The 72089-nt window shown below is 41.2% G+C and overlaps 2 protein-coding genes across 2 annotated transcripts; both read right to left on the bottom strand.

Annotated features, from left to right (window-relative positions):
• Positions 1 to 23764: 23764 nt before the first annotated feature.
• Positions 23765 to 36696, bottom strand: C4H1orf52 (chromosome 4 C1orf52 homolog). The gene is made up of 3 exons (XM_044004586.1): positions 36309 to 36696; positions 35486 to 35690; positions 23765 to 24224 (listed from the first exon to the last, which is right to left on the bottom strand). The coding sequence occupies exons 1-3, from the start codon at positions 36588 to 36590 to the stop codon at positions 24154 to 24156; spliced, it is 558 nt and encodes a 185-aa protein (XP_043860521.1). The 5' UTR covers positions 36591 to 36696; the 3' UTR covers positions 23765 to 24153.
• A 6909-nt stretch (positions 36697 to 43605) lies between these two features.
• On the bottom strand, positions 43606 to 63497 carry BCL10 (BCL10 immune signaling adaptor). Its single transcript, XM_043962823.1, has 3 exons — positions 63179 to 63497; positions 49855 to 50143; positions 43606 to 48140 (listed from the first exon to the last, which is right to left on the bottom strand). Exons 1-3 carry the CDS (start codon positions 63233 to 63235, stop codon positions 47788 to 47790), a joined length of 699 nt encoding a protein of 232 aa, XP_043818758.1. The 5' UTR covers positions 63236 to 63497; the 3' UTR covers positions 43606 to 47787.
• Positions 63498 to 72089: the final 8592 nt, after the last annotated feature.

Below are 72089 nucleotides of genomic sequence, written 5' to 3'. Positions count from 1 at the left end.
CTAGTAAGTGTTAAGTGTCTGACCCTGGATTTGAACTCAGGTTCTCCTGACTCCAGGGCTGGTGATCTATCCACTGCGCCATCTAGCTGTCCCTCTGAGGCCAAATTTGAACGCAGAAAGATAGGTTTTCTTGACTCCAGGTTCAGCACTCTATCCACTGTGCTACCTACCTGCCCTTTTAGAATGTCTACCTAGTTCATATTACCAAGCAATCAAGCAAAGATATTCACTGTGAACTTACTATGTTCTTAGGACTGTGCTGGGAGATTTAAATTGTGTATATGTCTTATTTCTCCTATTAGATTACAAACTCTCTCCAAGCATGTATAGTATCTGGTGTGAATTTTTGCTTCTGTATCTAGCTTGGTGCCCTGAACATAGTAGGTCCTAAATCAATGTGTTGATAAATAATTGAATGAATGATGAGAAGACGTGGTCCTTAACTTCATGGAAGTTACAATTTAGCCGGGGAGACAAGACTAATATGCATACATAATTGGAGAGTAATAACTGACAAAGTATAATCTAGTGCTAAGTGATGTGGCACAGACCATTAATTCAACAAGAATTCAGCAAAGGAAAATGTTACTGGGGCTGAGTCAGTGAATAATGGCTTAATGAAAGAGATAGGACATTAACTGGACTTTGAAGCATGGGTAGGATTTGGCTAGGAGGAGATAAAGGGGGAGGAAGAGTAGTTCAGGCTAGCAGAGCAACATGAGCAATGAGAGAGATTGGAATCAGCAAGGTATTTGTATTGGCAGGGGATAGTGGAGGGTAGGGAAGGGAAGTACAGTGAATACCCAAGTCTGTCTGGAGTATTCACAATGGAAAACAGAGAGGCAATGAAAGACAGGCAGAGTTGAGATGGGTTTATAGAAGACCTTGAAAACTAAGCTGGTGACTATAGCCTTGATGTGGGAGGTAAAGGGGGGGCCAGTGTAAGTTACTAAACATAGGATAAAATGATGTAGACAATGTTTTAGGAAGAGTTGTCCAGTGGAAATGTGTAGAAGAGATAGAAATATACTTTCTCAAGCCACTCCTTGGAATGTGAATCAATGAATGAAAAAGTATTGATTTAATGCTTACTATATGTCAGTTACTATGTTAAGCAGGGGATCCAAATACAAAATTGAGACAGTCCTTCCCCTCAAGGAGCTTTTATTCTGATAGAAAGGAAGAAAGAACACATAGAGGGGATTGGTGGCCTGGGAAAGAAGGGAGTTGGGGGCTGGGGAGTCACAGGAATGGTAGCATGTACCATTAAATATATATATATATATATATATATATATATGTGTGTGTGTGTGTGTGTGTGTGTGTGTGTGTGTGTGTGTATTTGTATGTATATATACAGAGTATGAGACTAAGCAATGAGTAACAATATCCATTGAGCAGTTGATTGACCTACCTTGTCAATGTAAGCATGGGCTTGATGATTGTGCTCAGAATAAGAGGTGGAAACCAGGGGTATGGGGGATGCAGAGCAGACGACAAGCCGGCCCTCGGTCTATGGACTTTGCCTCTAGACTATATTAATTGATAGTAGACACTCAATAAATGCCAAGTGGTCAATTAATATAGTTGACATTTATTGAGTGTTTGCTATATTCTCAGCACTGTGCTGGGAGTTATAATTTATATATGAGTCCTATCTAACCTATTAGATTATGAACTCTCCAAGGGCAGGGACTATGCCTGGTATATCTTTTTATTTGTTGGTGTTGTTGTTCAGTTGTGTCTGACACTTGGTGACTCCATGAGGGGTTTTCTTGGCAGAGACACTGGAGTCTTTGCCGCTTCCTTCTCCAGCTCATTTTATAGATAAGGAAACCGAAACAAACAGGGTTAAGTGACTTGCCCAGGATCACATACTAAGTGTCTGAGGCCAGATTTGAACTCAGGAAGAGGAGTCTTCCTGAATCCAGGCCCTGCACTCTGCGCACTCTGGTGCCACCTAGTTGTACTCAGCTCAGTACAGTTCCAGTTGCTCTCTACTATCTCTAGGATCAATTATAAAGTTGCCTCTTTGGTATTTAAACTCTCACAACCAGACCTATTCTTATCTTTCTAGTCATACCTTATTTCCCTCATGTACTCTAGAATTCTGTTACATTGGCCTATTTGCTGTTCCTCACACATGATAACCCAGTCCCTGTGCCTTCCAATGGGCTATTCTCCATGCCAGGAATGTTCTCCTTCGTCATCTTCACATCCTTCAAGAATGAGCTCAAACTCCACCCTCTGCAGGAGGCCTTTCCCACTGTCCTCAGCTGCTCCATGAGCACTGGGCCAGCCCTCTTTATTGACTTGCTCCATGACTGGCTCACATCCATTTTCAATCAAATAGCTCCTGGATGATGGATTTTACTCAGCTCCTTCCGTACTAGTTATCATTGCTATTACGCTACAGCCTCTTTGTATCTACCATATCCGCACCCAGTCTTTGTGTTAACTGCATTTCTGATTCAAGAGAGATTCTGATGTTTGATGATTTGCCATCTTGTAGCATGAGTAGAAGAATATTGGTGCTAAAATGAGGAAGGCTTTGTTTCAGGGAACAGCTTGTGATCAGGGAATAGCTAGGCAGCTTCCCAACTGCAATCTAGCCAACTCTCTTGCTCCTATGCAGTTCTGGGCCTAGCTCATTATCCATCTGTAGCATTTCCCAAAGATATATCTACTGATGGACCAATTCACTGGGCCATCCATCCAATTAGATATCATAGTATAGATTGGGGTCACTAAACTACAGTGTAGTATGGCTAATGAGCTTAGAATGCTTTACAATTAATTCTAAATATAACACTTTATTTAAAAATGTAAAATTCATTCTTAGCTCACTGGCAGTGGGCTGGATTTGGCCTTTGGGCCATGGCGTTTACCGACCCCACTGGTCTCCTAAATTTTTATTTATTTCATACCCCTAAAAAAATTCCCACTATATATATATATATATACTTATTTATAAATAACATAATGTACTACTATACTAAGAAACATATACATTATAAAAACTTATACAAAATAGAAATTTTTAAAGGATAAACTGAAGATCAAATTATATTTAATCCTAAAGTCGCAGGATTTGAGTAAGGGAGTGACGTGGTCAGATGCGTGATTTAGGAAAATCAGCTGTGCAGGGCAGAGATGTCAAACAGGAGGCCCAAAAGGCACATGCATGTGGCCTGAACCTTGTTGAAATGTAATTGGGAGGGGCAGCTAGGTGGTGCAGTGGATAAAGCACTGGCCCTGGATTCAGGAGGACCTGAATTCAAATCTGATCTCAGACACTTGACACTTACTAGCTGTGTGACCCAAGGCAAGTCACTTAACCCTCATGGCCCCGAAAAAACAAAACAAAACAAACAAAAAAGAAATGTAATCAGGAAATAGTTAACAAAATAAATAAAATACAATAAAAGATATATGACATTACATTTAAAAATTAACTTGATATGCAGCCCACAGGCCTATATGAATTAATGCCACCCTACTTTTCTATTTGAGTTTGATAACACTGGTTTAGAAGATATAAGGAAGGAAATAAGCATTTATTGCATACTATTACTAGGCGTGATGCTGAGTGTTTTACAAATATCATCCCATTTGATCCTCACAATAACCCTGGGAAGTTGGGATTTTATATTTTATTTTATAGTTGAGGTAGCTGAGTCAAATAGAGGTTAAGTGACATTTAAAATCATACAGTTAGTAAGTATCTGAGCCTGGATTTGAACTCAGGTCTTCCTGAATCCAAGGCCAGGATTCTATCTACTACATCACCTAGCTTCCTTCTAACGGATCAGATTAGAAAGGGGAGAGACTTGGGGGCAGCTAGGTGGTGCAGTGGATAGAGCACCAGCCCTGGAGTCAGGAGGACCTGAGTTCAAATCCAGACTCAGACACTTAACACTTACTAGTTGTGTGACTCTGGGCAAGTCACTTAACCTCAGTTGCCTCAACAACAAAAAGGAAGGAAGAAAGAAAGAAAGAAAGAAAGAAAGAAAGAAAGAAAGAAAGAAAGAAAGAAAGAAAGAAAGAAAGAAAGAGGAGAGACTTGAGACCCTTTAGGGAGCCATTGCAATAGTGTAGGTAAAAGAGGTGATGAGAGCAAGAGGGTGGTGGTTGTGTGAGTGGAGAAATTAAAACAGACAGATAGAATGATAAGATCAGGCAAGTGATTAGTCAATGGCATGAGTGAGAGTGGGGAGGCCCAAAGGTGGCCAAGAGCTGAGCAGGAGTAGGGTCTTCTGGGGTGGAAGAAAATCAAATCATGCTGCACCTCTTTCACAATTTGACTTAGAGCTGCCTCTACCCATCCTAATGAAAGACATGGTAGCAGGATGAAACAGTGTATAGAACTCTCCATGAGAAGAGTAGAAATTTGGAGAAATGGTCCCATAAAGATAGGAATAAGAAGTCCATGAGATCTCAACTGGTGTGGTAGTTGCATGGCTGGTGAAGAGAAGACAGATGCAAAAAATGTTATGGAGGTAGAAATGACAAGATTGGCCATTGATTGGATATGTGTGGGGAGGGAGAGGGTAGGATTTGGTCCATCAACCCCTTGGAGCCAGGCATGGGCCTCTGAGGAGGCTAGCCCCTACTTCAAAGGCTCCTGGTCTAGACCACAGTCATTGGTATCCTCTGATTTTACCCGGTGTGGCTAATTGGGCCAGACTCTTTTGAGTGGTTGTTGATGTCATGAATGAGGCTGTTGGGTATTCTGGGACTTGATGTGATCAATGCAATGTCATCTGAAAGCGAGAGCATCTGATCCACCTCCAGAGAAAGAACTGATGGAGTCTGGAGGCAGATCAAAGCATACTATTTTTCACTTTCTGTATTTTCCCCCTTTGGATCTGTGTCTTCTTTCACAATATGACTAATATGATAATATGTTTTGCATGATTGAACATGTGTAACCTATGTCAAATTGCTTACTGTCTCAGGGAGGGGAAAGGGAAGGGAAGGAGAGAGAAAATTTGGAACTCAAAAACATTTTAAAATGAATTTTAAACATTGTCTTTACATGTAACTGGTGGAAAATAAAATGTTATTTGACTGGGGGGGAAAAGTAAGAGCATCTGGAGGACTTCATCATCTTTAGAGAATCCATCTTCTGTTTGAACTCTCTGCTGAACATTCTCCATCACCATTGCAAATACCTTTGGCAAGCATATCTGGCTCCTGTTTTATGCTTCTCTTGATATTGATCATCAGAGGGTCACTCATAAAATTATCTCTGTTGTAACTAATTTTAAGTAATCTTGTATGGGAGAAAACTTGGTAGAGAACAACCTTTAAAATTGTATTTTGCTCTATGAAGTTCAATTAAAAAAACATCAACAAACACAATTCAGTAATGAATTCTCCATGCCCTTTAGCTAACTTCATCATGGCGGAGATGTCTTCTGCCATACAATATTGTTTGTGGAAAGACCGCGTGTTTTCTTCTCATGTTTTCATCAAGGATACCCTTGATAAGTACGAAGATCATTCTCGTGAAGATTTCATAGGAGATAGAATAGGGACTGGATCCAAGGTGTCAATGGTACGGGTAACTCCCAGGTGAGAAAACGCCCTCTGTACAACACATTCTCTGCCATTTAGAGTCTTGGAGAGTTTCCTAGAGAAGAGAGAAGTTAAACTGCTTGCCCAGGGTCGCAAAGTCAGTATGGTTAGATGTAGGACTTTATACCAAGTCTTCCTGGTTGCAAGGACAACTTTCGAGCTACTATGTCATTCTGCTGCTCTTAAAAAAATTAATAGATGTGGAAAAAACCCCATTTGATTCAGTTATTACTGGGGAGTTCATTGGGCATTTTGGGAAAATGTACATTAGCCAGGGAATATGTAATCATAAGTTTGAATCTGGATTTGAATCCCACATCTTTTCTTTTTTATCTCTATAATGGAGCAAGCACCTTCATCTTTTTCTTCCTTCCTTCCTTCCTTCCTTCCTTCCTTCCTTCCTTCCTTCCTTCCTTCCTTCCTTCCTTCCTTCCTTCCTTCCTTCCTTCCTTCCTTTCCTTCCTTCCTTCCTTCCTTCCTTCCTTCCTTCCTTCCTTCCTTCCTTCCTTCCTTCCTTCCTTCCTTCCTTCCTTCCTTCCTTCCTTCCTTCCTTCCTTCCTTCCTTCCTTCCTTCCTTCCTTCCTTCCTTCCTTCCTTCCTTCCTTCCTTCCTTCCTTCCTTCCTTCCTTCCTTCCTTCCTTCCTTCCTTCCTTCCTTCCTTCCTTCCTTCCTTTCTTCCTTCCTTCCTTTTTTCCTTCCTTCCTTCCTTCCTTCCTCCCCTTCTCTCTCTCTCTCTCTCTCTCTCTCTCTCTCTCTCTCTCATTATTTTTTTTTTTTTGCCTTTTGGTGGGGTGGCAGTGGTGGCAGCTCAGGTTCTTCATCTATAAATGAGACAATTGCACCGGTCAAGTTAAGTCAAAGCAATAAAACATTTATTGAGGGCTTACTATGTGCCAAGCACTGTGCTATACACCAAGGATACAAAGAAACAAAAACATACACACACACACACAAAGAAAACAAACCAGATAGTCCCTTCTAATTCTAAAACCTAATGATTATGTAAATGTGTACTATTTTTATAGCACCATCCCAAGAATAAGATGATTAGAAAGGCAATATAACATATGTTTCAGTGTATATTTGCATCCTAACAGGAAACACTAAGGAAATATAACTCTACTTGTGTAATTACTGCTAGAAAAAATGGGAAAAGGGAGTGTTTTCACATTCCATTAATTCTCATGGCTAAGGACACACTTTTACAGTAATGTTGCTGAATTATTTGTGGAAATAAAACCATAGACATACCTGAATTATTTATCATTACTTCACTCGCCTTTGCATCTACTTTTTTCTTATCATGATTTACTGTAATAAATGTCAATAATGCAGAGCTAAGAATACTAGGTTTCATCTCAAAACTCTTCTAAGTCAACAGTAAATACATTTTTTATCAATGGCAGACAACCTCTGGTGATCAATTTTAGCCCTGGACTTCTGAACATTCTTTTCTAGTGTAACCCAAGTCCTAAAGCCCATTGGTACGGGACTATATCCCATCCTCTCTCCAACCCTATCCAAGAGAAGATGGAGGATACTAACCCCATTTAGAGTTGCTTAAGGAAGATAAAACTTGAGCAAAGTTAAAGACTGAAGAGTGGAGTTCCAGCTCTCTCCAAGTCCATCCTGCCCCTTACACAGGTGAGGAGCACTGGATCTGGAGTCAGGAAGACCTGAGTTCAAATCAGAGCTCATACACTTACACTAGTTGTGTGAAACTGAGGAAGTTTGTCTCAGTTTCCTCATCTGAAAAATGGGGATAATAATCGCACCTACCTCCCAAGATTGTTGTGAGGATCAAATGAAATAACAATTGTCAAGACATTAGAACAGTACGTGGCCCATAGCAGGTGCTATATAGATGTTGTTGTTGTTGGTGGTGGTGATGATGAGAGTCCCATAACAATGGGCTTTGGAGCTAGGGTTTCATGAGGATAGAAGCATGACTTTCAAGAGCAGTATTGAGGAATACACATTAAAAATGCCTGATTGTTAGATTAGTGCTAGAAAAAACTTGTGGGGCAGTTAGGTGGCCCAGTGGATAAAGCACTGGCCCTGGATTCAGGAAGACCTGAGTTCAAATCTGAGCTCAGACACTTGACACTTACAAGCTGTGTGTCCTTTGGGCAAATCACTTAACCCTCATTGCCCCACAAAAAATAAAATAAAATATTTTTTAAAGAAGAAAGAAAAAAAGAAAAAGCTTGCTTCTGACAAAGAAATTAAGGACCTCCAGAATCAAACTCTAGAGTGACCTCTTTGTGGCAAACTGAAACCACAAATTTCATAAGTCATAAAGAACAAAATCAAGTAAAATAGGGGGACATATCAAAATGTTCTTTCTATGTCTTGCATTTCTATTCAATAAAACATTCCTTCTTAACAGGGAGGTGTGGAAGTTGTCTCATTCTTCTCCCCTTTTTTATACTTCTGCCTTTTTATACTTTAGCTATCACCATTTGGCAGTGAATACAGTGCTTAGCCTAGAGTCAGGAAGACTCAACTTTGTGAGTTCACATCTGGCCTCAGAAACTTACTAGCTGTGCGACCCTGGGCAAGTCACCTAACCCTGTTTGCCTCAGTTTCCTCATCTGTCAAATAAGCTGAAGAAGGAAATGGCAAACCACTCCTGTATCTTTGCCAAGAAAACCCCAAATGGGGTCATGAAGAATTGGACACGGCTGAAAAATGACAGAGCAACTGTAGTCAGAACTGTGCTTTAGAAAGACTGTTTTAGTAATCTAGAGTGGAGAATGGACTGGAGCCTTGGGGAGAGACTTGAGGCAGGGAGACCCAGCACTTGAATATTGCAACAGTCCAAATGTGAGCTGATAGGAGCCTGCACCAGAGTGGTGGCAGTGTCCAAGAAGAGAATAATGTTTTAAAATACATAGGGTTACAGGCAGCTAGGTGGCACAGTGGATAAAGCACCAGCCCTGGATGCAGGAGGACCTGAGTTCAAATCTGGCCTCAGACACTTGACACTTACTAGCTGTGTGACCCTGGGCAAGTCACTTAAGCCCTCATTGCCCCAGAAGAAGAAGAAGAAGAAGAAGAAGAAGAAGAAGGGGGCAGCTAGGTGGCACAGTAGATAGAGCACTGGCCCTGAATTCAGGAGGACCTGAGTTCAAATCCAGCCTCAGACACTTGATACTTGCTAGCTGTGTGACCCTGGGTAAGTCACTTAACCTTCATTGCCTCATAAAAAAAATACATAGGGTTACAAATTTAAATAAACATGTCATTTCCCCCCCCTCCAAATTATCATCGAGGGCCCCTGATCTAAAAGAAGGAGCTTTCCAGTAGACCTCTCTTTCTTCTGAGGAGTCAGAGAAACTGGGTTGAAATCCAGTTCTGCCACTTACCATGTTGGTGACCTTAGAGAAGTCACTGAAGCCACTGGGCCTTCAGAGGTGCTCTCCCTTTCGAGATCTATAGGACTGTAGCATTTTCACAAGCAAACGAGAGGTCTGCTCCCTATCATCACTTCTGGAGTTCTCATGAATCTCTAGGGGGAAGATAAGTTGGGAATATGGCAAAGACAAAGCAAATTCTCAGCTCCTCCCTCCAACACTGTCTGCAGCTTAAATAAAGACTCCAATGGCAGGTAGGCCTTGTGACCTCAGGGAAACCTGGGAGAGCCAAGCACTAATGAAGGACCCTGGCTAAAAAGCCACAGGCTGACACATGATAGGCCTTCTTGGGTGTCAGTGGAAACAAAACCCACGGTGGTAACCCGGGCAGCACAGATAACAGGCCAGAGCTTAATTCAGAATGGACTGTACCTCCTAAATAAGTTAAAATACACAGGAAACCCAGCCAACATCAGTGGGGCTCTTAGATGTCCAAAGGTTTTGCCTGACATTCCCCACCAGGGTAAGAATCTACCAGACAGGAGAAATTCTCGGAATCGTCATCCCTACCTGGCCAGGCAGGTGAGAAAGCAGAGCTTCCAGAGACCCCTTTAATCTCCAACAATCAACTTCAATGGGACCTCAAGCCCTTACAGTTCAGAGGCAAAAGAACCCAGGAGGGAAGCCCTGGTTCCAGACAGTCTGGGGATTCCTTTTGACCACGAAGCAGTTCCCTGAAGCGATTCACTGCTCCCTGAACTATGAAACAATCAAGAGAAATTAACCCTCTCATTTGTTAGCCTTCAATAGCATACTTTAACTGATCTGGAGCCACGGACTCTCTCAGATAATTGTGCTAATTAGTCTGGCATGGGGTGTGGAACGGGAAGGGAGAATTGGCATCCCAAGTCATTAAAACTGAAACTTAGGGGAGAAAAAAAAAACCTGGTCACTTCCAGTTTTGACATATGGGTTACAGATGTTGCAAAGAAAACAGCCTCTCTGGGGAATTTCAAGGGACTTTTGGAGGAGGCAAGCAAGGGGCTGGGGCTGGGGGCAAGGCAGAGGAGGATGGGAAAGGAAGGAGAATCTCTAGTTTTAACTGCAAAAGAAAGCTCAGTAAAACCTCTTATTTCTTTCTTCAACAATAAAAATACTGGCTAACATTTAGGTTTGCAAAGCACCTCGAATGTTACTGTTTATTCCTTCAATAATAATAACAATAATAGTGAACATTATGTGCTTTAAGGTTTACAAAGAATTTTACATGTTATTATTTCATTCTTCAATAATAATAATCACCAACATTGAAGCATTTTGTTAAGCAAAGCATTTAACATGTATTCATTCCATTTGATCAATACTTCTTGCTCAGTAACCAATCCTTGTCTACACAGTTCCTTCCCACTCTGTTCCTTCCCAGTGAAGCAGCTAGGTGGCTCTTGGGATAGAGTATTGGACCCAAAATGAGAAAGGCCTGAATTTAAATCCATCCTCAACATTCACTAGCTGTGTGACCTAGTGTGAGATTAAAATGAATATTAGATCATAAATCTCCCCTCTTTAACCTTTCCCTTAATTTATCTCCCAGACTAGTAAATGGAAGAAGCTTCTGGTTTTCTAGATAGAGCCTTTATTGTATGGTAGTCACAAGGTGATGTTGATTAGAAGGATAGGAAAGTAGAAATACAATACAAATCGTCTTAAGTCTAGGCTTAGTCTATATTCCGTATAAAACTCACCAAAAGCCGAAGGCCACCTTTGGGGAGAGAGACCGAGTCAAGCGCGTGCTGTTAACCGAGAGCCGGGCCAAGTCAAACTCCAGTCCACGTCTGTATGTGCAGCACAGCCAGGAGACCAGCGGAGCAGGAAAAAAGGCCCTACTTCCGTTCTCTCCTTGCCTTTTAAGCTCTCACCCCGGAAGTCGAGTGCTCAGCAGGCAATCTGGCGTGCGGCAGGCGGACTGGTGTGCGTAGCTCATGCTGTTGGTCTCCTCCCCAAAAGGGTGGTCCTAAAAAAAAACTGGCGTCTCTCCATTATCTAACCGACTATTAAAACTTTTTACCACACTAGGCAAGTCACTTAACCTCTGCGGTGCCTCAGGTTTTGTTTTTTTTTCAATTGTTAAACAGGGACAATAATAGCACCTTATTCCCAGAGTCATGAGGTTCAAATGAGATGTTACTTGTAAAACACCTAATCCAATGACCGGCACTAGTAGGTGCTTAATAAATGCTTGTTTCCTTCCTTTCCTGCCTAGCCCCATCTCCCAACACACATGCAGATCTCCACCCAAGTGGCTGAGTCATTCTGTGTTTTATGTGCTTCAGCCAAAGTGCATGGGACGTGGGGGACAGACAAGGCTCAGGCTCAGTCCTTTGGGCTCCATCCCCAAGCCTATCCCCATGTGGGCTTCAACCCAATTCTCCCCTTTTCCCCATCCATGAGACACAACACTCTGTACCTTATGGGGAATTAATATTCAATAAAATCCAGCTGTGTGCCTACCATGTGCCAGACATTGTACTAGGAAAAAGACACAGAGAAGCCTTCTCTGATATCAAGGAGCAAATACTTTACTCGGGGGAGGGGTGCGAGAGGGGGATATGATGTTTCTCAAACAAAAAGGGTATGAGCTATGGGTATTTGGGTCTTAGCATGAGAGAGGTCCTGGAGCAGGCATCTTAAGCTTTCTTTATGTCACCGACGCTTTTGGTAGTCAGTCTGGCGAAGACTTCAGGACTCCAAAACCAAAGACTGTTTTTAAATGCATAAAGTAAAATACACTGTTTATCACCAAATTACAAAAGAAACTAAATATATTGAAATACTGTTATCAACATATTAAGAAAATGATTTCATAGACCCCAGCTTAAGAGTCCCGTGTCCTAGGGGGTGATCCTACGAGGAGTCGCTTCTGATTATAGGCCTTACTTCTTGCTGCTTTAGTTTATTACATACTTTAAAAAATTTTTGTGGATTTTTACATTAAAATCCTTAATGCCAATTTCCTGGCATGCCTTGAGATGCATTCCAGTGCCACATAGAAACTAAGAGAATGATGAACTTCATCCCTGAATCACACAGAAAAACAATAATTATGCCAGGGGCATAAATGCACCAGTTGACCTGGAAGGGATTTCACAAACTCCTCTGTTTGGGTAAATTTCTAGAGAAACTAGCAAAGAAAAAGGAAATATGAGCAGTACCGGATTCTGGGTACCAAGACATGTTGAAATGATTATAACAAAGCTCCCAAACCTATGCCATGAACTCTTCTTCAGATAGGTTTATTGACAAGACTAGAAAAACAAGAAAAAGACCACATGACAGAAGGGATTTCTGAATTAGCAAGGGGCTTGGATTACATGACCTCACAGGACCATCCCAACATTAAGATTCTATCAATCAGTCAACCCACAAGCTTTTAAGGACCTCTTAGGTTCACAGATAGGCACAGAAGATGCAAAGACCAAAAAAGAAAGACTCCCTCCCCTCAGCGGCCTATATTCTATTAGAAGGAACAGCATGTGTGTGTGTGTGTGTGTGTGTGTGTGTGTGTGTGTGTGTGTGTGTGTGTGTGTGTGTGTAAAACTGTCCCTCTTCCCAAGCTCGGAGTGGTGTTCTTGAGTGACTTCTATGATATTTAGTGCTATGTACACAGAAAGAGATATGACTCTTGGGTGACTGAGGGAACCATTCTTTGTAAAGTGGACACACACGGGGAAGGAATTAGGGAAAGGCAGTTGAGAGAGGGAAGAGTGGATCTTTGAATGGTAAACTGGAGAGCTCTTCCAGCCACAGGCATGTGAAGAGGCCACCAATCACCAGACCCCTTGATTCTCTGTGTCTGCAACCCCAGAGACTGCTAAGAGCAGACTCCCCTTGATGAGATTTTTCTATCGCTCCTTGGTTGAGCCATTATCTTATCTCACTTCCATCGAAAGAGCTCATTTACTCCTTCGTATTCTTTGGTCTATTCTAATCTGTATAATTTCTCTGATTTCCAGTAACTACTTACTTTGAGAAAGAGTTGTAACAGCTATTCATCATGGCCTTTTGTGTAATCAGCACTTGTTGGGAGGAAGCTAAGCGAGAGATAGCCTCCCCTTGAGAGCAAACAGTGCCTTTTATTCTGAACCCATTTTACTCCTAGAGTACAATATTTTTTTGGTGAGATAGATCGCTATAAGTCTAGCCCAATATTCCTCTTGGAGATGAGAGTGAAGATAATCCTTCCATGGTAGTCCTGGATCCTGCCTGGTCCTTTCTGAATAGGTTGCTGCTGGTGCATTTACTACCTTCTTCCTACTCCCCCTTACAAAGGGGGAAATTGCAGTTTCCTCTGGAGACAGAGTGGGCCAGACATCCATCTATGGCACGTGCAGGCCAATTCTATTTATACTGGACAGCCATCAATTATCTATATATGTAGACATATACAACCATACATATGTGTGTATAAAGTCACACTGTATATATCCTATATGTTAATGCAAAATATTTAAGTACAAGGTACAATAAAACTTTGTTGTTGTTGTTCAGTTGTTTTCAATCATGTCCAAGTCTTTGTGACCCCATTTGGGGTTTTCTTGGCAGAGTTAATGGAGTGGTTTGACATTTCCTTCTCCAGCTTATTGTATAGATGAGGAAACAGGCAAACAGGGTTAAGTGACTTGCCCAGTGTCACACAGTGTCCTAGGTCAGATTTGAACTCAGATCTTCAGCTAGGTGTTACTGTACACAGAGTGCTGGGCCTGGAGTCTTCCTGACAACTGAACGACAACAGTTTTATTGTCAAACCACTCCATTAACTCTGCCAAGAAAACCCCAAATGGGGTCACAAAGAGATGGATATGACTAAAGTGACTAAACAGTAATAAAATTAGTACAAGGTAATTTGGAAACAGGGAGACATTTATAGGTAGGGGATCAGGACAGGCCTCACATGGGGTGCTGAACTAAGTCTTGAAGGAGATGTGGGATTCTAATAGCCAGAGGTAGGGAAGGAGTGAAATCCCTGGCAGGGATGGCTAGAGAAGCAACTCTGGGTTGGGAGGCCCTGGGTTCAAACGCTTAACACCTGTGTGCCCTTGGGCAAATAATTTACTCTCCCTGAGCCTTATTTTTCTGATCCATAAAATAAAAGGGTGGATCTAGAGAGCCCAGGAACTTCATTCCAGCTTTCCATCTATGACCCAGTCACAGGGGACAGTCTGCTTAAAGGCATAGGGATGGACTGTCCGATGGGAGAAGGAACAAGAAGGCCTGTTTGCCCAGGTGGGAGAGTGCTCGAAAGGCAGAAAACACAGGCTGGGGCCAGAGGGTCAGCAATGTTTTGGGGAATTCTGAATCTGGCTCTGTTCCCAGACATCTCTGTGACCTTGGGAAAGATCTCTTATTCCCTCTGCTCCTTCTCGATCTCCTTTGCTGGATCATCAAACTGTTCCCCCTTTCTGGTTGTGAATGTATCTCAAAGTTCTTTCTTGGCTCCTCTTTTCTTTACAGACTATCTCTTGTCAACGTCATCGTGTTCCATAGTTCTATCATTACCTCTGTCTGGACAATTCCCCAGACTATCTCCATCTCCCATGTTACTACTCAACATCACCATCTGGATATTCCAAAGGCATCTCAAACTAACACAGAGCTATCCAAAATAGAAATGATCCTATTTGCTCCCAAACCCATCACTTCTGTAAGGGAAGCCACCACCCAACCTTCCTGCTGCTATGGAGTCATACTCAACTCTTTCCTCCCCTTCTACCCCATTGTAGCCAATCAGACATCGCACCTTCTTTCCTTTACTTCCACCATAACTCTCTTATCTGTTTCCTCTCAATTCACAGGTCTCTACAGTCTTTCTGGCCCTTAATAGCCTTCAGGCTAATTATTATATTAATTTCATTTGTCTCCCTACCTACAGTGCCTCCTTCCCTAGTCCATCCTTCACACAGCTATAGAAGGGATATTCTTAAAACAATGCCCCTACTCAACAATCTTCAATGACTCTTTATTGGTTCTAAGAATAAGTATGAAATCCTCAGCCTGGCATTTAAAACCTGCCACTAACCGGCTCCTATCTACCTCCCCAGACTTATGTCATATTACTCTCCTTTAAATGCACTCCATTCTAGTCAAACTAGCCTGTGCAAACTAGCCCTCTCCAGCCTCCATGGCTTTACACAGGTGGTCCCCCATGTCTGGAATGCACCCCTTCCTCACTTCTGTGATATGATTCATTAGGACGCCCACTCTGCTCCAATTAGTATTAATCAGTTTGATATTTCACATAAATCATATAGGGATAATTAGATAAGACAGGTACTTCTAGTAGGCTTCAAACTTTAATGCAATGTTCACTACTTGTTTACCAGTTATGAAGCTCACTTGTGTAACCACAAAAATGCTGACAAAGATATCTCCATCCTGTTTTGTTCAAATTCCTTGTCCAAACCCAGCGTGGGTGGGATGCCTTGATGCTTTGGAAAGTCCACCAACTTTTTTTTTGTACCTCTGGACCACTCTCTTTTGTCCAATGTGACCAGGGGACCACTTTAGTCGGTGGAGATACACCACGTTTCACCCAACCCGTGACCCCTCTTGCTGATGCATCATTTTTGGCTCATGAAGCAAGGTCTATCAACCAATGGGGTTCTATACTTTATGTGTAGCCTCTCTAGAGTGTTCAAGCATCAAAAGTGGTATCAAACCTTATAAAAATAAAGTGCTTGGAAGAAGGGGGTATGAGGAAGATCAGAGGTCTGCTACATCAGAGGTTACCATAGACTACCCTTTCATGAAGTGCCATTGGCTCAGAGCTCTGCCTCGGTGGTTTTTCTTGCAGATTGGGCAATTGTAATCCCCATACCTTCTCCTTTTAGAATTCCTAGGTTCCTTCAAAGAACAGCTCATGTGCCATTCCCTCTATGAGGCTTTTCCGGCACCCCTCCCAGTTATTATATAACTTTATTTTGTATGTTTTGTTTTATGTTGCTAATACATGAACATATTATTTCTCCCCCAAGAGCACATAAGTGCTTTGAGGGTAATCACTATTTAATTTTTTTTCTTTGTATCACCTGCATGTAGCATAGTGCCTACACATAGTAGGTGTTTAAACAAGGCTTGTCAAATTAAATTACCCTATATTGTAAGAATCTCTTTGAAAAGAAACTCCCCAAGTGGAATGAAGACAGAGGCTCCCTCCGAACCAACACACACTGATCTTGTTAGCACATTGACTGCCATTGGGCTGTTCAAATCCTGCTCCTCTCCGGAGATGAAACAAAACCGTGTTATTCACTTTGTGGTTACAGACCAGAGCTGTATGTTCCAACAAGGGCTTTGAATGAAGCGAAAAAACCCAATTAGACCGCCCATTCCTAGAAAAACAAGATGGAGGGCGGGCAGAGGCATATCTCAGGGGATCAAGAGCGGGAGGCAGAGATGCACGTCTCATCTCCAAAGACAATGAGCTGGCTGTAGGCCGCCCCAGCTGTAAGCGGTTAAGGAATTGGCATGGATAGACTTCAAGCTAAAAAAAGAAGAGCTGTTTGTTCTCGCTGGAAAAGAAGCAAGGGGAAGAGCCAACAAAGATGAGATATTTCCACATCTGTATAACAGACCAAAAAAAAACCCAAACCCAGGCATTATTTTGTTTTACACTATGTGAAAAATGAATCTCTTTTTACTCCATGCTTTGTTAGAATAATAACTGACACCTACAGGCCACTTTACTTATTATATTTGACCCCTCACAACCCACCTTTGAGGTAGGGTTAGTTATCACTATTTTACAGATGAGAAAACTTAGTGCCCAAGGTCTTGGCATAGTGGGTAAGACTCTGGACTTGGAGTTGGAAACAGTTCTGAGAAGGTTCAAATGTGGACTAGCTGTGACTGCTCTGTGCAGCAGGTTCCTTATCTGTAAAATGAGGGGGCTGGTGGCTGCTATGTGGCGCTACAGAGGATAGAGCATCCACCCTGGAGTCAGGAGGACCTGAGTTCAAATTAGACCTCAAATACTTGACACTTATTGGATCTGTGACCCTGGGCAAGTCACTTAACCCTGTTTGCCTCAGTTTCCTTGTCTTTAAAATGAGGGGGAGAAGGAAAAACCACTCCAGTATCTTTGCCAAGGAAACTCTAAATGGGGTCACAAAGAGTCAGACATGACTGAAATGACTGAACAGCAAAAAGATGAAGATTCCTGGGGAGGTGAGACACTGGCAATTGTGTGGATCAGGAAACAAACACTTCCCATATGAGGTGGGGCTTGAGTGGAGACACAGCCAATAAGAGCCCGCACTCTGCCAGGTGATTAAAGGATAAAAAGCATTCTTTTATTGCAGAAAAATGAGAAACTTCAAATTGTAGAGGATCAGAGTGGAAATAACCTCAATTCAAGAGTCACAGGCTCAAATGCTATCTCTGACATTACCTATACAAACTTGGACAAGTCACTCAGTTTCCTAATCTGTAAAACGAAGAGGGTAGTCTAGCTATATAGGAAAGCTAGGTGGCACAGTGGATAAAAGACTACCTGGAGTCAGGAAGACCTGAGTTCAAATCTTGCCTCAGACACTTTCAGAGTGACCCTGGGCAAGTCATTTAACCTGTTTGCTATAAAAATGAGGTTTATAATAGCATCTACCAAACATCTGTATAACAGCTCTGGTGTTTGCTTCCCAGGTAATCTTGTACAAGATTCTTAACTGCCTTATGCCTCAGTTTCCCCATCTGTAAAATGAAAGGGTTGCACTAGATGGACTCTAAGCTCAGTAGGGAATCTCCAGGAGAGACCGTGCACAATTTTCACTCGGCCAGAAACCTTGGAAGGGTCCTCTGCCCATCTGGTGAAAGTATCTGGGGTTTCTCCGAACCATCAATGAGCAGGATGGCTGGCTAGCCATTGCCCAAGATGCCTCTTACTAGGGGCAAATGCACCTCAGAGCATATAGAGGGCTAGTTCAACTGTTTTGAGGTCTTTGCCACCCCCTGCTGGTTGACTCAGAAAATGTCTGGCACAGACAGTACTGTCCAATAGCCGACAGATTGAACACCTGCTCTTGCACACAACACTTTGTCTTGAGGGAAAACGTCTTCCTGGAGAAAAAGGAGCTGAGCCCAAAGCAAGAGTGTAGCTAGAGGCTGCGCTGGATCACTGGAATGTTCAATCAGAGCAAACAGATGTTTCAGGGCAGGGAAGTCTGTATGGAGACCGCCACCAGAGATTGCATGTATAAAGCAGCCGTCCCTCCTGAAGGCAGCGAGCATCCTCCATCCCTGCCTTGATCTGATGGATGGGTCTGCGAAGCTACATGAATAGAAACCAGATGCAGATTCTGGAAGACAGCTCTATCTCGATAACACATGGACCTCTCGAATTCTATATTATCTCTCCTCCAAAACATGCTCTTCCTTCTGACTTCATCCTCATTTATCCTGCCTCCTGTTTGTAACCTTGGCTACCTTGGGGTTATCTTGAGAGGCAGTATGGTGAATACTAAGAATAAGAATAAAAATAATAACGTCCTTAAAGTCCATGCTGTGTGTGTGGGGGGGGTGCCAACATCAAGGTAGGAGAATGTTACATTATGTTAGCTGCGAAGTCCTGGTAGGAACCCTGGACCACTGGTGAAGTGAATTCTAGAGATATCAGTGACTGGGTTAGCACCCTGGTCAGTGGGATACACCTGCTTCTGAGAGCCATCCAAATAGCCCTACTTGAAACCATTGTAATGATCAATCGGCCTGACTGAAGGATAGCAGAGTGATGCTCCTTTGGTTTCTGGTATGTCAAGAAGGCAAGATAAACTGAACCCAGCATAAATCCTGATAACCCACCCATTGGCAGTGCTTCAGTGCAGATGGTTCTGGCCACTAAGATGAGCCAAACGTGAGTTTGTGTGAAATGGGCTAAAGGCCCGAGTGCTTTTATTACATGCCAACATTCTATTCTAACAAAATTAGAAACAGATCATATCAGTTGGAGACAAGGGCTTCATACCACCTTTTATCAATGGTATCCTCAGCTCTAAGTCATACAACAGTGTACTGCCAACCAGTGTAGGGCAATCATAAGAAATAACTATCCCTAAACCTCAATTAGATGAAATAAGAGATGGAATTAAGGTGTTGCTAAAATCTGAAAAGAGTTGAACCTGTGATCATTTTTTTTTTTTTTTGGTGAGGCAATTGGGGTTAAGTGACTTGCCCAGGGTCACACAGCTGGTAGATGTTAAGTGTCTGAGGTGGGATTTGAACTCAGGTCCTCCTGACTCCAGGGCCGGTGCTCTATCCACTGCGCTACTTAGCTGCCCCGTGATCATTTTTAAAAAACCTTCATTAAATGCAAAACTCAGAAATTCTACCTCAAAATGAAATTAATAACAAAAACAATACCATCGTCTCCAATGCTTTTGAAAAGGAGATGAGGGGCAGCTAGATGGCATAGTGGATAGAGCACCGGCCCTGTATTCAGGAGTACCTGAGTTCAAATCCGACCTCAGACACTTAACACTTACTAGCTGTGTGACCCTGGGCAAGTCACTTAACCTCAATTGCTTCACTTAAAAAAAAAAAAAAAGGAGATGAGCCTATTTCAGTTGGAATTTCAAAAAAGTCCTCTTTGAGTTCTATGCCTTAAATCTGACCAGCAGACCAATGATGTAAAATGAGGGTTATTTTAAAAAGCTAGCATCATAAACAAAAGCATTCTCCCATCATTTCTGACAGATTAAAGTCCTTAGCTGAGGTACTGACACTGTTGATATCAATGAAAACATCAGAGTCAATAGCAACTGATTTTCAGAACGTGAATTTGGCTTTAGTTATGTTGAGTTTCAAGTCTTGGTGGGATTCCCTGGTAGAACTGTGAAGCTGGCAGTCAGAGCTAATAAGATTGAAGTTCAGGAGGGAAATAAGACTGTATGTGTAAGCATGAGAATCGTTCCCCTGCTTTTATGCAGGTGTTGTACTGAGCCGTCTGGAACAAGAGGAGCATCTAATGTTTTAGAGATGTCCATGGAATGAGATTCCATCATAGTGGGGTCCTTCAAGGACCTCTATATCTACCTGATAAGTAATCATCTACCTTCTGCCTGAACATCTTTCTCCCAAAACTGTTCATCCCATTTTCAATCACCTCTATTATTTGTAATTAATCATTTATTAATCACCTATGTGGTAGGAACCATGATGGGTAGAGTAGCAGGAAGAAGTATGGCTGAACTCCATCCCACGGCTTCTCCAAACAGATCTAGAAAATGCATCAGCTTGGGTCCTGATTGGGAAATCCAAGAAAAAAAATCAGTGAGTCATTTCTCCTGCCCAGGTTGTCATAGGGAGACAGAGGGGCGTGGATACTGGGGAGAAGGTCTAGATAGGAATGACCCCAGAGAATATTCCAACATGAGCAGAGGCTATGCACCAGGGAAAGAGGTCCCAAACTCAGCAATGAGGGGCCCCTACAGTTATGTATGGTATGGGCACAGGTACCACCTGGAAGCTGTTGTTCATTATTCAGTTCTAGGCCACTGATCCAGGGCAGATCAAGGAAGGGAACGGTGCGGTGTTCCAGAGTAAGGCATTAGCACAGGCTGTGTATGGAGCAAGGTGAAAATTCAGAAGCAGACAGCAACCATGTGGTTCTCATCCGCGGCGTGGAGGAAGGTCCCAGATCTAATCTGAACCCCCCAGAGAAATATCCAGGACACGACTCCAAGAACCATCAAAGCTTTCCAGCTGGCTAAGTTCAGCAGCAGCTAGCCAGACCTCCAGATGGAGTGAGCACACAGGCTCGTTGTTCAGACCCAAACCCAGGTCAGGAACTTGCAGAGCTCAGACCAGCAGCCAGTGATCACCCTGTCCTGTATCAAACCACTCTGGGAAAAAGCTTTCGGGTCCTCAGCCTGAGGTGTTGCTGAGATCTTAGCAAATATAACATTCAATTAAAGGAAGAAAGAAATAGCAGGACCAGCTCAGATATTCCCTCTGGAAGTGTGCAGGGACTGGCCCTAACATAAGGTTAGGAAGTAGGCTAGAAGAATGGACAAATTAAAAAAGAATCCATCATAAGAAGCTGTTATGGTGAGAGGGATGCTCATGACAGAAATCCAGAAGAAAATGACTCCAAAATATTGACAAGCAAAGCCTCAAAGAAAAACAGAGCTTGAGCACAATTTCAACTAGCGATTCCTAAAAGACATAAAGCAAGAGTTAAAATTTTTTTCAAGTTTTATAAATGAAATGAGAACGAGAGGGGAAAAAATGGAAAGGAAATGACATTTATGGAATAAAGATATGGAAAAGGAATTTATAGCTTGAAATATGAGGTACAAAAACCTTGCTCAAGCAACAAATCCCTGAAAACTAGAATGAACCAAATAGAAGAACTCCATAAGACAACAAGAAATGTTAACAAAGTCAAAAAACTGAAACAATAGAATAGAATGTAAATATATCATAGCAAAATATACTGACCTAGAAAACATTGAGAGATAATTTAAGAATCATTGGATTATTTGAAAGCCACAACCGAAAAAAAAAAAGAGAGCCTAGTAATCATATCTCAAGAAATCTTAAAAGAAAACTCCCCAGATTTCTTAGAGCCAAAGGGCAAAGTGGAATTAAAAAAAAAAAATCCACCACTTGTCTCCTTAAAGAAACTTCAGGGGCAGCTAGGTGGCGCAGTGGATAAAGCATCGGCCCTGGATTCAGGAGGACCTGAGTTCAAGTCCAGCCTCAGACACTTGACACTTGCTGGCTGTGTGACCCTGGGCAAGTCACTTAACCCCCACTGCCCCGCCAAAAAAAAAAAAAAAAAAAAGAAACTTCAAATTGCAAACTCCCAGGAACATTATAGTCAAAATCAGGAGCTTACAGGTCAAAGAAAAAATACTTCAGTCAGAAAGAATTCAAGTACTGAGGAATCACAGCCAAGATCATATGTTTTTTATTTTATTTTATTTATTTATTTTTTTAAGTGAGGCAATTGGGGTTAAGTGACTTGCCCAGGGTCACACAGCTAGTAAGTGTTAAGTGTCTGAGGCCGGATTTGAACTCAGGTACTCCTGACTCCAGGGCCGGTGCTCTATCCACTGCGCCACCTAGCTGCCCCCAAGATCATATGTGATTTAGCAACCACTAGTATAAAGAAGTGGAGAGCTTAGAACACAGAATACAAAAGGCAAAGAATATTGGCTTACAGCCAAGAATAACTTATCTGGCAAAACTGACTATAAGAATGCTACAAGGGAGAAAATGGACCTTTAGTGAAAGAGAATTTCCAAGCATTTCTGTTCAAAAGACCAGAGCTACAAAGAAACTTTGAAGGGCAAACACAGGAGTCAAAAGAAACATAAAAAGGTAAGCTTAAGTGAATAATCATAAAAGACTAAATGACTTAAATTCTCCCATGGGGAGACTATATCTATGTCCCCTTAGAATCTTCTTTTTTTTTTTTTGGTGGGGCAATGGGGGTTAAGTGACTTGCCCAGGGTCACACAGCTAGTAAGTGTCAAGTGTCTGAGGCCGGATTTGAACTGAGGTATTCCTGAATCCAGGGCCAGTGCTTTATCTACTACGCCACCTAGCCCCCCCCCCATCTTATCAGGGATCATAGAGAGAATTTTATTAGAGGACTTGGGAGTGGTTTTGGTATGTTTTGATCATCTTAACAGAAGAATGCAAAGGGAAGGGAAGAATACACTGCACAGGATGTGGGAGAAGAAGGATGTGAAAAATTATTACACATAATCAGGGTGTGAAGTAAAAAAAAACTATGTAAAGAAGGAGAAAGGTGTAGGGGGGACCTCACTCTCATTTGAACTGGGCAAAGGAGGGAAAAAACACATATGGTTGAATCTTTATTGTTGTTCAGTCATTCTGGTCGTGTCCATGACCCCATTTGGGGTTTTCTTGGCAAAGATACTAGAGTGGTTTGGTATTCCTTCCCTGGATCGCTCATTTTACATATGAGAAACTGAGGCAAACAGGGTTAAGTGATTTGCCCAGGATCACAGAGCTAGTAAATGTCTGAGGCCAGATTTGAATTCAGGGCTTTCTGACTCCAAGCCTAGAGCTCTATCCACTGCACCACCTAGCTGCTCATATAGAATACAAATCATTCAAGAGAGAAACAGGAAGGAAAGGGGAAAAGGAAGGGGAGTTAAGAGAAAGGGTAGATTAAGGGAGTGATTAGTTCTCAGCAGAACAAACTCTACAGATGTACAAAAATACTGATAAGAGCTTTTTGGGATGGCAAACTTAAGGGGAACCACATACCAAATGGGGAAGAGTATATAAATGTGTGAGAAAACTATTGTGTTGTAAGAAATGACGAAGAGAAATCCATGAGGATTTGTACGAACAGATGAGGAGTGAGATGTCAGAACCAGGTGAGCAATTTACCCACTGACAACAATATTGTAAAGACAAACAACTTTGAAAGACCTAGGACCTCTGACCAAGGAAGAGATGCAATTCCAGAGTGCTCATGATGAAATTCACCTGCTGAGAGAGGTGATGGATTCAGAGTGCAGACTGAGACACGCTTTTGAATATGGCCAATATGGAAATGTGGCAAAGTCTGGGAATACAAAGACAAAAATGAAGCAGTCCCTGCCCTTAAGGAGTTTTCTCTACTTCATCTAAAACCTAATACAGGTGCCTAATAAATGTCTGTTGAACTGAACTAAATATTTCTGTGGATTAGCATCTTAGAAGGTGGGTATTGATGGTAGCCACCAATTTGAATTTTGTCAGTATATGAATTTAAAGTGAGGTAATGAAGGTAATATTGAATAAGTAATTTTATTTCCATGATCTATTTACACTATACAAACATTTTGGAAAAGCACCTCATCAGTTCACAGTACATATACAACATATTTACTTTAAAATACATTCTCTTATAAAAGGTTCCAAAAAACAATGGCAGGTCAACAAATAATAAAATTCTCAGAGCAAGTCACTAATTTTGCGAGGGCCCCAGTGTTTCCACCAAGAACGATAATTTCCACAATCACAAAGTCACAATATTTGAAATGATTATGAGTTTTTAATGAAACTTTAATCCTTCTGTGGAAAGTTTCTACTGCTGGACTAACTTGTGTGCTTTCCAAAAAGGAAGATGCTTTATGGAAATTCCCACTACTGTCTGGATTTCAAACAGCACATTTACCACTCCAATGTTCACAGGATGCACTCTCTCCTACTTTTTCTTCTTTCCTTGTTCAGTTTCCACTTTACGTTTTTTTGAAGTAGGTTTGTCTTTTTCATCATCTTTAAAAAGGAAAGAAAATTGTTTTGATCAGTAATTGTGAATATATGTAGTTCACACCAGAAATTCCATTACTATTGCCTTTCATATTCATGACTACAGTGACTAAATATCTCCCAAAGCTAATTTGCAAAAAATGAAAACACATTCCTTTACTTCAGTAAAGTAAAACATTGAAAACAAAGCAACCTTTCATTTGAAGTATTTTAAGCACACTAATTAAATTATTTATAGTAGTATAATTTAAAGGCCACTATCAGGAGATTAGAAAGTTTATTTTCTTTCCCCTGATCTTACAGTTAACTTACATAATATCATACAGTATATGTTTTTGCATGACAGTGGAGTGATCAGGACCACTACTTACAATAATGAGACACTCTTTCCTTAACTACTAGTAATCTAGGCCTGGAAAAAACCTTTCTAGTGCAGCCCCCTGCATTTTTTGTAGATGAGGAAACAGGCACAGAGAAAGGAAGTGACTTGCCTGAGATCACATAGGTGGGTAATGGAACCAGGATTTGAACTCAGGTCTCCCAATTCCCAATTCAAATACTTTTCTTCCTATTATACTTTACAAGCTACTTTTTCTTATTCAAGGACACGTCTATCATAGAATCATTGATCTAAGGCTGGGAAGGGACCTCAGGGGCATCTAGTCCAAATGAAGAATCAGAGGCATGGAAATGTGTAGACATTTGCCTCAGGCCACCCAGGCAGAAACAGGATCTGAACCTTGGTCCACTGAGTCTGCCTTCTTTTCTCTGTACTGTGCTGCCTTTGTAACTTTTAAATGGTTAAATGGCTTTCCATGAACAATCTTCCTTGTTCCAACTTGTTTTCTTTGCTGCTCATAAGAAAAATATAAAATCAAGGGAACAAACCACTTTATACTTTGGGACTAGAGTAAGTTACTCATAGTTATGGGTTATATAATCAATCAATGGCATACTATAATCCAGGTACTGTGCTAAGTAGTGCTGCGCCTGAAGTCAGGAAGACTCATCTTCTTGAGTTCAAATCTGGCCTCAGATACTTACTAGCTGTGTGACCCTGGGCAAGTCACTTACCCCTGTCTGCCTCAGTTTCCTCATCTATAAAATGAGCTGCAAAAGAAAATGGCCAGTATCCTTGCCAAGAAAACCCCAAATAAGGTCATGAAGGGTCGGATATGACTAAAATGACTGAACAACAGCTCTGCTAGTGCCAACACCAATGTCCAAACAATCTGCATTGCTCATACTGTAACATTTTCCCTTCTATACAGGGTACACAAGATAAGATGGTGTCAGAATAGGTTCCCAACACACAATTATAAGTCACTTTCCCTGCATCCAAGTTCCTATGATTTAGTTTCTGAGCCAAGTGTTATAGGCCCCCATAAGTTACTTGGTGTTTCTCCTATTCCATTTCATCTCTGTGCCTTTGTTTTTTTTTGTTTGTTTGTTTGGTTTTTTTTGGTGAGGCAATTGCGGTTAAGTGACTTGCCCAGGGTCACACAGCTAGTAAGTGTCAAGTGTCTGAGGCCGGATTTGAACTCAGGTACTCCTGAATCCAAGGCCAGTGCTTTATCCACTGCGCCATCTAGCTGCCCCTATCTCTGTGCCTTTGTATTGGCTATGCCCCATATCTTCAACAAGGTTCTCACCTCTGCCTCTTAGTTTTCTAGCTTCTTTCAAGACTCATCTCAGAGTTCTTTTTTTTTTTTTTAACTGAGGCAATTGGGGTTAAGTGACTTGCCCAGGGTCACACAGCTAGTAAGTGTTAAGTGTCTGAGGATGGATTTGAACTCAGGTCCTCCTGAATCCAGGGCCAGTGCTTTATCCACTGCGCCACCTAGCTGCCCCGCCACCTAGTTGCCCCAAGACTCATCTCAAAGGCTATATTCTGCCGAAGGCCTTTTCTGGTATTCCCTGCCCTAGCTGCTCCAACCCTTACTCCATAACCTTCCCCTCGGAGATTAGCTCCCATCTACTCTCTCTATATCTTGTATCTCCCAATTATTTACACAATGTTAGGATGTGGGCTCCTGGAGGGGCTATTTTGGTCTTTCTTTGTAACCCTAGTGCTTACCACAGTACCTGGCATGTAATAAGTGTTTAATAAATCATGCTGAGTAACTGACACACTCTCTCCAAGATCACCAACGACATCTTAATTGCTAAACCTCAAGCTTTTTCTCAAATTTCATTTCCCTTCAGTTTTCTGAAGCGCCTGAGCTTACTCTTCCTAGGTACTGTCCCATTGGTGACTTGGCTTCTGTGATGGTGCTCTCTCAGTCCCCAGCCCCTAAGTGTGGCTTCAAGCCCACACTGTCTCTCCAAAAACTCCCCTTTTCATCCCAAATGCTCACAGGACTTCAAGGATGACCTCTGCACAGATCTAGCCCCAGCTAATCATTAGCTCCTTTCACGTTTCTAGGCATTACTGGAAATGTCCACTTGGATGTTCCAAGAACACGTAAACGGGTCAAAAATGGATTCAACACCTTCTCTTCCTCCCAACTCCCCTATTTCTGTTGATGGAATCACTGTCTTTCAGGTTCCAAGATCTCACCATGGTCCCACTCAGACGCCAAGTCTTTAATCCTCCCACCCCAAGGCTTTTCACCTCTGAGGCCGATCTACCTCACGGTCACCACCCAAGGTTCACGGTCTTACCATCTCTTCCTGGGACCGCTGGGAGAATCTATCTCCCTGCTTCCATCTATCCTACATGCAGATGATCTTCCTAATGCACAAACATTTCATGTGCCACTCGAGTTTAAAAACGTTATTCCATATTGCCTCTGAGATAAAACAAAAGAAAACAAAGAACCCACAAAGCTCTTCAGCCTGGCATTTAGCTCCCTCTCCCATCTGGCTCCAGCCTCATTTTACACTCTTCCCCTCCAGCCAAACTGGATTACCTGCTGTTCCTCACACTGGACATGGGATCTCACATCCTTGGGCATTCTAGCAGGCCACCATACCTGCCTAGAATGCACGTCCTCCTCTCTATGTGTTAAAATCCTTTGCTTCCTTCAGGATTCTTTCTGGTACCATCTCCTCTGTAATGGCTCCCTGGCTGGGGAGGGGAGGAGAAATATATATGGAAATGAATGTGACAAAAAACATGGCACTGATTTTAAAAAAGGAAACAGGAAAATCTGGACAAAATGTTGGTTTAAGTAAAAAGACAATGAGTTCCATTTTAGAAACACTGAGTTTAACATGTCAGTAGGACACCCAGGCAGAGATGTCCAGCTGAAGGACTAAAGTTCAGGAAAGAGAGAGTTTAGGGCAGAATATCTAGATTTGGCAGTAAGATTCTGCAACCAAGTGTGTGAAATATCTACAAGACAAAATGCTACATGAGAACCAAGAGGGGAAATCATTACTGACTGGAGGCTTCTGTTGACTCTAAAGGATTCAAGGAAAAGAACTGGGTTTTAAACTAATGAGGGGGAGGGAGTTAATTCCAGGAATCAGGATGAGTAAAGGCATAGAGGTAAGAGGACAGAGCATGAGAGAGAAGCGAAGAGGAGTTCAATTTAGATGGAAAATCGAAGAGATAAAGAGGACTAATAGTACATAAGGCTAGTAACAGACTGCTTGGTACTCGATGGTAGAGGGTCCTGAATGCCAGCCAGATGGGTTTGAACGTGACCTGAATGGTGATAGGGGGCCACAGAAGACTTTTTGAGCAGAGAAATATCATGACTAGACTTTTTAGAAAGATTATTCTAGCAGCAGTTTGAGACACACTCGAACAAGGACAGTGTGAGGTTAGAAATCCTAATAAGAGACTACTGGGGCAGCTAGGTGACACAGTAGATAGAGCACCAGCCCTGGAGTCAGGAGGACCTGAGTTCAAATCTGGCCTCAGACACGTGACACTTACTAGCTGTGTGACCCTGGGCAAGTCACTTAACCCTCATTGCCCCGCAAAAAAAAGAGAGAGAGAGAGAGAGAGAGAGAGAGAGAGAGAGAGAGAGAGAGAGAGAGAGACTACTACAGTATTAGGTGGATGATAATGAGCTAAGGTTGTGACAGTGAAAAAATTAGGGAATTACTAAAAAAAGGTAACATGGTATAGTGAAAATAACAAAGGACTCAAGGAGAATTTTGGTTCAAAGCCTATTCTAGTCTCTAACCAGCTTTGTGACCTTGGAAAAGTTGCTTGCCTTCTCTGGGTCTCAGTTTTCTCATCCATAAAATGGAAGGATTAGACTAGCCAGATTCTAAATTCCACCCCTCAATCCTATGATGCTAAGATGCTGGAGATGGAATAGACAAGGCTTGGTAACTAAGTTCACAAGATCATTGATTTAGAACTGGAAAGGATCATAAGATCATAGAACTAACTATAGGAAGTATCTCAGAGATGATAAAGTCCCAATTCCCCATTTTATTAAAGAAGAGCAAGCTTAGGTCCAAAGAGGTCATACAGATAGTAAGCAGCCAAGCCCAGATCTAAACCCAGGTCCAGTGACCAAGAGGAAAAGGAAGGGTTAAAGATAACCCATAATACCCAGGTTACCAATCAGGAGACAGCTAAGGGTAGTGCCAATATTGAGGACAATAAATAATGGTTTGGGGACAAGGGGAATTAAGATGTATTAGCTAAACAGAACAGTAGAGACGCCAGCAATGGTGTGTTTATAAAGCACTACCAATTTATCTGAGCAGTATGACAAAGTGGTTTTATTCAGTAATCCATAATACTACTGTTATTACTAACACTTTTGCAACCCATATACAGAAACAGGGTCTTTTCAATTGATCAGAGAATCCTGAATTAAAATTTAAGGGGATCACAGGAATCCTCTAATTTAAACACCCTCATTTTCTTTTTTCCCCCCTTAAAAATAATTTTACAGCATTTGCTTTCATATCACCTACATTTGTCAGTGTATCCTAGCCCTTCACAGAGAGTCATCCTTTATCATAAAAAAGAAGAAAAAACAAGGTCAGCAGAATTAACCAAGACACTGAAAACAATCCTGATATTATCTGAGGTGCTCCATATCCATAGGTGCTCACCTCTTCTTTGGGACTGCTTGGCTATTATAATTTTGCAGCACTTAGTTTCAATTGTTTTGTTGTTGTTTCTTCCTTTTAAATTGTGGCAAATCATTGTGAATATTGTTCTGGCTCTGTTTAGTTCACTTTGCATCAGTTTATATGTCTTCCCAGGTTTCTCTGATTTCATCAGTCTACCTTCTTACAGCAAAGGCAATATTCCATTACATTCATGTACTGTATTTTCCCAATCAAAGGGCTTCTACTTTGTTTCTAATTCTTTACTAAGACAAAAAGTGCTACTGTAACTATTTTGGTGCATAAGAGGCCTTTGTTTTTATCACTGACCTCCTTGAAATGTATGCCTAACAGTGGAATCTCTGGGTCAAAGAATATAGGCCTTTTATTCACTTTCTTAGCATAGTTCTAAATTGCTCGCCAGAATGGTTAGAACAATTCGCAGCTCCAAGTCATGTTATAAGTGTGCTCATTTTTCAACAACTGTTCCAATATTAAGCATTCTCAATTTTTTTTTTTTTTTAGTGAGGCAATTGGGGTTAAGTGACTTGCCCAGGGTCACACAGCTAGTAAGTGTTAAGTGTCTGAGGCTGGATTTGAACTCAGGTACTCCTGACTCCAGGGCCAGTGTTCTATCCACTGCACCATCTAGCTGCCCCAAGCATTCTCAATTTTATCATCTTTGCCAATTTGCTGGGTACTAGTTGGAATTTCAGAGTTGTTTTGATTTGCATATCATAATTAGGGATTTGTAGCATTTTTTCACATGATTGTTAATGAATCAGTATTTACAAGCACCTACTATATGCTAGGCAGTGGAGATACAAGTACAAAGATGAGATAATCCCCACTTTCAAAGAGCTAACATTCTAATGAGGGAGATGACAAATGTGGAACTGAATATGTACAGCCAAGGGCAGCTAGGTGGTGCCTTAGATAAAGCACCAGTCTGGATTCAGGAGGACCTGAGTTCTGTAATGATTGGAATGACGCCACCTGCTGGAGACTTACTGTAGAAAAGCTCCGCCATGAAGGAAGGTCTTTGAGAGTAGGACCATGTGTCTTTTCTTTGGTGTCAGGAAGTGACATTTGCTGGTGGGAGATCTAGGCCTTTTCTTCTCTCTTTACCAAATTCTTATTCTTCTTAATAAATGCTTAAAAGCCTAACTCTTGCTAAAGCTTATAATTTATTGGCGACCACTCAGATATTTTAGACAGTTTAGCTAGAATTTTAGCCTTAACAGTTCAAATCCGACCCTGGACACGTGACACTTCCTAGCTGTGTGACCCTGGGCAAGTTACTTAACCCTCACTGCCCTGCAAAAACAAACAAACAAACCCAAAAAACAAAATTGAAAATGTACAGCCTATTTGCAATTCTTCTTTTGACAGCTGTTCACCTACTTTGACTACTTACCTACTGGGGAAATGCTTTTGATCTTACATTTGGGTTAATTCCCTATATAGTATGGATATCAAACGTTTGTCATAAAGATTTTATTTCCTAGATCAACCACTTTCCATCTTATCTTAGTTGCATTAGTTTTATTGTTGCAAAAACTTTTCTTACCAGCCCCTCATTTTTACACTTTCCTTTCAACAGCTCTGTAAAGTAGGTAGTGTAGGCAGGTATTATCATCCTTATTTTAAAGATGGGAAAAATATGACCCAACATAGTAAATTGATTTGTACAAAGGTATTCAGCTAGATAATGGGAGAGGTCATTTCTAAATCAGGTTTGCCTAGTGAGACTTCTATTAGTGGTAAAATAAATTTAGAAAGTACTTTATAACTGCCAAGTAATAAGATACAGATTTTTTTTTTATTACACTTGAAAATCCAATCTTTTTATTGATACATGGTATGTTTTGAGACTACATAGATCAATCTGCAAATCTGTCTCAATTCGGATGACTGCTATTCCTTGAGGAACAACTCAAAAAAGCCTGCTCTATTGATGTTGTATCAATCATATCCTCTTCCTATTGGGGGGCGGGGGTGTCAAATCCTTTTCAATTTAGAGACTCAGTCATAATGTCTATTGAGTTACTGCTACCTAGTGACAGGCGATAAACATTTGCTTAAAGAATGTAGCTCCTGAAGAAGGAAAAGTGAAAATCAAAAATAGATTCTGTTTGTTATTATGGGATACCATAAGCTATTTGACCCTAAGAAAGTGGGATTCAAATAAATTCAAACAGCTATCTAGTAAAGTCAACTCCTAAGTACCCAGCAGACAGAGATTAGAAACCAGCCATTGTCAGAGTGGGTCCCACCTCTACTGACAGGCTGCAAGCCTTGCTTCCCAGTTGAGCAAGAGCAGTCAGCCAGAGCAATGGGCATATTCTAGAACTCATCTTCACTCACCAAGGCTTCATACCGCCTGTGTATGAAGCTCTGACTGTCCTCTGACCACACTTCCTATCCTGCACCTCTCTCTATCCTTCACCCATTCTTCATTCTCACAGCAACCTCCAATCACACCATCCTGACTGCTTCTCCAGCCATCACCTCGGACCTGCCTTCCCTTCTGCCCCCTACAGAAGCTTTATCCTGCAGTTAATTAGGCCAACTTGACACCATCTTCTACCCTTGAGTCACTTGACACTTGTCTTATGAGCACTCATTCTTCCCTAAACCGGGGTGGGGTTACTTTCACCGTTAGCTCTCTTTACTCCTCCTACTCATGCTGCTAAACACTGATTAAGGAAGTCATAGGACATTAGGGCATCTCTCTTTGCAAGCCAATCCTTTTACCTCCTGACTCTCTAACCCACTCCCCTCAGTGTCTGTTCCAAACTTCCTCCTCTCAAGCCACCTGTACCTTCCTCCCTTCCTCTCAGTAAATGACCTTACTAACAGAGAAAAGTTGAGCTCATCCTTTGCAAGCTCTTTCTTCTCTCCCCCTACTACATTGCAAATCACCTCAACATCACTCCAACACAACTCCTTTGCTCTAGTCTCAACTACAAACCCCTGTACTCGAGTCTTTGCTCTTGTCCCCTCTCATCCCCTCTAGGACTCCCTGGCCATGTTCCAGTCATGCTGCTGTGCCCTAGCCTCTCCTGGGCACTCCAGCTCTGCCCTCCACCTGTGAGTTCTTGGATGCTGAGAATACTCACCCTGATGCCAGGATGGAATACATTTCCCTCCCCATTCCACCTTTTAGAATCCCTAAATTCCCTCAAATCTCAGCTCAAGTTTCACACCAAGCCAATAATAAGCATTTATTAAATGCTGAGCACTGTGTGCAATCCTGGGGATACCAGATAAAACTGAGGCAGCCCCTTCCCTCAAGAAGCTTATATTCTAGTAGCAGAGACAAATATGTACATTTATAAGTAAAATACATACAAGGTCATTTTGTGGGGAGAAGGTGACACCAGCTAGGAGGAAAGGATCAGGAGAGGCTTTGTGTACTGACTTTTGGAGGAAACCAAGTATTTAAGTGGTAAAGGTAAGGAAGAAGTCCATTCCAGGCATAGAGGGCAGCCAGGGCAAACAGAGAGTCAAGAGATACGAATGAAAGACAGTTTGGCTGGGCCATTGAGTGAGTATATAAGGAGGCTAGAAAAGTCAGCTGGATGGCCTGATTCCCTCCTCATTGCTTCAAAGTACCCTCACCCCAGAAATCCCATACTCAATATCTGTTTAGTGTTTAATTTTCTACGCACATATTGTTTCCCCCAATAGAATCTAAGTTCTTTGAGATATAGACTGTTTCATTTTTATCTTGGCATTCCAAATGTTTGGCACAGTGCTTGACACCAGGGACTAGTGCTGGAAAAAATCTCAGATACCTTAATTTTAAGAATTAAGAAACTGTGGCCCAATATGGTTAAATAACTTACCCAAGGTCACAAAGGAAGTGTCAGAGGTAAGATCTGAATACAGGTCCTCTGACTTCAAAGCTAGTGCTCTTTCCAATACAGTGCTAGCTCTTTATTAAGTGCTTGCTTGCTTGATGAATGAATGATCGAACAAAAGTGGACAGTCTTCATGAGTTATTATCATTGAAAAATCACAATTAAACTATTGATGAACCTTGCCTCCCTTAGGTAGTCTGAGGTCACATTTGAACTCAAGAAAATGAATCTTTCTGGTTCCCAGCTCAGTGCTCTATCAACTATCTAGCTTTCCTATGATAAAACACAGCCATCAACATATGTGTGTATTTTATCTATATGTATGTGTATGTGTATATATACACACACATATACCATATATATATACACACAGCATACATATATGTGTGTACACTCCCATCCCCCTTAGTTAAGAACTCCTGGATTAGAAGGTAGAGGACATATTCACTGTGGTATTGCTGTCATTATTTTGGCTATATGAGCTTTAATAAATCACTCTATGTAGATAAGTAGCAAAGTTTACTTCTACAAAAATGTCAGCAAACTACTGAAGACTAAAATTTATCCCAGAGTTCATTAAGGATAAGAATGTGTCTATTATACATAGTGCCTAACAAGAATAAGGTCACACTAAAGACTTAAAAAATTAAATTTTATGAATTTCTTTCATTTTTTTGCTAGACAGTGCAGTGGATAGAGCATTGGACCTGAAGTCATGAAGACCTGAGTTTGAATCCAGTTTCATACATCTACTAGCTATATGATCCTGGGCAAATCACTTAACCTGCCTGACTCAGTTTCCTCATTTGTAAAATAGGGCTAATAACAGGACCTACCTTCCAGGGTTGTTGCGAAGATAAAATGAAATATTTGTAAAGTGTTTTGCAAACCTTAAAGTGATATATAAATGCTAGTTATTATCATTACTTAGAAACTAATTTTCTAGGACTAGTGGTTAATCTTACTGATTAAACTGAACTCTTCTGTTTTTGTCTGTCCTTGTATGAAGTTCTAAGTTCTCAAGTTCTCAAGAATATAGAAGAATGATATAAGGGAAAAAGTAAAATTCTCCGAGTTATTTGCCTGCAGCATACTGGAAGCACCCAGTTGGAAGAAACCCAAGCTTTTGGTCTTTACTTTGATATAATTCAGGCCATCTCTAGTCTCAGAACTACAGCTCTCATTCTCAGTACCCTTATTGTAGAGATAGAGCTGCTTCCCAGGAATTTCTAAGAGACCAGACCCCCACAGGCTCTGCTTATTCAGCAGGGCATTTTATATAATTTTTAAAGGAACAAAATATTGTATCTATATAAATAACCCACTTCATCTAAGCTCTTTAAATTTCTATGGAGGTATCCAGTTGTTAAACATGTTTCTCAATATATTGAGTGTCAATTATTCATGCGCCTCTGATGTGCTCAGGAAAAACAGAAAGCGGGCTGGAATATGAACTAGGGAGTTATGTTGTCTCAGTTGCCTCCTTTTAAGATTTATTCATAGGCATGACAAGAGCAAAGGAGACCCTTCATTTCAGAATGGCTAGAGATCTGGTTTAAAAAATGACATTTTTTTCACAGGTTGGGTAGATACTTTTCTCACTATCTTCCTGTTACTATTTGGAGTAATGCTCTGTTAAGTTCACTTTTTTTCCCCCCATCCTAATCTTAGTACAACTGTTTTAATGTAAAAAGGTGCCTTTAGTTTTTCACAGCTGCAATCACAAGCAAAGAATAAATAATGGTGTTACCCTGATTATAGAACATCTATAAATCATACTGGATACTGGAGATCTTATTGACCCACAGCAGTGACCTTGGACTTTAGGTGATCAGTCACTTCACTTTAAAACCATCTCAGTGTATTTCTTCTATTGCAAAGACCAAAAATCATCTGAAGATCATCATGAACCACTCTGAAAATTCAGTGATAAAAGCAGCTGGAAAACTGTGCCAAATTTGGAATTAGAAATTCTGGGTTCAGATCTTGGCTCTGCTACTTACTGACTTGGGCAAATCTGGGCTTTAGTTTCCCCCTCTTTAAAATGAGAGGTTGGACTAAGTGGTTTCTGAGCTTCCTTTCAACTCTAAATCTATGTCCTACGATCCTTTTACATGTTTTACATTAATTTCCTTGTTAAAATAGACACACACAAACAGCTGTTGCTCCTTAAAAGAAAACACTATATTTTGAGGCTCCTGGGTTCCAAATCCAAATTTATCACTCCCTGATTCGTGTGACCTTGGACAAGTCACTTAGTCTGAGTTTCATAGTTTCCTCACCTGTAAAACTGGGATAATATCCCCTTTCCCGTGCGTCAGGAAGAATGTGGGGGACCAAAAGCTGTAGAGCTGAAGCCCCATACAAAGTCATTACCTGATTCCAAGGTCTCTTCTCCCTCTGGTAACAGCTTGACTTTGTGGGCATTCTGGGGTGCATCGTCCCCATTGTCCTCGTAGATGTTGGACCACTTTATGGCCATGTCCAGCTCCGGAGGGGGAGGGGGCTTCTTTTCCTTGACGTTGTACGTCTCGGGGGGCGGCACCGCGTTTGTCTTCCAGACTCTGAATTCCTTGGGAGGCTGCAGAGCAAACAGGTTCAGAGTGTGGCAGACAGGCAGCTGCCAGCTGTGCCAGGAGCCGGCATCTTTCTGCCGCCGGGCTCCTTTTACCCAACTCCCCGTCTGCCCGTATAAACTTTACCGAAGCGTCATCCCTGGAGCCCCGGGCTGCGCGGACTGACGGTGCAGTTTCTCCACGGGAATCCCGTTTCGGGGATAGCCCCGAGCCAGGGGTGGCCCCTCCCGGAGACTTCGGGGATCCCCCAAGAATCCCCGACTGCTCTGGGGGTGGTCGTGGGGAAAGGGGTCCGGGGAGGCATCCCCCCTTCTCCCGATAATGGGAGCTTGAGACAAGCGTGACACGAACTCGCAGGGCGGCGTGTCAAGGCAGGGACCCCCTTTGCCCCCAAGAAGCGTGGTCGGGGGTCCCAGGGGAGGGAGCATGAGAGCGGGCCACACATGCAGGTGGGGGGAGCCGCTGCGCGAAGTGCCCTAGTTCAAGGCCCGGCTCTGCCCCTTACTCCCCGTGGGACCCCCCAACCCCAGGTCAGACGGCCTGACCGCCGGGATCCCTCCTGCGGGGGCAGCCCCGGCTTTTCCCTCTGCAGAATGGGCAGCGCAGGGCAGGGGCTCGCTCACCTCCTCGGGCGCCTTCCGGACGTGCCGCTCCCAGTCGATCTGCTTGTTAAGCGGGTTGTAGAGGAAAGCCGGCCGGGACACGCTCCGGAACAGCTCGTCCGGTTTGGGCAGTCGTGTCCCCTCGGCCGCGCCGCCGGCGGCCGGCTTGGCGGGCTCCCGGGCCTCTCGGCCCGCCTCCTCCGGCTCGCTGCCGTCCTCCGAGTCCGACGACGACGAGCCGGAGCTGCTGCTGCCCCCGTAGGCGGCGAAGTACCCGAGCGGGTCCTTCTCCTCAGCGGCCATGGCGGCGAGCGAGAACCCGGCGAGGATCCCGCCGCGATCTCGAACCAGATCCGCCTCCTCTTTCTCGGCTCCCTCAAGGGGAGGCGCAAAGCCGGAAGTGGCAGAGTCGAAGCGGCCCCGCCCGCCCGGCACGTCCCCCGATTGCAGGGAGCCGGAAAAGCCCCGCCTTTGGAGGAAGGAACCGGAGAGGAGGAGGCCCCGCCCATTAAACCAGGAGCTGCTACGGGGAGGAAGCCCCACCCCCTCACTCCGCCTTGGCCCGGAGGTCCCGCCCCTTGAGGAGAGAGGCCACCCAGTCCGGAGAAGTCACGCCCCCCCAGGGGGCGTGAAACTGGGGAGCCCCGCCCCTTGGGGGGGGGAGAGCCATCAAGCTGAAGAAGTCCCACTTCCTCAGCCCGCCCCGGCCCGGAAGTTCCGTCCCTTATCTCCATAATGAGAGACGGCCCTGCTCGAAGCCCCGCCCCCTGAGGAGGTGTGAATGTGTAATGAGGTAAAAGGAGGCGGGGGACTGGGCAGTCCCACTTCTTAGAGGGCGGGAATGGGGCTCAGTCGGTTAAGCCCCGCCCCCTCAACCCCTCGGTACCGCCTCTTGGGGGGGGGGTGAACTGTTTGGCTGAGTTGAAGCCCGGCTCCTAAGATCGCTCCTCGAGGAGGGGCAGAGTGGCCTGGGGAAGCATCGCCCTAAGCTTAGGAAGAGGGGCAACTGGACGGAAGCTGGGGCCGCGCAGTGGATAGTGTCGGGCCTGAAGTCAGGAAGACTAATCTTCTTGAGTTCAAATCCGAACTCAGCAAATCACTTAATCCTGTTTGCCTCAGTTTCCTCATCTCTAAAGTAAGACAAGAAAACCCCCAAAAGGGGTCCTGAAGAGTCGGGAACGACTGAAAGGATTCAACCACAGTTAGGGGCCCCGCCCCGTCCGAACATCTCGGTCACACCCCCTATGGGCGAGCCTCTCAGTGTAGAGAGGAAACCTCGCCCCTTGCCGAGGAAGCCCCGTCCCCTATGGTAATTGACTCTTGAACACCTCGGTCTGTCCCCCTAGTGGAGGAGCCTTGCAATGTAGAGGAGAGTAAGCCGTGCCTCTAGACGGAGTTACCACTCCGTCTAGAGGCGAGGAAGCCCCTCCCCTCAGAATACCTCTTCTCTCCCGGGTGGGTAAACCTCGCAGGATAGAGAGGAAACCCCTCCCCTTGCCGAGGAAGTCCCGCCCCCTAGTGGAGGAGCCTTGCAGTGTAGAGGAGAGGAAGCCGCGCCCCCTAGTGGAGTTACCTCGCGGTCAAAAGGCGAGGAAGCCCCGCCCCTCAGCCCCGGGAAAGCTCCTTCCTGGGCGTGGGAGAAGAGGCAGCGTTAATTGAGGAATCCCCGCCCTAGGGGGAGGGGCTCCACATTCCAGGAAGCTCTGCCCCTGAGACTGGGGGGCGGCCTCACGTGAAGCTCCGCCTTTTCAGGAAACCAGGAACTCCTTAAGGGAGTCCCTGGCCCTTGACCTTCCCCCTCTTCACCCCGGTCCTCTCCTCCGCCCCGTCCCCCCAACCAAGGGGCCCATACCTGCAGAGGCAGAGGGATAAAACGGAAGCAGCCCGGGCTCAAATCCTGGCTCGGCTTAGTTCCAGTGTGACCTCGAGGCCGTCACAGCCTCGGACTCATCTCTAAAATGTCACGCACGAGATTATCTCTAGAGACCCCTCCAGCTCTTCATCTGTTATCCTTAGACCCATTCATTCTGGGCAAGGTCCTAGAAGACCGTGCTAGATACGTTGTGAGACAGCAAGACCGGACTGGGGTCAGGAAAACTAGAGCTCAAGTTCCGAAAGACGGAACAGCTGTATGAACTTGGGCAAACCTCTATGTGCTTCCAAAAACCGCCCTGGGACTGAATCAAAGGCAGCTCACAATCGGCTCTGGGTCTATGACTAGCGAGATTCCGTGCATCATTTAGTTAGTTGCTGTTAAGGCCACTTGACAGATGAACTTGTCTTCACTCTTACAATAGCCTAACTGGTCTTGTCTTGGATTATCCAATCGACTTCATAGAGCTGTAAAAATGACATTAATACTAACATGACTCCAGTTGTCTGCTTGGGACAAAATACAAATTTCTTATCATGGTACTTAAGGTCTTCCACACTTGGAAATCGCCTACCAATTTAGGGTTTTTTGTTTTGTTTTGTTTTTTTGGTGAGGCAATTGGGGTTAAGTGACTTGCCCAGGATCACACAGCTATAGTAAGAGTTAATTGTTTGAGGTCGGATTTGAACTCAGGTCCTTCTGAATCCAGGGTCGGTGCTCCATACACTACATTACCTAGCTGCCCCTTGCCTACCAATTTAGGATTATTTCAAGGGACCTGTTTATGCGTTCCATTCTATGGACAAAAGCTATTCCTGCTTTCGTCCCCAAGACTTACCAAGCGACACCCATTTGAACATCAATCCTATGTGAATCCTGTTTGCTTATTCAAATCCTTCTAATCAAGTCCCAGCTCAGGTGTGTGATGTTTAAAATCTAAATTGTGGTAGCCTTAAATTAACAAGCTTCAGTACCAGTCTTTGGGCATTAAACATTTATTAAAGCATACAGATATTTACAAGGAGTTCAGAAAGTTAAGAAAAAGAAGTCCTACCTAGCCTAGAGTTCCAGCCTGGTTGGGTTCTTCCTCAAGTCTTCCTCCAGAGCCTGCTTTAATCAGGAACTCTCCAGCAAGCTGATTGTGGAAGCTTTTTATAGGTCTGGAACAGAGGTGGTCCTTACACACTGCTTCAAGGTGATTGGTTGCTGTCCTCCAAATCCATTGGCTTTGAAGGTGTTCTCAAACTGAGTTCACAGTCTAGTTTCTGAGAACAATACCTTCTTAAGGGCTAGCCAGGAATGATTACAATCCAGTTAACTTGAAGTAGGCTTAATCAGCAGTCAATCACTCTCACTTGATTCAATCAGTATAGATTAATCTCCAGGTGGGTCTTTGAGTATCTGCTAAATCCCATTATTTCATCACAGGTGTAAACTTGAATTCTTCGAAGACCCCTCTTCTAGACCTAGTTTCACTTCACAACTCAGTTATTGCTCCTTCCCCAAATTCTCTTGGAGCACTCACTCTGCCCTTTCCTATATCAAATTCTACCAATTATATTTGTGAGAATCAGTGACGGTGGATTGAGGGTTAAGCCTTCAGGTCAGGAAGACATGGATTCCAATTCTGCCTCTAACATCAAACCTCTTCATGTCCCCTCTAAAATTCATTCCAAATTACCAGTAACTTATCAGTCTTCAGCTTGTTTCTATACTGGGAGCTCCTCACATAAAAGAAATCACAGGTTCAGAAACTGTCCCTCAAGGAAAAAAAAAATAAAGAAACACCTACATGTCCCTTATTATAAATTTGTAATTTATCATAGATGTATTCTTACTATCAAAGATTTAGATTGAATAAGTGGAAAAATTAGTAGAGTAGTAACCAACAAGAGCCAAAGCAAATGTAACTATTATATTTGTAGGCATCCTCATTCGAGGTGGCCAGTGGTTGGAAGTGGTTTGGCTAGAATGGAAAAATATGGAAGATAGGAAGGTGGGGGTGACCTTGGATGTTGGAGACAGCCAATTAACAGAGTCCCTCAAATGCTAAATTGAGGAATTACAATGATTTGCTATTGCTTCTTCTTAAAGCTTTTTTTTTTTTGGGGGGGGGAGGTAATGAAGATTAAGTGACTTGCCCAGGGTCACACAGCTAGTGTCAAGTGTCTGAGGTCAAATTTGAACTCAGGTTCTCCTGAATCAAGGGCCAGTGCTTTATCGACTGCACCACCTAGCTGCCCCCCTTAAATCTTTTTTCAGGTAAAATTTCTAAAATTACTCAGTCCCTCCTGCTACCCATTAAACAAATTAAAAACCACACACCCAAATCTTCAATGTATAAATAGTTCAGCAAAACAAATCCTACATTACCCATGTCCAAAAAAGGTAGCAAATCGATCTTTTTATTATCCAGAGGCATTTAATTTTTATCCTTTTTTTGGAGGCAAAGGATCAAATGTCTTGCCCAGGGTCACACAGTTAGTGTTTGAGGCCTAATTTGAACTTAGGTCCTCCTGACTTCAGGGTCATTGTTCTATCTACTGCACCACCTAGCTGCCCCTCATTCATTTGTACTTGTGATTTATCATTTCATTGATTAGAATCCTAAGGTCTTTCAAAGTTGTTTTTCTCCATATTACCACTGCATAAATTGTTTGGTTCTGTTCACTGTGCTCTGCATCCATTCATAAGTTTACTTTGAAATTGTCCATTTCATTATGTTACAACAATTTTCAGTTAATCACATACCACTTATTTTGGTCATCAACCAAGAGGACACTTTGGTTTCTAATTTTTGGATACCACAAAGAAATGCTTTATTTTTCACATACAGCTCCTTTTCTTTTTTTTTTTTCAGTGAGGTAATTGGGGTTAAGGGACTTGCCCAGGGTCACACAGCTAGGAAGTGTTAAGTGTCTGAGGCCGGATTTGAACTCAGGTACTCCTGACTCCAGGGCCGGTGCTCTATCCACTGTGCCACCTAGCTGCCCCCAGCTCCTTTTCTTGATGCCTTTGGGGTATGGGCCTAGTAGTGGCTTAGCTGGATCAAAGGGGGATCCAGTATGGTTATTCGAGGTATAGTTTTACAAATTATTCCCAGAATTACTGGAGCAATTCACAGTTCCATCAAGAGTTACGTTAAAATTTTTATGGCAAGTACTTTTTTTTTTTTTTTTGCAGGGCAGTGAGGGTTAAGTGACTTGCCTAGGGTCACACAGCTAGTAAGTGTCAAGTGTTTGAGGCTGGATTTGAACCCGGGTACTCCTGAATCCAGGGCCAGTGCTTTATCCACTAAAGGCCTCATTTCTAAAATATATAGGGAACTAAATCAAATTTATAAGAATCCAAGTCATTCTCCAATTAAGAAATGGTCAGGGCAGCTAGGTGGCACAGTGGATAATGGAGCACTGGCCCTGGAGTACCTGAGTTCAAATCCAGCCTCAGGCACTTAAAGTACTAGCTGTGTGACCCTGGGGCAAGTCACTTAACCCCAATTGCCTCACTTAAAAAAAAAAAAAAGAGAGAAATGGTCAAAGGATATGAACAAGGCAGTTTTCTGATGAAGAAATTAAAGCTATCTATTGCTATATGAAAAAATGCTCTAAATCACTATTGATTAGAGAGATGCAAATGAAAACAACTATGAGGTACCACCTGACACCTATCAGATTGGCTAAAATGACAAAAAGGGAAAATAATAAATGTTGGAGAAGCTGTGGAAAAATTGGAACACTAATGCATTGTTGGTGGAGCTGTGAACTTATCCAACCATTCTGGAGAGCAATTTGGAATTATGCCCAAAGGGCGATAAAGCTGTGCATACCCTTTGACCCAGCAATACCACTTTTGGGTCTTTTCCCTGAAGAGATCATGGAAAAGGGAAAAGGACCCACGTGTACAAAAATATTTATAGCTGCTCTTTTTGTGGTGGCAAGGAATTGGAAGTTGAGGGGATGCCCATCAATTGGGGAATGGCTGGACAAGTTGTGGTATATGAATGTAATGGAATACTATTGTGCTGTAAGAAATGATGAGCAGGAATTCAGAGAAACCTGGAGGCTCTTGCATGGGCTGATGATGAGTGAGATGAGCAGAACCTGGAGAACATTGTGCACAGTATCATCAACATTGTGTGTTGATCAACTGTGATAGACTAGATTCTTCTCACCAATCCAATGGTACAAAAAAATTTCAAAGGACTCATGATGGAAAAGGCTCTCCAAATGCAGAAAAGAAAAAAAAAGAAACTGTGGAATATGTACGCTGATTGGACCATACTATCTCTTTTGTTTTTGGTGCTGTTGTTTTTCTTTTTGGAGGTTTTTCCTTCTTGCTCTGATTCTTCTTGTATAACATGACTAATGCAGAAATATGTTTAATGTTATATATCAGATTACCTGCTGTCTAAGGGAGGGGGGAGGGAGGGAGAAACATTTGAAATTGGAAATATTATCTAAACAAAGGTTGAAAACCTAAATAAATAAATAAAATTTTAAAATGAAAAAAGAGTTACATTAAAGTGTTGTTTCCCCAGTTCCATTTTGTTATTTTCCTCTTTTGTCATCTTTGGCAGTCTGAGCAAGGTAGAACTTCAAAGTTGCTTTAATTTGCGTTTCTTTAGTGACAATGAATTTTTTCACCCTTTTATTGATAGTTTGGATTTATTCCTTTGAAAACTGATTGTTCACATACTTTGACCATCTATCTATTGGGGAATGGCATAGCCATAGTTTTGAAGCAATTCTTTGTATGTGTCTTGAAAATGATAGCTTTATAGGAGAAATATGTTGCAAAGATCCCACTTACCTACTCCCCTTCTAATTTTTATATTAGATCTGTTTATGTCCAAACTTTTAATTTGTATATATTAAAATTGTCTACTTTATCATGTTCCTATCACTTGTTTAACTCAAATTACTTCTCTACCCATGGATCTGAAAGATAATTTCTCCATTGCTCCTCTAATTTCTGATATGATGTTCTTTATCTACTTTATATCCATTTGGAGCTAATCGTGGCATATGGTTCCTATTACCTCTTGTATTAAATACAGTGTTAAGGTGGGCAATGATGAAGTCATATGTGAAAAACTGACCTGGTACTAGCTCTGTGCTGTTTTTTACAGAAAGTGTCCAAATGACAAATTTTACAAGAACACAGTATTTGTGTTTCAGAAACTTTACTTGGTCAGGCATATGCCACTCAGATGGAAGTGAAGTCCTACCTATTCTCATTGGCTTTTTTCTAGTACTTAACTCCAAAATGTGTTGTTGAGGTTCGTTACTGGTCCAATGGAAGGCAATGGTAAAACATACACATCACTTGAAGGTGAAAAACTTTACAAAAGTATTTACTAAAACACAATTACATGGAATAGTAAAAAATTTGTTTTCATCAGACTTTAGTCATGAAATACTTGAGGAAACTGACATTCAGACTTGGTTAAAGAAGCAAAATAATAATTTTCATCTTTATTAAACATACTTTTGCATTTAGAAATATATTCCCACTGGATTATCCTAATATTACATGTTCCTCCAATTCTCTTACATTCAATGCCTTTTATGCCATTTATTTCATATTTCTGACTTTCAGTCACATTTTTATCCCATTAAAAAAACACAAAGGAGGTCCAAAAGGTACTTTTTAAACTCTGGATAATCTTATTTGATTAACCTGGAAATATAAGGCACTTCATATTGGAAATGGAAATACCTACTTTACTTTTTCAGCAACACAAACTTATTAAAAACTAAAAGAAAATCTGCTAAATTTTTTCTAAAAATTGACTCCTTTCAAAAGAACACGATTCCCTTATTCTGGAAGTCAACCAAACTGAAGCCAATGATTGCCTCTGTCCAAGGACTAGCCAAGGCACATTTCAGAAAGGACTGTAAATCACAAGAAAAAGAAACTCCCTAAACACTCAGGGAATATCCTGTGGCCCGTATGACTTGGACTTAAACTCCTAAACACTTAAAATCTACAATACTGTTTCAGTGACCAGTTTCACAATAATGATACTGAGGTATTCTGAATGACCTTTAGACGCCCCTCAATTTTGGAACATTCCACTTAACTGAGCTTTAATTTAAACACTGAAAATTAAACATTTAGTATACTATTTAGTATACTCAAGAGATTTGAGACCTTGTCCAGAATTTGAATCTACATGACTTAAGTTTTTGTAATCTATTTATATTTCACAGCCACAATTTAGTGCAAATATATTGCAGTGAATATTTTGAAAATGTGGGACATAATTCCTTAGTTTCTAGGTAACTCAGAAAAATTGAAAATAAACTAAGTAGAAACATTTTTTCTACAGTAAAAAAGCTCAACTATGACAAATATTCTAGGGTACTAGAAAAATATAATTAATTTCTACTTTATAAACTTCTTGAAAAAATATTTTTATGTAGTAACCACTTAAAATTTAATATTTGCATTATCTGGCATAGCAACGATTAACTCTTCAGAATACATTTAAAAAGTAACTTTGAAAACATAATTTTTTTTCTATAACTTGTATTGCTCCCTCTTCTGGGGAGATTAAACACAGACCAGTCAGGTTTTTTTTTTCCCTAGTTCCTTTTTTTTTGGGGGGGTGTGAGGCAATTGGGGTTAAGTGACTTGCCCAGGGTCACACAGCTAGTAAGTGTCAAGTCTCTGAGGCCAGATTTGAACTCGGGTACTCCTGAATCCAGGGCTGGTGCTTTATCCGCTGCACCATCTAGCTGCCTCTCCCTAGTTCTTACACATTAAGAAAATATTGGGACTCATAATATAATTTTGTTCATTCTCTCCTATTTAATTTATGCCCAAATGAATACTTTTGCTAATGATGAATGATGAGCAATGTCTGTTCCCAAATCTCCCCAAGTCAAAATAGGTGATGAGAGCTTAGTTATTCAATATGTAGATTTCCCTAAATATCATAACCACAGAATCCTTTCTGTGGCTTTGAGAAGGTAGGGACCCTTGGTCCAGAATACAAATTATTACAAGTTTCCCGTTAACAATTTCTAGTTATAAATTTTAATAGCAGCAGGTTTGGACAAGAGAAAGGTGGAGAGGGGGAAGGGAAATATTACCAGTAAGCTGGTAATATCCAAGCTACGTTCTTTGCAAGTACTAGATTTTTCCATCAACAGTGCAAATTCCTGCAGAGCATTGATGCCTACCATAGTTTGTAATTACCATAGCACCTAGTACAGTTCTGTGCACATGAGAGATAAATGTATGTTGTCCATGGTTTCTCATGAGTCAGGTTATAAAACGCCTTCATCCATCATTATAGTGAAGACAATGTGAACAGACTGAGGTGAGTGCTTATTTGGAGGGGAAACTGTGGGGAGGATTTATTGTTGCTTTCAAGTCAAAGAGATCCTAAGAGGCTAACATATGCTATTTAATTGGACAGCATGCAGCACAGGAGAGCAGCTTTTCTCTACCCTGTTAGGCTGTAATCTCAACTGCTTTTAAAATTCAGATAATGATCAGTTTTTAAGAATTTAAATATAAGTATTCTATAGGCCCTAGAAATCATTTCAGTATTTTAAAGGCCTTTTAAAAAACTCAGATTATGATAGTGTAAATCTTATTTACTATATTATTAATTTACAGTGAGTTAACGATCCAAAATAAACTATAAATGTATAAGAATAGAACTTGCAAAAGGAATATTCCAGAGTACCCAAATAAATTGTGATTTGAATCCTTGTTTGTAAAAGAAAAATACATTTAAACATGATTTTTTTGACCTGAAAGAACTTAAATTATTTCCCCCCAAAGAACAGTATTGACTTTTTAAAAAGAGGGGTGAAAAGGATATTAGGACTATATGTGTATCATTAATCAGAATCTAAGAATGGTTTATAGCTGATAGGCAGGTTTTGTTTATTTCAGTAGGAAAACAACACAGACCCTAAGGAATGGTATGTAAAGCTGACAGAAAACATTTCAAAGACCATTTAAAGAGAAAGATATTATTGATTATTTAAGGAAATTAAAAACAACTATTGTGTAAATCAACTTTTAAAATGATAACCACAATTATTCTCTTGTAATAAAATGTCTCAAATAACTAATACCTGGACAAAAATAATTCAGTCTTTAGAACTATTCTTATAAAAAAAAATTCTAGTAGGTCAAGTTTGTGGCTGACAATTCACAATTATTTTCTAGAATTACACATATCACAAACACCTGAAAATAAATTAAGTTTAGTATATTGCTCTAAAAATGGAAATAGGTATTTGGACTCTTAAAGGAAATTTAACTTTTTAAAAAACCCTCTAGTATCCTTAAGACTATTATATTAATAAATACTGTTAGTGACTTCTCTATCATCCCTCAGAACTGCATCCTCCTGCAAGACTGCACCCACTCTTGTACTCCCACCCCAACGATACTCTCAGTCTGTGGAGCCTCTCTTATTGAGGTGGGCACCCAGATTGGTCATCTCTTCACTTTCCACCAGGCTGCATCCCTTTAGGTCTCTATCATGCCCCAAGGCTATGATAACTCTTTCCCACCTTCCTCCAGCTTCTGGCTGGTGTCTTATCCCATATTCCATTGGATTATAAACTCTGTGAGGGTAGGGACTATTTTCCTTTTTATATTTGCATCCCCAGTGCTTAAGCATTGTACATAGTAGGTACTTAATGTTTACTGACTGACCAAATAGCATTCCCACCATTTGTTTACTGCAAACAATATGGTTAAAAACAATCTTATATGTGGAACTGATAAGTAAATTAATAAGACAGCAAATTTAGTTGTGTATGAGATAAAGTGTGACATAAATGAGTAATAGAGGTGGCATTCTATTACAATAAATGACAAGACCACATGATAAGATTGTCAGCAAATGCCCTAATTTCAAACAGTGTTCAATAAAACTGAATTGCTATAAGAAAAAAATTTGTTCTAAGATTTTATCTACACTCCAGACAACAACTTAAAGAGGCTGAAAGTACAGAAACTAAAGACATAAAATGCCTCCATCAAATATAAATGATTGATACGTTATATAATAGTTTTTTCTTCGGAATGATAAAAAAAGTCTGACTAAGAACATGAGTATCTTGAGAAAGGCATTAAAGTCCCTGATGATGAGCATATTTGATCAAACTAAGATACTGGCACATTAAGGTTATATCAGGAATAGAGGCATTATATAAAATTCTACAGCAAGAAGTCTAAATAGTTGCTGAGAACTATTAGGTAGGGCCTGGCCACTTTTGGCTCACATCCTAAGATAAAACAGTGTCTTACTACAGCAAATCCAATGCAATTGGTCACATTATGAAGAAATTGTTCCTGGCTGCAAAAATTTGATTGAAATCATATTAAAAAAAACAAAACAAGACAAAACAAAGACAAAACATCAAACTCCTACAACGAAAAAGCAGGAAAAGTAAACAATAGTATGTCTAACCAAATGTGTGTTATATTTAATTTCTTAAAAATGCATTAACACTCCATTTATACAGCACGATGAAAATATACTAAGAATCCCACAGTAAGTTGTTAGTAAGCATTGATAGTAACTGTTTTCTTAAAGTTTTATAAACCCTTTTAAATATTCCTGAAGTAATTTTTGAAAGAAGTGGTAAGCTGTCATTGTTGGCAAAAAGAACGTGATCTTAAGGGAAGAAACATATCACTGGAATTTCCTTCTTCTTCTGACTGTGGTTCTAGTGGAAGAGGAGGTGCCCCAGGGTCTCCAGGTCCAGGAAGGGGAGCTGAGGAGAAGACACTATTTTCGGTTCTGCCTACCTCTACAACAGGTAAATTTAATGAAGTATTGCTGGAATAAAAGGAGGCTGTGCTGGACTCTCCTGTTGGATGGTAAACAACAGTGGCATCTCCATCTTTCAATTTGTCAGAGAAATTGCACTCATTAGAATCTAATCTAGACAGACTACTTGTTGCTCCAGGTGGAAGAGGCATATAGCTATTATGGTTCAATCCTAAAATAAAACCACAGAAGATGATTAATAAACTGATCAGTAAACCTTCTAATCACTGACAGTCAATTCAGCAAACATTTAATCAAATAACTTATTATTTACTAATTACTGTAACATTTTGGAGGCCCAATATTGTAGGAAAAAAGCCCAACATCCAAAATTCTTCTGAAAACTGAATTTTGCATTACTGCTTAAGGAAATCTGGTCAGTAATGTAAACAAACTCGTTTCAAATTTCTTCATAAAAGAAGTAGCTTTCTGAGCTACTGATAATCACCAGAGTTGTAGCACAAAAGCACAAGTGTCCAAATAATAGGAAAAGGCAAACAGAATAAGTGCTTAATAAAAATTCATTTCAAACAGTGTGTACGAAGGCTAAGGTTTGTGAACTGACTAATGTCCATTTGTGATGAGCAAATGAATAGTCTTTTTTGGAAGACACTATTTAATCTCACATTTAACTAATAACCTTAGAATTCTAGGGGAGTAGAAAGGGAAAATTCCTGTTGTATTCAAAGGATAAAACAATTAACCTGGTTGAGCAAATATCCAATGTTGATCAAGATAGCTCACAGTAGAATCTATTGATTTTGCAGGCTGATAAACTCTGATCCGGGTTGCTCTTTCCTGTGAGTTTTTCTAGTCTCAAAACTCGGACCCAACAAAGATGGCTCAGTTGTAGGGGTTCACCTTGGACTTATGAACTTTTTTTTCTTAAAATATTTTTTATAATTGAATATACATACATATATGTGTGTGTGTGTCTGTATAGATGTGTGTGTGTCTAATTGGTTTCCTTTGTAATCCCATAATTTCTTATCTGCATTTAAAAACAGTATTGTGTGAAGGGTTCCACAGCTTCAGACATGAGACACAAAAAAGGTTAAGAACCCCTGTGGGGCAGCTAGGTGGTACAGTGGATAGAGCACTGGCCCTGGATTCAGGAGGACCTGAATTCAAATCCGGCCTCAGACACGTGACACTTACTAGCTGTGTGACCCTGGGCAAGTCACTAAACCCTCATTGCCCAGCACAAAAACACAACACAACACAACACACACACACACACACACACACACACACACACACACACCCACCCCTGGATAGAGGGCCTGCCCGGGGTCCAGGAAGATATGACACATCCTGGCTGTGGGATCCTTCAGCTCTCACTGCTCCAGGGAAACTCTCAGGTTCTACATTTCAAAGAAGGTCAAGCTGCTGGCACAGGGAGTCTGCTCATTTGGGAGCTCCCTTTGGCAATAAAAAATTCCAGGTCTAGTCCCTATATAGTCAAACATTCTGCTGACCCACTAAGCAAACTAGTATCTCATTTAGCTGTATCAGAGGGAACTGCAGTCCCACAAAAGAGGCGTCTGAGGTCCTATACTTCTGGGAAATCACCAAATCTAATTCTACTTCTTCATGTGTAAAAATGGGCCTAATAATACATATTTCACCTTACATCATTCATCAGTCTGGGAGGAAATGCTGTGTAACTAAATCCATGCATATCAGCTGTGATGAAACAAAAATTCCTCCAATAACTTTCTATTTTATCAACCTAGCAACATTTTCGAAAGCAGAAAAGGCCAAACTAGTGGAATTCTTGGGTTAAAAACTAAGAGGGAAAAAAAAAATCAACTCTATTGAGCAAATTGCTTTCTTTTTCCCTTTTTCCATTTAAATTGTCCCCTGGTACATGCATGTCACCTTACCTTTCAGATACTCAAGTTTGAGAATCTTTAGCTTCTGCACTTCATCTGTGATCTTCTCTATTAGGAAGCTCTGTGTTTTCTCTCGTCGAATAGATTCAACCAGAGTGTCAAGTCCCTTAGGGTTTTCCTGTAAGTAGTCCAACAGCTTACCGGCTCTTTTTTTACTTGATGTTCTGCAAGAAATTTCTTCAGTGTCCTCTCTAGTGAGTATTTTCTTTGCACGTAGGTGATCAAAATGTCTCTCGGCTATGATTTTTTCACATAAATACACCCTCAGATTTTCTAAAGCCTAAAAAATATAAAGCATATTTTAAAGTTATCTTAAATATGAAACATTTTATGTTTAAGTACCTCACTATATGTCAGGCACTGTGCTAACCATTGGGGATACAAAACTGGGCAAAAGAGTACCTGTTCTCAAGGAGCTTACAGTCTGATGGGGGGAAAACATGCAAACAACTACGTACATACAATATAATCATCTATCTACCTGTCTATAGATACAGAAAATAGTTGACAACTTCAGAAGGAAGGCACTGGGATGAGGGGTGGGAAGGGGGAAAGAACAGACCACAAACCATAGACCAGAAACATAAATTACATAGAAAATAGAACCTTTGCCTGACAATTTATTTGCTGGAAATCTAAAGAACATTTTCTTGCTTCATTGACTGATGCTTATGGTTACTCTAAAGTATTAGAGATCTTGAAGTGCTTTCTGAATTCAGGAAAAACAAATACTCTATTAACTTAGTCTTTCCATTCTCTAATCATAGAACATAACAGAAAAATGACCAAACTACTGCGTATACCAATGTGATAGGCTGGAAAAAATCCAATTTAGTTAAAAAAAATGTATTGCTACTACATAATTGGCTGTCTGGCTTTTAGGCAGAACAGAAAACTTCTGTTTTCTTAGTTTCTTCATCTATAAAATGTAAGGGGTTGGAAAAGAGAATTCTAAGGTTGTCTCTGAGCTGCTATGTTCTTATGTGCAAGGTAGTGGGTTAGATTGGGGAGGAGGAGTGTACAAAGATGAATAAGACATAGTCATCGCTTTCATAGGCTTACAATTTAGTTGGAGAAATAAGTAATATAATGCAAAGTATAATGGAAAAAGTACAAAAAGAGAGCCATTACCCAATAGGATAAAGGGTCACAATATAAGGACAAACACTTCTCCAAAGAATTGACCAGATAGAAGATTACAAGTCATAGATAAAGAAATGAAAATAAAAACAACTCTGTCATTTTCTCTCACCCAGCAAACTGGCAAAGATGAAAAAAGATGGGAATAATCACTGTTAGAATTGTGGTACACAAATACTCTGTTGATGGCTATGCATTGATTCAACCATTCTAGAAAGTGAACTGTAATTATGCTAAGAAAGTGATGAAAATGTCTACAGCATTTGACTAAAACATCCCACTGTTAGACATATATCCCAAGGAGGTCAATAATTGAAAGAAAGGCTACATATATACCAAAATATTTTGTAACAGAATAGAAACAAAGTAGATACCTATCAATTGGGGAATGGCTAAACAAACTGTGACACATGAAGGTAATAGAATATTACTGTGCTGTAATAAACGAATATAAAAACAGAGAAACAAGGGAACACATATATGAACTGATGCAAAGAGAAGTAAGCAGAATTATACACAATAATCACAACAAAGTGTACAGAAAGTACAAGGAAGCAATGGAAACTAACAGTATGTGATTATAATGATGAAGCTTGGCCTCAAGAGGGGAGAAGTGAAGCCAAGATGGTGAAGGAAAGGCAGTGACTTGCTTAAACTATCCCCAAGACCCCTCCAAATACCTTCAAATAATGCCATAAGGCAATTCCTGGAATAGCAGAACCCACAAATGGAAAGAGTGAAATAATTTTCCAGCCAAAGACAACTTAGAAGGTTGGCAGGAAAGGTCTGTTGCATCTGGGAGAGAGTGGAATGCAGTCCAGCACAGGCTGTGCAGTCATAGACCCAGACCCAGCAAACCAGGAAGCAGGCCTCGGGAACCACTGAATCAGCAGCTGCAGCGACTGATTCTGGAACTCTCAGCCCACAGATGATAAGGGGGTTGTACAATTGGCCAGGAGATTACAGGGGTCTCTTTGCTAGCACTGAGGCAGAACTCTCAGATCCAGGTCACAGTCCTGCATGGCAGTCCCAGGTCAGGCAGAAGCACTAGCACACCAGAATTTGGGGCCACAGTGGAGGCAGGGCCCTGGTCACAGTTCCAGAGCAGAAAAGCAGGCCTGTGGTTGCTTGCAGACCAGAGCACAGGCCAGGAAAGGACTAAACACACTTCTCCTTAGATCATACCACCTTGGAAGAGCTGAAAACTTATAGGTCCCTGGAAGTATCTTTGAAAACAACTACACAAAACCCCTGAAAGCTTGGGACAGTGCACCCTCCACCCTGGAAGCAGAGCCCTATTTTATCAAAGAGTCAAGAAATAGGCTGGGAAAATGAGCAAATGGAAAAAAAAACCCTCCAACCATATAAAGTTACTATGGTTAACAAGGAAGATCAAAACACACCTGAGCTGAACAGAAAATGTGACTTTCAAATACAAGACTCAAGAGAAGCATAGAAAGGTAAACAGGAAAAAGAAATCATAAGGGATTTAAAAAGGCTAAACTGTTTACATTCCTACATGGGAAGACATTTGTAACTCATAAGAACCTTCTCATTATTAGGGAAGTTGGATGAAGTATATATTGACAGAGGGCAGAGGTTTGAGTTGAATGCGACGGGATGATAACTAAAAAAATAAAGGGTGAGAGAAGAATGCACTGGGAGAAAAGGAAAGGGAGAGGTAAAATGCGGTAAATTATCTTACATAAAAGAAGCAAGAAAAAGCTTATACAGTGGAGGGGAAGATGGGAGAGTTGAGGGGGAGTGAGTGAACCTTACACTCATCAGAATTGGCTCAAAGAAGTAATAACGTACATACTCAATTGGGTATAGAAATCTATCTTACCCCGCAGGAAAGTAGGAGGTGAAGGGGATAGGTGGTGGGGCTGATAAAAGGGAGGGCAGATTGGGAGAGGGGGTAGTCAAAAGCAAAATACTTTTGAGGAGGGACTGAGTGAAAGGAGATAGAGAAAAAATAGTGTGGGGAGGAAATAGGATGGAGGGAAATACAGTTAGCAATAATAACTATGAAAAAAATTTTGAAGCAAGTTTGCCTGATAAAAGCCTCATTTCTCAAAAAGAAAGAGAACGGAGTCAAATTTATTAAAATAATAGTCATTCCCCAAGTGATAAACGATCAAAAGATATGAAGAGTTTTCAGATGAAATAATCAAATCTATCTATAGTTGTATGAAAAAATGTTCTAACTTATTATAGATTTGGAAGATGCAAGTCGGAACAATTTTGGGGTACTACCTCATACCAATTAGATTGGATAATAGGACAGCAGAGGAAAATGACAAATATTATAGGAGATATGGGGGAAATGAAACATTAATGCACTGTTGATAGAGTTGTAAACTAATTCAGCCAGTTATGTCCAAAGCGCTATAAGATCATGCTCTTTAACCTAGCCATAACACTACAAGGTCTGAATCCAAAAAGAAATTAAAAAACAAAAAAGGAAAAGGACTAATATACAAAAATAATTATAACAGCTCTTTTCTGGTGGGAAAGAATTGGAAATTGAGGGGATGGTCATCAATCGGGGAATGGCTGAACAAACTGTGGCATGTGGTATACGGTATGTGGAATACTATTGTGCTATAAGAAATGATGAGCAGGATGCTCTCAGAAAAAGTTATTCTTACAAGAGCTGATACAAAGTGAAATGAACTATGTACAAAGTAACAGCAATATTGTAAAGTGAAGGCTATTCTTAGCAATGAAATGATCTGAGACAGGTCTGAAGAATTTATGATGAAAATGCTACCCATCCCCAGAGAAAGAACTGATGGTGTCTCAATACAGATTGAAGAATTATTTTTTCTTACTTTATTTTTAAGGGTTTTTTGGGTATGTTTTCTTTTACAACATGATTAATATGGAAATGTTTTGCATGACTACACATGTATAACATATTAATTTGCTTGCCTTCTCAAAGGGGGAGTGGGGAGGGAGGAAGGGAGAGAATTTGGAACACAAAGTTTTAAAAATAGGTGTTGAAATTGTTTTTACATATTATTGGAGAAAAAGAAAATGCTAAATAAATTTTTAAGAATCAACCAAAAAAAGAAAGAAAGAAAGAAAAGAGGAAGAAATGTAACTTCTTGTCCTTTTCAGAAAGTGGGGGAGGAGGAGATTCTGGACATGGAACACTGCACAGGCTGTCAGACTGGGCAGATGTGTTGGTTAGTTTTGTTTGTTTGTTTTTTGTGGGGCAATGGGGGTTAAGTGACTTGCCCAGGGTCACACAGCTAGTAAGTGTCAAGTGTCTGAGGCTGGATTTGAACTCAGGTCCTCCTGAATCTAGGTCCAGTGCTTTATTCACTGCGTTTGCTAGCTGCCCCCTGGTTAGTTTTACTGAACTGCTTTTTTATGGGGAAGGTAGAAGGAAGGGATACACCTAGAAATGAAGTTTAACAGGAGAACATTGTACACAGTAACAGCAACACTGTGTGATGATCAACTGTGATAGACTTAGCTCTTCTCAGCAATGCAATGATCCAAGACAATTCCAAAGAACTCATGATGGAAAATGTTCTCCACATCCAGAAAAAAGAACCGTGGATTCTGAATGGAGACTGAACCATACTGTTTCTACTTTTGTTTTTGTTCTTACTTTTTTGAGGATTTCCCCTTTTGTTCTGATTCTTCTTTCACAACATGACTAATGCAAAAATGTGTTTAATGTGATTGTACATATATAACCTATATCAGATTGCTTTCCGTCTTGGGGAGGAAGAAAAATTTGGAACTAAAAATCTTACGAAAACAAGTGCTGAAAACTATCTTTACATGTAACTGGAAAATTATAAAATACTTTTGTGATTAAAAAAAAGAAAGTTAAAAGAAAGAAATGAGGGTTATGTACAAATAAAAGACGTCAATAAAATATTTCTTAAATCTAGTAAAAGGCACAACAAGATGTTACAGAAGTTCAGAGAGATAAAACATCATTTCTAGTATGGGAGAAGGTAGGAAGGAGTCACAAAGGAGGCAGAATGTGAGGTGGGTTTTAAAGGCAGGATTCAGAAAGTGATGAACGGAGATCTATAGGGAAGAAATGCCAAGGAGTGGACAGGAAAGTGTGGGGTCTTTTTAGGGAGTGAAGTGTGGTCATCATATAAAAACAATAGAAGACCCCAAAGACAAATTGATGAGTTTGTGGGGGGTCCTTTTAGTCAGCATGAAGAATCAGGAGCAACTGAAGTCATTGAAAGATTTCTGAATAAGGAAAAAACAAAATGAAGTAAAAGATAAGAAGGTGCTACTAGGTATTTTTTCCAGTAATGGTAACGGATTTACATTGATCTGGCCACACATTCTACTTGGTTTTTCTTTTGTTCGAGTTTATAAGTATAAAAGTGTTAGATTAGGATTGTACTCTGTGGCCTAGAAAACTAAACAGCCATACCATGATCAAAACTGGCCAATTGTATACATTGAACAGAAAGTTCCCTAAGTTACTGGACAAAGATTTCACATTCTGAAGATCAATAGCTGTTAGTGTTTATACACATTCTAAAAATGGAGTAATTCATAGTCCTCCCTTTCTTGTTGAATTCTGTTAGAGAATTCTACATTGATTGTAATACATCTTTATTGGAGCTTCCATAAGGATGACAGGAGTGGAAAGCATGGGACAGAACTGGGAGATACTGAACAGGTAGTATTGTCAGAAAAGGTAGAACTGACTGGATGAGCTGAATCAAAGGAGCTGAATCCTATCAATCTTGACAATGTAGGTGGAAATGACACCAGAAAACAAAAAGAAGATGCAGCTAAATGGAAAGATGCTTCACAGGTTCTGAATGGAGAGGCAAATGAAGGAAGTGGTACACTAAGTAACAGCACCAATAAATAAATAAATAAAAAACCCCAAACACCTGCCAGCAAAAACCAAAACAAAACAAAAAACACAAGTGATTATATTTTAGCAAACAACTCATTATGGATGTGGGAGTTATTCCTGAATTACCTCTGTAGAGTCAGACTACTATCTTGTTAGGACAAATATCAAAATTACTACAAAATCCTAAGACTAAAAATAAGAAGTAAAGGTATGCAATTAAAACTCCAAACTAATATATTCAAATCACTTCAATGTTGCTGACAGATGGGAAACTGATGGAGGAAAGGGCATTATTAACACTATGACTATTTTTTAAAAAAATTAATTTTAAGTTTTGAGTTTCAAATTTTATCCCTTCTCCCCCCTCCCTGAGGCAGTAAGCAATCAAATGTAGGTTGTACACGTGCAATTATGTAAAACATTATTATATTAGTCATTTTGTATACAAAAACTTGAATAAAAAAATGAAAGTGAAAAATAGCATGCTTCAGTCTTTGTTCAATCAATATCAGGTTTTTCTTTGGAGGTGGAGAGTATGCTTTATCATTGGTCCTTTGGGATTGTCTTAGATCATTGTATTGCTTAGAATAGTTAAGTCATTCACAGTTCTTCATCAAACAATATTGCTGTCACTGTGCACAATGTTCTCCTGGTTCTGTTCACTTTAATATACATCAATTCATGTAAGTCTTTCCAGGCCTTTCTGAAATCATCCTGCTTGTCAATTCTTATAGCACAATAATATTCTATCATCTTCATATAGCACAGCTTGTTTAGCGATTCCCCAATTGACGTGCATTCCTTTGATTTCCAATTCTTGGCAAATACAAAAAGAACTTCTATAAATATATTTTTGTACAAATAGGACTATGACTATTTTTCACAGGACTTACAATCTTTTGTTTGTGGTGGGGCAATGAGGGTTAAGTGACTTGCCCAAGGTCACACAGCTAGTAAGTGTCAAGTGTCTGAGACCATATTTGAACTCAGGTCCTCCTGAATCCAGGGCTGGTGCTTTATCCACTGTGCCACTAGCTGCCCCCTGTTTTTTGGAATTATTATTAAGAAGTTACTCAAAAAGAGATACATTTAACAATTTGAAAAAGGACCAAATGAAAAAGTTTTTTGAAGCAAGAATGTTAAATTCAACTAGAATTAATTTGCCCACTGTTTTGGAGCTATCTTTTATCAAAATATTAAAAAATTAGAACCCACTTTGCAAATTTAATAACTGAGTCATAATAGTACAATAGAGTACTTCTTCACACTACAATGACCAGAAAAAGGAATCGTGTAACATTAGACAACACTTGGAGAAATATTAGCAGTAAATTTAAAAAAGTTCTGGGTCCTTTCATTTTTTAATGCAATGATAAATATTTTAGGTTTCTCTAACACCTCAGTAGTAGCCAGAATATCCTTTACAATTTTATACCTCCGAGTTTTATCTGATTACATGTTTAATAAATATGTTTATTTCTCTTTCACATTAGCCCTCTCTTCTTCAAGTCATATATTTCTAGTTTTCTAAACTATTAGATGCTTAATCATCCTGGTCACTGTCCTCCAAATTCACTTTAAATTGCCTAGGTCCATTTTAGTGAAATATAGTGATATGAACTACATATATTCTTACCATTGTTCAACCCCTATTAAGTACAGTGGAAGGGTACTTTCCATGATCTCAAAATTAGATTCTTGGATATTTTGTCTACTCCCTTAGCTCTATTACTACCTCTGTCCAGATAACTTTCAAATTGAGAGCATCATCAGTCTCAACTCCTCCCCAAGGACTATTTTAGAAATTCCTGTGGCACATTTCTACACATCTGTCCTGATGACAATTCAAACTAAGTAGTTCCTAAAATGAACTTGTTTCCTCCCAAAATCCTGTCACCAACTTCCCAATTTCTTTTGAAGTCATTACCATTTTTATCTACCTCCATAATCTCTTACAAATCTTCCCCTTCTCTCCACTCACATAGTCTCTACCCTAGTGAGTCCCCTATATGCTGTCTGAACTAATAACAGATTTTTTTTTTTTGGGTAGGTCAATGAGGGTTAAGTGACTTGCCCAGGGTCAAACAGTAAGTGTCAAGTGTCTGAGGCCGGATTTGGTGCTTTATCCACTGTGCCATCTAGCTCCCCCCACTAATAACAGATTTCTAATGGGTCCCCCTCTTTACACAAAGTAGACAAATTTATATTCTCAAAAGACACAGACTATGTCACTGTCCTGCATAAAAACCTTCCATGGAGCCTTATTGCCTTTAGGATAAAACACAAACTCTTCACTCTGATATTTCAGAAGTTCTCCAAAACCTGGCTCCCACCTCTTTCCAGACTGATTGTATGTTACCCTCCCTTCCCCACACAATACATTCCCATCAAGTTGGGCTACTAACCATTCCTCAAACTCAGCACTATTTCCTACCTCTATATGGAATACACTTTCTTTTCAACCCCACCTACTGGACTCTCACGGGTAAGCCTAGGATTCTTCAAGGGTAAGCTCAGGTGCTGCCCTCTATGCTAACTTTCTATTCGTTCCAGTTGTCAGTGTTCTTTCCCTCCCAAAATTACTTTGTATACACGTTGTATTCCTCAAGTAAAACAAACTCCTTGAGGGCAACTGTTTGGGTTTTTTTTTTTTTTTACCTTTGTAACCTTGGAGCTTACCCTCCCCAGGTGCTTCAGAAACGTTTGGTGAATTGAATTCCCTCGCTATATATCCCTCTTCTATGTCCAATCATTCTATTTATGCTGATGATTTTACTTGATCCAATCTCTCTCTCTCTCTCTCTCACACTCTCACACACACACACACACACACACACACACACACACACACACAGAGACACACTCTCTCTCTCTCACTCACTCACACATACTCTCTCTCTCTCTCTCTCTCTCTCTCTCTCTCTCTCTCTCTCTCTCTCTCTCTCTCTCTCTCCCCCATCCTCCCATCATCCACTCCCCTGTGGAAGCTCTTTTAAAAACAGATGACCATCAAGGCAGAATTCTATAAGAGATTTAAGCAGGTAAAAGAATCTCATCGGAAGTACCAGACTCATCACAGCATCCACCTACAAAGAGAACAAACAGCCTGCAGGAAACACCAAACCAGAAAAAAGCAAGAGGGAAGAGATGCTTGATATCATTTTGGTTTATTTTTGTTCATCAATGACTTATCTCCCTTCCTTGGGGATGATTTTATGATTACAGATTGATATTACTGATAGCATAGTTGTCAATGTTAATGACAATCTTTGGCAAATTCTCTTATTTTTCCTGCTTATTCTATGAAGACCCAGGTGGGATCTGAAGGGCCAGCTTCCCTGCCCATAACTTTTTCTTGGTTTGTGAACAGACCTAAATGACCTCTATATCTGAGACAATTTTGTCAATATACTAGTGACGGGGCCTTCAGGCTGAAGTTCTATTTGTCTAGACTATGCGATACCATCTACCCCATCCACCTACCTGCTGGGACACCAATACAGTCTGATAGAGCATGCCCCATAATGCAGTTTCTTGGTTTTGCTACCCAATTTTAACTAAAATGAAACATAGGAATTTTTTTTGGGGGGGGGAACTGTTGGAACTACACAAGAAATCCTTTTCACAATGAAGCTGAATTTCTTCCCCTGCAAGCCTAGAAGGCGAGAAAGTCATCTTTTATTCAAAATACAGTTGTCTAAATCTACTAACAGCTTCTGTTTTATCTAATGATATAATAAATACCCACTGCTAGAGTGAAGTATGGGTTTCTAAAAGAAAACCATTTGAATTGGTAGTCCTAAGGCAAAATTTTACCTGCCACTTGACTGGAAAGGAAGCAAGTGAATTTTTTCACAATGTTTTGATTCATGACTTTCTGAAGTACCTATGTGGGGACTGTATTTTAATACAAAATTTTCACTATTTTGAAACTTGTTTCAACTGAACGAATTCAGTTCCTATATTTATCTCTAATTGCAACTTTTCCAAAGAAAGTCCCAAGTGGTAGCAAGGTCACAGAAAATCTGATTTCAGTACTTAAGTGTTCTTAATTCAGTGTAGAAAAGAATTTTGTTAGGGGTCATTAGAATAGAAGATGACACCAAGGCTTCAAAATCGTGTGACTGTGGTGCCCTTGACAGAAATAGGGAAGTCAGCAAGAAAGAGCGGAAAAGGTAATGAGTTCTGTTTTGGACATGTTTAATATTAGATGCCTAGAGAACACGAAGTCCAGTTGGTTAAGTAGGACTAGAATTCAGAAGAGGGAGGAGGGCTGAATACATAAATCTGGGAGTCATCTGAAGAGATGATGACTGAACTCAAGGAAGCTGATGAGGTCAAAAGGTAAGAGAAAATGGAGAGAAAGAAAAAAAAGTCCAGGACAGAGTCTTGTGAGTACGCCCACAGTTTAGGGGTGAGACACGGATGATGATCTAGCAAAGGAGACTGAGCAAAGATCAGACAGGTAGAGAGGCTCATCAGCTGTGTCAGATACTGCAGAGAAGTCATAAATGCTGGGGATTGATAAAAAGCCAGAGATTCCAAGTCCTGGTCTAAAAGATTAGCTAAAAAAAATCTATGAAATAACAATACCTTATTTTAAAAGGAACAAAAGTGAAACTTTGACTACTAACCCTTTATATCATTTGGGCTCATGCTACAATTATATCTCATCTGCCTGATTTAGTTAGAAGTTCTTTGGGGTCTGGATGTATCATTTATTCACTTAGCATCCCCCAAATAATTGCTGAATGAAGAGCTAGAGATGGTTTACATTTGTTAAAATAATTCACAGGGTTTTTATTATTATTTGCAAAATACAGAATACCATACCCTAATTACTCAATTCTGACCTGCATCTTGGCTCCTCCTTCCAGAGTCCAGGAAAATTGGGAATTAATTATGCCAGAGGGGGAAGGGTGTCAGAGGATAATCACATTCAAGATTGTTTTTATGAAAATTCTAAAGAGAAGTGAATATTCATTTACTGTCTTATATTAGTGAGTTGTGTACCTACTTTATCTCAACTATTAAACTGTGAGCCTCTGGGCTTTTATTCATCTTTGTTCTCCCACTGCACAAATCCAGGGTCACATACCTAAGCTTCTAAAATGTTCTGTTCTAAAATGATCCTGTTACAACATAGCATAAAAGTCCAAAGGGAGAAGGAAAGGGAGAAGAAGGGGACTGGGCTAGATGAAATGCAGCTATTAATCTATGCTACTAAGACACCTAAAAATACAAATAGACTTTCTAGAGTAGTTCTATAGGCCCCAAATTCCAATCATTTCCTCCAAAAGGGACAGGTAATTCACGGTTATTATTATAGTGAGTCAAAAGCACTGAATCACACTCTGGCCATTAGACAAAGTAACTTAGTCTTGAAAGGAGACACTAAAATTAACTTTTGTTCATTTTGTCCTAGGATCATTGGCATATCAGTTAAAAGGAAGTAAAGTGTACAGGAAAGAACATTCAACAAGGTTCTTTCTAGTCCTGAATCTGCCACTAACCAGTTATGTGATCTTGAGCAAGTCAGCACCACTGTGGGCCTCAATTTCCTAATCTGTCAAATCAAAAAACATTTCAATAAACATTTATTAAATGCCTACCATGTGCCAGGGACTGTGTTAAGCTGTGCTGGTGGACTACCATCTAGCTCCAGAATTCCATGAATTCAATGTACAAATACTATGTGAGGACCAGCAAATTATAAAGCTGCTTCTTAAGCTTTTCTTTTTCATTTGAAACAATAAGATGCAAAATGATGGATAATTATTACTCATGCTTAGATATGGAAGAGGGCAAGTACTTGTATTACCAAACGGGAAAATGTAAACATGAATTAGACTATAATATATTTCATTATAACTAAGTATTAATATTTATGCTACTTTATAGCATCTACTAAAGAGAGGTTGGCCATTGTATATTTTACAGTTTATAGAAATTAAATTAAAGCATTATATTGATATTTTTGAGGCAATATTTCTATCTTGATTTGTATGAATTCAACTGCTATTCCCTAGGCTAGAAAGACCAAAGATTCATTTAAATGGCCAGGAGTTTTTAGGGGAATTCCTAGTACAGTCAGCTAGTTTTGCCTCTGGGGATAAGGGCTTTTCCTCCCATAGGATATAGGGAGGACTTTTTCGTTTTCCACCTTGGGTATTCTAATACCTATTCTTAGCTCTAGTTTAGAGACAGCTGCCAGGCCTTAGTTTAACTCAGGAAGGTTTTAGTTCCTATATTATTGAGGGCATCCCGGACCTGTCGGCCTAGATACCAGGCAACTGGATTGCGTGCAAAGCGAAAGATGGATGATCAGAAGAATCCGAAACCACAGTCCAAGCTGTTCCTAATCCTAATAACAAATGATGGCCCTTGGGTCTATTTCTAATAATTAGGCACCCGTGTTTCTCCTGTATAAAAGGAATAGGGTGATCTGGTGCTTCAGAGAGAAAGCGGCATAACCATAGTAAAAAATGCTATTTGGGGAACCAACTTGACAGAGACAAGAGAAACAGGCCTATATAAAGGACGTGAAGACAAAGCAATCTGGGGTCAGAGAGCCTGGGTTTGAACTCCAGCTTTGCACCTGTGTGACCTTGGTTAAGTCGCTTAATCTCTGTGGGCCTCAGTTCCTTCACCTGGAAAATGGGGGGCCTGGGTTACAAGGCCCTTGGAGATCCTCATAGCCCCGGGTCATGATCTCTGGATTAGACAGGGGCTAGTCGAACAGAACCAAGGCTGGATCCGGAGTCGGGCCGACCCGGGTCCTCATCAGACCTCAGACACCGAACTGGGTGACCCTCCACGGGCCACAACCTCTCCTCCACTCCGTCCTCTCCTCTTGAAGAATAGTAGCAGCCCCTCCCGCCCGGGGTCCCCTATGATGGGAACCCATCTAGCACAGGCAAAGCTCGCTGCAGACCTTAAAGCTCCAGCAAGGTCCCTGAGCCCGACCGTGTATCAAGGCTCCCCAGCGCCAGGCGCTGTGCTCAGCAGCTCACAAACGTCATCTCATCCCTGGGAGGCAGGCAGGTGCTACCGTTATTATTCCCATTTTACAGTGGGGGAAACCGAGGCAGGCATGCAGTGAACGGCTCAGCGAGGAAGCCGGATTTGAACTCAGGTCTCTTGATTCCCCGCCCAGGGCTCCACGCTTTGCACTGCCTCGGGGGGAGGGGTCCTTCTTCGGGGTGCCCGGAAAACTAGGGGCTTCCCCGGGGCCAGCTCCCCTGAGAGCTTCTCCTTCGGGGTGCTGGGGTAGGAACCCGTCCCGCCCCGCCCCGGCCCGGCCCGGTCCCCGCCACTTACATCCTTCTTTACTTCGGCCATGTCCTCCTCGGTCAGTGCTGGCGCGGCGGGCTCCATGGCGGGGCCTCCAGGACTGAAGGGGCTCGAGACACCGCCCCCGCCCCCCCGCCGACGATTCTAGGGGGTGAGAGGAGCCGAGAGAGCGGAGGGGCTCGAGGCCCGAGAGTAGAACGGAAACTTCCGGTTCCGGCCCTCTAGCCTTACCCGGCGGCTAGGAAGGAGGAGGCTGAGCTCCGAGGAGCCTGAGCCGAGACTCCCGCCCCCAGCCAAGCTGCGGAGCGGGACTGGACCCCGCAGCTGTCAATCCACTTCCGGACGCGATCCCGCCCCCTCACCAGTGGAAGCTGTTAAGCCTAACCCTTACGCCCCGCCCCCACGGGACAGACCACGCCCCTTACGGACAAGCCACGCCTCTCGCTTACTTGCTGTGAGGACAAGCCTCGCCCCTTTTTAAAGACCCTCCCTTCATGCCCCATTCCCACCTCCCGTTTAATATGAAGCACACCCCTTACGGAAAAATCCTTTCCTCGTTCCCTCCTCCCACGGGGTCCAAGTCACGCCCCTAAAGGTTTTCCTCCTACTCCGCATGCTCACTTTTTGCAAGATTCAAACCACGCCCCCAACTAAAGGCCCCGCCTTATGCTTGCAGTCCCGCAGGACTTAAGCCCCGCCCCCTTATCTTGGTCGCTCGCGGTCCCTAAAGTCTTCCGATACAAGCCAAACTCCTCTCCTATTGTGCTCCACTGCTATCCCCAAGTAGTAAACCAGGTCTCATGCGAAGGGACTTGGGAGCGCTTCCCCACTCCCGCAAGATACAAGCCACGCCCCTTCCCAAAGACTTTCCCAGTATTCACCAACCCCGCCTCCCTGCGACTGAAACCCCCAGCGACGGGCGGGAGGGTTGGGGGGGAAGGGAGCTCAAACCACGCCCCCTTACGAGAGCAGTCAAGCTCCCTCCTCCCTCCTGCGGGACGCAGACCACGCTCTTTACGGAAGGCACTCCTCATTCTTACCTCTGGCGAATTCAGACCACGCCCTCTGAAGGAGACCACGCCCCTTTACCTCTGGTCTACACCTCTGCTCTCATACTCCCAGGTGCTAGAGTAGTCCCAGGTTTTTCCACCAGAAGATGTAGCTCGTGAAAGGAAAGAGTGATTTAAGGTCAGAAGAAGTCCTGAACTGTGGATCCTCTGGCAAATCAGTTAACCCATCCCTGCCTCAGTTTCCTGATCTGTAAAGCGAAGATAATAGTAGCACCTCCCTACTGTCTCCTCCTCCCATTCTAGTTTCCCAAGCAGGTGGCCGATGCAGGAAACACCGGTTCCCAAGGATTGATTGCGATTTCCACTGACTAGTCAAGTCAACAAGCATTTATGAAGGGCGTATCATGTTCCACGATTTGGCAACAACAACAACAACAACAACAACAAAGAAACCGAAAGGGACTGTGATTTTTTTTTTTCATTCGTCCATTCTTTTTTACGAAAGCTGTATTTATTATTTCATGGGAGCGCCGAATCTGCCGTAATCCTGGAAGAAAAGCGTTTAATGTCTATGGCACTTCAGTTATAGCAACATCTGGGGCAGAAATCTCTAGGTTCTTTGTCTCTTCTGCTCATCGCTTCTGTTTTCCTGCCTCGCTTTTGTCTCTTTCTAAAAAGGGGTGTGTGTGTGTGTGTGTGTGTGTGTGTGTGTGTGTGTGTTTAATGTGGCCATATCATCACTGACCTTTCCTCACAGCGATCCGTCTTGTAACAAATCATTGTTTTCTGTGACACAGGTGCAAGCTGTGAGCATGCATCTGCTGGTTATGCCGGGTGACCCGACCTACACCAACTACTCTCTTCCTTCCATAAGCCTACAGAAAGACGGGTTCGTTTTTTCCATTAATAAGCAAAAGGATATAATTCATCATTTTTCTTCCCACTAGATGGCGACCTACTCAAGCTCCTTAAACCTCGCCAACAAACTTGGGAAACTTCCCGGCTCAGTTTAAATCCTCTAGTTATAATCAAATTTTCTTTGGCTACATCGTTTGTTGAAGGTAGCAAAATTCGAAGGAAATGAACTAGGGGAATACTTCACACAATCAATCTGTTAAGGGCTAAAGTTCTAGCTAGTCTGTCTAAAATATCTAATGAGTGGTCGCCAATAAATGATAAGCTTTAGCAAGAGTTAGACTTTTAAGCATTTATTAAGGAGAATAAGAATTTGGTAAAGAGAGAGAGAAAGGCCTAGATTCCTATCTATTAAAGGGAGAGCAGATTTCCAGCTCCGCTCTCCACCAGAGTCCAGAGGAAAGAGCCTGAGACCGAGCGCCAGTCTCTTCCTTCCTCCTCCCACTCGTCTGCGTCACTTCCTGATGCCTGGTCTTGCCCTCAAAGACCTTCGCTTCATGGGCAGAACTCTTCTACAGTAAGTCTCCAGCAGGTGGCGTTATTCCAATCGTTACAAATCCTACATTGGGAGATCATTGAAAAGAAATTGGAGGGGATGGGGGGGGGGGGGTGGGAACCATGCTGCTGTCCATGGTCTACAGAACAGTGAAAGTATTAAAATAGGGAAATGTGAGTCAGGGGTCAGAACAGGCCTTCTCACCTGCCAATGAGTTGAACTCTCCAGCACCTTACCTCAGAGTTTATCTCAACTTTTTTTTTTTTTTTTTTGCCAGTACAGACCACAGCAAAATGGCAAAAAAAACCCCCAAAAAATGAAAAAACAAAAACCTAAATCTGGCATCCTATCTCTTTTCATCTCCAGAGCTTGATTGCTCCTATCTCAGTTTGCAGCAACAAATTGGAAGAGAACCATTTTGTCCAACTATTTCATTTTATAGAAAGAGAAACGTAGGCCTAGAGGGGTGAAAGCCTTGGAGCCAGTTCTCCATGAGGTTATAGAATGGTAGAGAAGATATGGCCAACTCAAATAAAACAAATGAAAAATAGTTTGAGAGAAGAACATAAATGACAGGAGTGAAGATAAAGTGGAAAGGAATGAAGGAAGGTAGTAGGATAATGGAAATGTCATTTGAATTGGTTCTTGACAAGTGGTTAGGATTTATTTAAGAGATTTTTTTTTTCCAGCTCTGTCTGAGTCACTACAGGCAGTAAATTCTGTTTTAGTGGATTGTGAATAGTCAATCTTCTTGGCAACAGACATGGCAATTGGAAAAAGATAACAATTGATGATCTTTTGGCTATTTGCTTCTTTTTATTTTTTTAATTTTTTTATGGGGCAATGAGGGCTAAGTGACCTGCTCAGGGTCACACAGCTAGTAAATGTCAAGTGTCTGAGGCTGGACTTGAATTCAGATCCTCCTGAATCCAGGGCTGGTGCTTCATCAACTGCACCACCTAGCTGCCCTGGCTAATTGCTTCTAACTGGGGCAAGTACTGATAAGAAATGTGAAGTCATTAAGATAGAAGGTAATAACATAGGTCAACATAAATACCAGGACTTTCAGCCCTTGTCAAAAGGAGTCCTACCTTTATTTATATTCAAGAAAAGCCAAGTGTGAATTTCAGTAATTATAAGACTATACTGTATAAAAAATTTTTTTGGTAGTGTTATGACTTTGTGTTATGAATGGAAAAACCATGTAAAACAGAAATGAATTCTGTAATATATACATATATAAATACTAACATTTATATAAATATATTTATATACATATGAATTTGTAATATATAATAGCAGGACAGATGCTGATGGACATTGGTAAAGGGAGTTCCCTTGTTCTCTATATTAATAAAATCATAGTTTGGATTATACTGTAGACAGTAAGACTGGAAAGACCTTTATTACAGCAGTTAACCATAATAGCTAGCATTTGTACGGTGCTTGAAAGCAATACACTATTGCAAATATTTTCTCATTTGATCCTTATAACAATCCTTGGAGGTAGGTGCTGTTATTATCTTCATTTTGTAAATGAGGAAAGTGAGGCAGAGGGAAATCTAATGAACCGTTTGTGGTTACACCATAAGTGTCTGAGGCTGGATTTGAACTCAGATCTTGCTGACTCTAGGTTTAGTGCTTTATCCACTGAGGCACCTAGGTGCTTTTCAATAGTCAGAGAAAAATCTAATGGGAGTTTGAATTAGAATAGTGTTTTATTGATACTCTGTTTTGTTTTTTAAAAATCATCATTGTCATTTCCAGTGGGGAAATAATTGGTACCCCGTCTGTCAGTCACAGTCAACAAGAACCTATTCATTCATTCATTCATTCATTCATTCATTCATTCATCCATACTGTTATTGATTTGTTAGTTTGTTTATTTGTTTATTTTGATTAGTTGTATCTGACTCTTTGTTATCCCATATACACACATACACAATTTGGGGTTTTCTTGACAATGATACTGTGGAGGTTTTCCATTTCCTTCTCCAGCTCATTTTATAGATGAGGAAACTGAGACAAACAGGGTTAAGTGACTTGTCCAGGGTCACATAGCTAGTTAAGTATCTGAGGTCAGATTTGAACTCAGCATTCTATCTACTGTACCACCTAGCTGCCCCAAATATTTATTAAATGCTTATAGTCAAGCATTGTGCTGAGTTGGGGATATGAAGAAAGGCAAAAATACTGTCCCTTAAGGGGCTCAGATTTTAATGAGACAAATGCCAAAATTATACAAACAATCTATATACAGTATGAGTAGGAGGTAATGTCAGAGGGAAGGTGAGAAAAACTGCATTCTAGGCTTGGGGAGTAGCCAGTAAAAATGTGCAATTGGGAGATAGATTATCATGTCTGATGAACATCAAGAAAGCTGGTGTTACTAGATCATGGAATATAGAAAGGGAGTCAAGCATAAGATGACTAAAGGTATTAAGGAGTCATGTTGTAAAGGACTTTAAGTGCTAATAGGAGCATTTTCTATTTAATCCTGGAGCTAACTGGAAGCCACAGGATATTATTGAGTGAGGAAGGGTGGGGCCAAAGCTTATATAGTCACCAAAAATTATTTTGGGGGCAGCTAGGTGGCGCAGTGGATAGAGCACCAGCCCTGGATTCAGGAGGATCTGAATTCAAGTCCAGCCTCAGACACTTAACACTTACTAGCTATGTGACCCTGGGCAAGTCACTAAACCCCAATTGCCTCACTAAAAAACAAAACAAAAACAAAACAAAAAAATTATTTTGGTGACTGAGCGGAAGATGAAGTTGACTGTGGAGAGATTTGAAACAGGTTGACCAACCAAAAGCTATTGCAAAAGTTCAGGTCTAAGGTGATGAGGGCCTAATCCTGAGTAGTAGCAGAATCAGAGGAACGACAGGGGAGTACACAACAGATGAAGAGATGTAAAGTAAAATCGACAGAACTTAACAGATTGGCTAAGGGAGGGGGGGGGGTGAGATAGAGTGAAGAGTTGAAAATGACACCAAGATTTTAAGCCTGGGTGACTGGTAGGATGATGGTGACCTTGAAAATAATGAGAGACTTAGAAAGAAAGGAGGGTTTGGGGGGCAGGGTAAGATAATGAGTTCAATTTTGAACATATTGAGTCTAAGATGTCTATGGAATATCCAGTTGGAGTTTGTATGAGACTGGAGCTCAGGAGACAATCTGGGAATCACTTGCATAGAGTTGATAACTGAACCCATGCAGCTGATAAAATAACCAAGTGAGATAGTATGGAGGGAGAAGAGAAGAGAATCCTGAGAGACAACCACAATTAGTGGATGAAGATTCAGCAAAGGGAATTGAGAAGGAGGGGTCAGATAGATAGGAGAGACCAGCATAATGAAAACCTAAAGAAGAGAGAATAAGCAGTAGAAGAGAGTTATTGACAGTGTTGTGACATGTTGAGGGTTTCTGAGCAATTGGTCATTTTATTAATCATGCTAGCATATAATTAACAAAAGGGTCAGTGGCACTCTCAAATGCCAAAGACCCCTCATGGAACCCTGTTAACACTCATATGCCCTTGGAAGAGTGGATGTTCCTGAGAGTAGCAATCAATTATGATTGGTTAACAAGGAATGAGAAGAATAAATATTATAATGAGAGATGGCCTTATTCTAATGAGGGGGTGAGGGAATGTGATTCTGATCACTCAGTCTTGGTTGAAGAGATTTATCTATAACCATATCACCCCATGTAGTGTAATCTAGACAAAAGAGAGAATACACATTTCCCCCCAGACCTGTCTGAGTAAAACACTAGAATCCATCAATTCATCTAAATGAACATTTCTTTCCCCTTTGAACAGATCTGAGTTTTCTCTCTCATTATCAGCCCTGTACTTCAAAGGCTGCTTGAATAACCCACAGGGGCTGATTTCTGAATGAGGAAGTAGAAGAGGAAAAAAAACCTCAGTCCTAATTCAATAATTGGAAAGAAAGAAATAATAATTTCTCTCAGTGTCAAAGGCTGAAGAGGGTTCAAAAAGGATGAGGATCCAAAAAAAAAAAGAGCATTAAATTTGGCAAATAATACTTGATCATTGGTTACTTTGGCAACTACTTTCACTTGAATAACCATGTTAAACACCTGATCCAGAAACCTCATCACCTGTCATTTGGACTATCAGTTAATTAATTAGTATCCCTGCTTCCAGTTTCTTCCTACTCCAATCCTTTTTCCCACGCAGCTGACAAAATAATCTTCCTAAAACACACTGCAAGAAAGTTGCAGAGGGAAAACTGAGAAGAGAGTGCATGGGGGATTTGTAGTGGTTCTTAGGTATTCTTCAATAAAGAATTACACTCACACGAAGTCCAGTTAGAATTAAAGTGGTCTTTTTTTGGCATTAGGAAAAGTGACTGAGTGGGAAGTCAAAGATTTCACTCCTTGGGGGAAGAGGGCTTAGAAACATTCTCCTAGAGCAGAGGGAAGGTAAAAAGCTTATATAGAGGATAGATAGATGGGGTGTCCACTTGAAAACTGGAAAGTTCCCTTTTGGGGTGGGATGGGAAGGAAAAAGCTTGGATGCTTGTCATATTTCTGAGAGTTGAGGGGGATTTTTTTTTTTTTTTTGTGAAATGATGGTCCTGACCTTTGGGGTTATCTGTCTCCTAGCTCTGGACAGGTAGTAGCCATGCCTAATTAACTTTCCTGCTATCTCCCCTTACCCCTTTGGTATGTCTGTCCTGATATCTAGTTGACCAATCTATACTTTAATAGTCCCTTGATTCCTCAATATGTCTGTCGGGTTATCTGGTCATCTTTGGTTTTGCTTCTCACAGGAGAAACTTCTGATTTATCCTAACCCCCCATGTCAAGAGGAAGTTGAGGCACTGAAAATGGATGTTTCTTTCAAGGTAGGGGAGGAGTGGTGTGTACCTCCTCTTCATGGCTACATACCTTGTAAAAGCCACAATAGCCAGTGGGAATTATCCAGGTCAAACGAGGGTTTTAACAGAACCCTCCCTTGTAACAAAATAGGTAGACTCAAAGCAGAACAATTTATTGGCCAAATCTCCCTCCTTCTTATCTTACTGTCCATTGTTTCTCTGCTGAGGAGTTTAAAGCCTGCTTCTCATCAAGTCCTATGGAATTGTAGTTACCAGTGTTCTTTTAAACTATCAAAGCCTGTGGCCTTTCTCTACAGCTCTTTAGTACTTCTTCAGCTTTTAATACCATGCATCTCTCCTTCTTCCTTCTGGATCCTCTCTCCATATTTGGCTTTCCTGATACGACCCAGTCTCCTAACTGTCTGATCTCTCATTTCCTGAATATCATATAGCTCCTGTTCTGCCATCTTTTTTACACTCTCTCCCATGGTGAATACATGGGCTCTACTATTATCTTTATGTAGATGATTCCACAATTTATATATTCAGACCTCCCCCCCACCTCTCTCTCCCTCCCTCCCTCCCCTGTCTGTCTCCTCCATATCTGTAATTGCCTTAATATTTCACTACCACCTCAATCTCAATGTGTATAAAACAACACTCATAACATTCCCATAAATCCTCACCTTCTCCAAACTCCTCTCCTTTTGTTCCTGCCTTCAGAATGTCAATTGTATTGTTCTCTCTCTACTGACATAGTTGCCGCCCTGACTCAGCCTCTGATCATCTGTCATCTGGACATTCTAATACTCTGTTTGGTGCTATTTCTCCCTCCAGTTTCTTCCTTCTCCAATCCCTTTTCTACACAGTTGACAAAATAATCTTCCTAAAACCACATTGCTCAAAAATCTTGTGGGAACTTAGAACTTATGGTTCTATGAAGAGGTAAATAAGTGGTAATGTTAATGTTAATCTTTTGTTTTATTATGCTTTTGTTATTTTGGTTAAATATTTGTTTTAAACACACATCTGAGGCTTGAATAATTGGAAATTGCACACTGCTCAAAAGAAGTGTGCAATATTGGGGGTATGAGTCAAATGACTAATGGACATATATACCTCTAGATGACCTAAGAGCATTGAGTGAAAACTTGCACCTGGGCCTTGCTGATGGCTTTAAAGGACCTGGTGGTTCAGTTTGCATCACTACTTTTCCAAATAGAGAGGTGTTATTGTTGTTGCTTTGTCCTTCATTCTGGAAGGGGACCATGACATCAGGAGCAAAATATATATCAGGATGACTGGAGATGGCCCCGGATGTTTAAGGCAATGGGGTTAAGTGACTTGCCTAGGGTAAAAAAAACTGGTAAGTGTCTGAGGTGAGATTTGAACTCAAGGTCCTCCCCACTTCAGGGCCTGTGCTATTCACTACACTAGCTAGCTACCTAGAGAGGTAGTATAGTACACTGGATAGATAGCTGGCCTGGGAGCCTGGAAGCTCTGGGTTCAGGTCCTGCCTTCCTTAAACTCTCAGTGCTTTGGATAAATCTCCCAGACTATAAGTTGCTGAGGAAAAATGCCAGGCTGTTTTGTTATAGAGTTCCCTATACTAGTGAAATCACAGTCCCTATCCTAATTTTCAGTTATAGGTTGACTCTTATGTTTAATA

Source organism: Dromiciops gliroides, chromosome 4 (assembly GCF_019393635.1).
Source record: "Dromiciops gliroides isolate mDroGli1 chromosome 4, mDroGli1.pri, whole genome shotgun sequence".
NCBI lineage: Eukaryota > Metazoa > Chordata > Mammalia > Microbiotheria > Microbiotheriidae > Dromiciops > Dromiciops gliroides.
The sequence above is the reverse complement of the archived record's forward strand: the minus strand, read 5'-3'. Positions and strand labels throughout refer to the sequence as shown.

Coding starts and splice junctions, on each gene's coding strand:
- C4H1orf52 (XM_044004586.1), bottom strand. CDS start 36,590: ATGGCCGCTGAGGAGAAGGACCCGCTCGGGTACTTCGCCGCCTACGGG. Junction 35,691..36,308: donor TCCGGAAGGCGCCCGAGGAG/GTGAGCGAGCCC, acceptor TTTGCTCTGCAG/CCTCCCAAGGAATTCAGAGT. Junction 24,225..35,485: donor AGAAGAGACCTTGGAATCAG/GTAATGACTTTG, acceptor TCCTTTTTAAAG/ATGATGAAAAAGACAAACCT.
- BCL10 (XM_043962823.1), bottom strand. CDS start 63,235: ATGGAGCCCGCCGCGCCAGCACTGACCGAGGAGGACATGGCCGAAGTA. Junction 50,144..63,178: donor TGGCCGAAGTAAAGAAGGAT/GTAAGTGGCGGG, acceptor TATATTTTTTAG/GCTTTAGAAAATCTGAGGGT. Junction 48,141..49,854: donor CAAACTTGAGTATCTGAAAG/GTAAGGTGACAT, acceptor GTTTTATTTTAG/GATTGAACCATAATAGCTAT.